This window comes from Oryza sativa, chromosome 2 (assembly GCF_034140825.1).
Source record: "Oryza sativa Japonica Group chromosome 2, ASM3414082v1".
Lineage (NCBI taxonomy): Eukaryota > Viridiplantae > Streptophyta > Magnoliopsida > Poales > Poaceae > Oryza > Oryza sativa.
The window spans coordinates 31211928-31282084 of record NC_089036.1 but is presented as its reverse complement, the minus strand read 5'-3'; the positions used below and the strand labels follow the sequence as shown (position 1 = coordinate 31282084).

Sequence of the window (70157 nt, the reverse complement as noted above, 5' to 3'; positions counted from 1 at the left end):
TCGTATTCAGGGAAAAATGAACTCAACAAAAGGAGAAAGTACCGAGAGTGTATATTTGTGTTTTATAAATTCAATTTTTTGGTTAACATAATGTAATAATCTAATTGCTGAATTTTTTTACCGCTACCAAAATTTAAATTTTTGAAACTTAATTTTAAGAGTAATTTTACGGTTCTTAAGGAGGTATCATGAGGTACCAAAAATTTAGTGGTACCTAGGTACCAAGAGGTGCCAAATATATAATAGAAAAAGTGGAACCTTAGAGTATCTTCTCAAGTAATATAAAATTGCTCTAATTTTAAAGTTGATTATATTTTTTTTCTCATCTTGGTATATTTTCTAGAATTGGGTTTTAAATCACAAATAATGCATACATAAAAATTATATCCATAAATCATTTCTGATTTTTTTTGTTTATTTTGTATGGCTTGTGAGCTGTAACTCAACCAACCAGAGCCGTGCGATCGGCCACATGTAGCTTCCTTGAAAAGAAAAAAAATGAAGAAGTTGTAGCTTCTGCCCCACTTATGAGGTCAGCAAGTTGATGAAACTTTTGTGCGTAGCTAGCTCAGTCAAAGTTTTCTGTTCAAGTCAAAGTCATTCCATTTGATACACATTAAGAGATAGAGACATCGCAAAATAGAGACAAAAAGAGAAGAGATAGAGACTTCATTAGAGGAGCCATAATGCTCGATCTTGCTCCTAGCGAGGATCCTTTGATGTTCCATATGTGGTATTTTATTTTTTAAAAAAGAGTATGTGGTATTTATTCTTACCGTCTAAACATTATATCTCGAGGGCTGCTATACAACGGAATCCCGTTTTCGAACGGGATGATACCGATTAGGTATCAGGTCCCGATACCTCTGAGGTATCATGTCCTGAAACATAACCGGTATCAAGTGATACCTATCAAGTATTAGACGATTCATACTACGTATCTGGTGATACTCATAAGGTATCATGTGGTACCTATCAGGTATCAGATGATTTCTACCACGCATCGGGTGATACTTGTGAGGTATTAGATGATACCTACCAGATATCAGGTGATTCCTACTAGGTATCAAGAGCTGAGCATCGAGGCGTCGTCGTCGGTGGCCCCACCCTCTACACCCCATGTCGAAGGTCGTCGCCGGTGGCCATGTTCTCTGTCGTCCACGCCTCACGTCGGAGGTCGTCGCCGGCGGCCGCGTTCTCCGTCGTTCACGCCCTATGTCGGAGGTCGTCACCGGCAGCCTCGTCCTTCACTGCCACGCCCCACACTAGACTTGTTGCTGGCGGTCGCGGCCTCCGCCGCCACGCCCCACACCACGTCCTTCGCTATCCATGCTCTGCACCACGCCGGAGCTTGTCCCGGAGGCTGCATCCTCCGTCGTCCATAGCCATGCCACGCCGGGAACTCGTCACCGGTGACCGCGTCCTCCACCATCCACACCCCATGCCACACCGGAGCTTGTGCAGCAATATGCATGCTTTGAGAGAGATGTGGTAGAATGGATAAGGTAGAAGGAGATAGAATCGGTGGATTAGTTGGTTGCTGCCCTATCATGTCTATCACGATTGGGACGGGATCCCGTCAGATACTCAGATAGCATTTCTGTTATATCTCTACTGGTCTACTGCGTGGGATATATATTCAGACTAGCTTCCAGTTTCACCCATATATATCAAATCCATTATATATCTCACATAACACTGGATGGATTCATCGAATTAATTGGACAACATTTACATTAACACTTGGGCAAGGTAGTACGAAGAACAGAAGTTACAAACAAAAAACTGCCATTTTATTAATTCATATACTTGCAGTTTATCACAATCTAACAAGAAACAGAGCAATCCAAAAAGACTAAATTGCATTTTTTTTCAAAGATCATATACAGTACATTGTCTTTTCTTGAAAGATCTTATATATATACACTACATTGTCTCCTATAGAGAAATATCACAACCAAACTTTAGAATTTGGTGTTAGCATGCAAGTGATGGCAATATATATACATGGTGGGATATTTAATTTGGCGTCTACCCTGTTTTTTAGTGGTGGTTGGCCGAGGCAGTACATGATGGGTTATTTGGGTCATTGGTTTGGCACGAGTGACCTGGACCTGCTAGCTGCTGCAGGTACAGATGTTTGAGGAACTGTATGACAGATGATCGCCGGAGGTGGCCACTCCAACCCGTTTGTCGCCGCCCAACTGCCGCGCCGATCCTGACACGACCAACACCAGAAGCACCGCCATCATTAGTGGCAAAACAAACCTCTTCACCAAGGCCATTATATGAGCTCTTCCTCTCTCTGTGTGTGTGTCTAACACAAGTTCTACGATTGCACACTGGTGTTTCTCTCGCTCAGAGCTTGCACAAGTATCTACTTCCTTGCAGCTCACTGCTTAGTTAAGCCAAAGGCGAGTTCAGAGCTAACTCGTTAGCTAATAGCTACCTGCGAGCTCTCTGCACAAGACGAGGTGTCGAGTGTGGTCGATCTGCATGCATATTATATAGCCTCCCCTGCTTCGTGGGAACTCCGTGTTGGCTCCGCTATTACGTGCGTGACTCGTTTGGTGTGGGTTAAACTGAAAAAACCCGGCACGGGCCGGACTCCGATTCTACGGTCTTTCACAAGGGAAAACTCACGCGGCCTTCACCGTGCATGGGCCGTGTAACAGATACACCACACCAACACATCGATCACGGCTACTGCTAGCTAGCTAGCAAAGCTTGTGTATGTAGTATGTGAAAAATTCCATGCTCATGCTCAGCTCAAGTTACGTGCGTGACTCGACAGAAGACGGTGTGCATTGAATTAGCCGTGTGCTTCTCACTACGTACTACTACGCGGCGGGTTTCCCATTATTCCACGGTCGTCGCTCCGAAAGGAAAGAGAAAACGACTGGTTTGTCGCGCGCCGACGTGACCAATTAACCAAACCGGTGCCGGTGCCCTGTGCCGTGGGTCGTAAATCGTAATGCGCATGTCAACCTGTGGCCGTACGTGGTGCGTGCATGGCGTGTGCGCGCGGCGTCAGCGACCCGCGCGCCAGCAGCCGCGCGCCGGCCACTGCACGCACCGGCGTACGTACGTAAGCTAGCTTTGCTCTCTTCCCACTTGCTTTCGCTTTGAGGTAGGCATGTGCACAGCAGCACAGCGGATGTTTGGCGCAAAGCTAGCTAGCCTCTCCTTGGTTGGTCGGGAACTCGCCGACACGCTTTCCCGTCTGCGCGCGAGAGAGAGAGAGGTCGATCCACCGAGTCCGAATCAACCCCACCATCTGATCGATCTCCCGTGCGAATCGTGCGTGCGCCGCGGAGACGCGGACTCAAGTAGGCTAACACCCGAGAGATCGAACAGAACGGCCGGGTCATGCGTGCCCCTGCGCGTTTCGTTCACCTTCACCACGAGTCTTGTCACGAAACAGCACGCAACGACGCCGGCCGCGGGCGGTCAACATGCATTCTACAGTACTCCTACGTTGTTTGCGTTGCAGGTTGAGAAATTAACGGAGAAAGCAAGCTGCGCAGGTTCATGCTCTTCGGCCTTAATTTGGATCTCTCCTCCTTGATCAGTAAACAATGTGCTATTTCTTCATCAGGTCGTCTTTTATCGACGATCGATAGGTTCAGATAGAGACCAGTGTACTTGGGCAAAGTGGGGAGGGGGACAGAAAGAAGGAAAAGACAGAGATCCTGGGTGTTGGCACGAGGGTGCTTTTCGGTTTCATTTGACTTGCAGCTCTGCTCCGTTTCTGGTCAGGCATTGCGCTCTACTCCATCCGTCTAAAAAAAATCAAATCATAGATTTACGTGTCAATGTTTGACTGTCCGTTTTATATGAAATTTTTTTATAATTAGTATTTTCATTATTGTTAGATGATAAAACATGATTAATACTTTATGCGTGACTTATATTTTTAATTTTTTTCATAATTTTTTCAAATAAGACGGATGGTCAAACGTTGGACACGGAAACCAGCGTTTGTCTTTTTTTTTTTTTTGGGACGGAGGGAGTACGACTTTACGGCAGCATCTCATGGTCTTAAATTTTGTAATTTCCTTTTTTTAGTACAAATCAAAATGCTCATAGCGTCGGTCAGATGTGCTAGCTGCCAGCACGAGGAAGCCGAATAGTATTTACCTAGGACTGAATTTATCTTTTTTTTAATCAGGCAATTTTCATTACCCAGCTTGAAAACCAAGCCAAACACAAACAGGAACAGAGTCAAATGAATTTATCTTTTTTCGCCGGGCCAGTAGCGAAGAAGTGCCCCTGCGGATTTTATTATATATTTGACCCTCGGTGGAAACTAGCAAAACTGAAGAGAATTTCTGTTCGATCCCATCAATAGAAGTGAAAAATATCAAAATGATACTACCTCCATATTTTAATGTATGACGCCGTTGACTTTTTGTCTAACGATTGACCATTCGTCTTATTCAAAAATTTATGTAATTATCATTTATTTTAATGTGACTTGATTTATCATCAAATGTTCTTTAAGCATGACATAAATATTTTTATATTTACATAAAATTTTTTTAATAAAATGAATGGTCAAACGTTGTTCGAAAAGTCAACGGCGTCATACATTAAAATACAGAGGGAGTATATATGAAGTACAGAAGTAGGCAAGGTGTATGCAAACAAAACGGTATTAATCACTGTCTTTTTCTATTTTATATAAGCTTTTCTATACACAGCTGCAGGGTTATCCACTGAAATTTCTACACCACAAAGATCGTTTCAACAAGAAAATTTCAATCCCTATCGAAACAACAACACGATATAATCTACTTAGCCGGAAAAAATCACCGGGGAAAAATAATATCTCTAGTTTACAACCGAATAAATCTACAAATTGAACTGTTGTATATATTAGCAAAAAGAAAAAAAAAGAATTGCTGTATATATGTCTGTGTCACAAATTAGCTAGCTAGCTTCCAAGCCATCTTCACCATCGATCCTATCAGCATCCGCCGTTAGGGCTGTAGGTCTTGCAGGAGTGACCTGGACCAGCAAGCTTGTGCAGATACAGCTGCCGGAGAAACCTGACGACGACGGAGTCGTCGCCGGCGGTGTCTTCTCCGGCCCATTCCTGTCCCGCCAATGGCCGCGCCGCCGCCGTGCCAGACACGACCAAGAACACCATCACCATCACGATCAGTGACAGAACAAGCTTCCTGATCAACACGGCCATGATCTTTTACTTCCCTTTCGCCGTTCTTCTCCCTGATCTCCTTCTGTCTTTTCTACTCACTTTCACTAAGAAAAAAGCTAAGAAACTTTACTGAACTTTACTATGTTCTTCTCAAAATTCTGATATGTTCATCACTGAATTGGAGCAAGACTATAGAGTGGCAGGCGGCGGTTGCTTGCTCGGTACGATGGCCACTTGAATCGGCGTTAGTATTTGGAATTAATTTAAGGGATTTTTTTTTGCGGGGAATTAATTTAAGGGATTGACGCCGTCAGTGGGAAATTTAGACTGAAAATGAAGAACTAGGAACCAAGTCTAAGCTCCTGAATTTTCAACACATCAGATGCAATATTGCAATGTCTAATGTTAGGCTGCTGGTACGTACTGGGGAAATCTGAAATTCGCGCTACCGCGTTTTCCCCTGGCACGCGTAACAGAAACCTAGCAAAGATTCCTCAGTCAAGGAAACATTTTAATTTGGCCAATTTGCCGTGATCTCGCTGCCTGAACAGGAAGAAGGATGTAATGCAGAAATAAGTCCATTACGTGTTCTGAATGCGTTGCTGTAAGGGAGGGGGTGGCGGTGGTGCGGTGCCGGAGCCAGAGGAGGGAGTGGCAGCGGACCGGCGTTGGCCGAAGCTAGGGAGGAAGGGTCGCTGGGGCGGCAGTGGTCGTCGGCATCGATGTCGGGGTATGTATAGTGTGATACTTGGCAGGTATCGCACGATACCTTTATCACCTGATACATTGCAAGTATCACCTAGTAGGTATCGCGTGATACCTGATAGGTATCACCTGATACCTCGTAAGTGTCATCTTCTATGTGGCAAGAATCGCATGATACCTGATATGTATCACACCTGATACTTCGCAGGTACCACCTATCACCTGAAACGTGGTAGAATCACTTGATACCTGATAGGTATCACCCGATACCGGACCTGATACCTAACTGGTGTCATCCCGTTCGAAAACGGGATTCCGTTATATAGTAGCCCTCATATTTAAACCGGCACATTTATAGGGATAAAAGTGCTCCTTTTTCAATTTTTTTTAGAAAGGAACTTTGGGATGAGCTAGCGGAGCCGAACACATGAGCATGTGGTCTTTTAGTTCTCGGCCTTTTCTCCTCCTCCTCCTCTCCTCTCTCTTGTGTTTTCTCAATTCGTCCTCTCCCCAAATTAATTGAGCGGCGCCCCTCTCTCCCCTCCAACAACGATGGCAGCCTCTTCGATCCGCGCCTCTCCATCCAACGGAAACAGTGACCTACTCCCCTTGGCCCGTTGTTGACGCGAAAAACATGAAGGCCTGGAAGATCTACTTAGGTTCAGTGCAGGTCATAGATCTTGATGAGGTGCAGGCATGCAAGTTAGTTTAATTCTACAACTAACAAGATGTCAATGTAGCAGTAATTAGCCGATAGGTTGAACAATTGGCTGCTGGAGAATTGGATCGATTGGAAGTCTGATACAAATAGACTTAAATAGTTGGATAAACAATGAAGTGTTTGCTACATTCGGTTAAAACCAACTTGTATATAATCCTTATAAGCCGATACAACACTTAAACAATATATATCCAGATAACGCATTGGTTGAAACCCCCGATGATATAATTATTGATGCCTACTTACTTAAATAAATCTAATTTACAACCACAACCCCCATAGGTCGAAACCAACCGATGCAGCATAAGGTTGATAATTGCCTGATAGATTTAAACAAGCTAATATGACAGTGATCAAAATGGTTATGTATTGAATTTAACCAAGCCAGGAAAACCATCAAAGAGAAATTTAACACATTGGATAAGGTCGGCTAACCCTCCGACGAACCTATCAACTTAACATGACTTTGATTATCAATATTAATCTAGAAGATCGAACCTAACTGAGAGTTCAAGATTGTGTTTAATATCTGATCCCAATGAGTTGATAAATCTGTCTAATGTGATGGATATATATAACAAATCGATCTAGAGTAACATTATGTTTAAAGAAACATCAACTTGATCAGAATATCGGACCTGACCGAGGAAGTCCTAACTAAGTCAATATAACTATAAACAATAATGGAACTAAAAATAGATATGATATACCTGATAGGCAACACTTGCATCAGCTCGATTGGAATATCATACTCAACTGAGGAAGTCCTAGCCACACCAGCATAAGCGAAGATGACTAAACTCACTTCTTGCCAGAGGTCAAACTCAATCGATGCAGCCCATGAGCCAAAACTAGAACTCATCAAGATAAAATCTCATGGGATGGTGGCGATGTGCCGAAATTTAATATATTGATATGTGGAGATAGATTATAGGGACACCGGGTGTACATATTTATACCCATAGGTCGATAAGAGTCCTAATTGGACACGACTCAAACTTTATAATGATAAAAGAAAAAATACAAGTCTTGATCGGATAATAAACACACTTTCCTAAAACTAAAAAGGAAACCAACTGACTCTATCTAATTAATAGATAAATTGTCATATCGCATCATTCTTGAACTCGACCTCTTCTGGATAAACTTTTTTTAATTGATTAATTTCCTTAACCGAATCCATCAAGAATCTAACTGTTGGTGAATAATAGTTAGCATCGGTCTATTCTAGGACTCTGAAACCGATACTACCTCTAGGCCGATGACAACTTTGAAGTATACCAAACACCCGTCCAACAACGATGGCGGTGCACCAACACCACTTACGAGTTACGACTTGGAGATCGTCGGATCTATCAATGCCTCGGTCTCCAATGAGCAACGGCAGTGATGGTTTTTGTTAAAATTTTTATTCAGTTTTTGTATGTGTTCTTGGATCGAAGCATCGACTCGATTTGAACCGATGTGAGCAGTTTTTTTTTATTACTAGAGCCTCAAAGGTGCCGGTTTGTTCGTATCACCTGAGGGGTGCCGGCTAGAAAATCCGGCACCTATGAGGGTTTTTCAACCGATACCATTGACGTTTTCTTGTGGCAATGTATCTTGCACGATTGCACCGACCAATTCCGTTTTACGTATCATTCGTCCATCATCGAATGGACGATACCACATACAGTACTTGCAGGATTGTGAGAACAAAAGTTTACAAACAAAGACTGGCACTTTATTAATTCATACATTTGTGACTAATTGCAATTGAACAAGAAGTAAACTATATTGCATTCATCTCTACCCTTCTAGGAAGTACACGGCGAGAAATACCATAAACCAGACTATAGAGTTTGCCAATTTGGTGCCTAACATGTTAGTGGGGGTGGGAAGGGCAACCTGGTGGCGGTGGAATATTTGGGTCATTGCTCGTGCACGAGGGCCTTGATGGTAGCTGCTGCAGGTACAGCTGTTTGAGGAACTGTATGAGAGGATGATCGCCGGAGGTGGCCGCTCCAACCCATTTGTCGCCGCCCAGCGGCCGCGCCGATCCCGACACGACCAACAGCATAAGCACCGCCATCATCAGCGGCAAAACAAACCTCTTCATCATGGCCATACTATGAGCTCGATCGGACTTGCGCGCGCGCTGGTGTTTCTCTCGCTCAGAGCTTCTCTCCTCTCCTGTACGTGCAGTGTGTCTGCTCTCTTGCAGCTCACTGTCCCGGGCAAGTCACGACTCACAACTCACAAGCGCGAGTTCAGTGTCTGATCTGTGCGAGCTCTGTGCATGCACAAGATGATGTCTTTTTTTTTTAAACTAACTGCACAAGACGATGTCGAGTTGGTCGATTTGCATGCATATATATAGCCCCCCTGCTTCGTGGGAACTCCGTGTTGGCTCCGCTATTACGTGCGTGACTCGTCGGTGAGCTAAACTGAAAAAAACTCGGCACGGGCTGAACTCCGATTCTACGGTCTTCAGAAGGGAAAATTCACGCGGCCTTCGCGTGCATGGGCCGTGTACAGATACACCCACACACATCGATCACGGCCACTAGCAAAACTGTAGTGAAATCTGCATGGGCACAAGAGAAGCTTACCTTTATTTGCCTATGTAAAAATTCCATGCTCATGCTCAGCTCGAGTTACGTGCGTGACTCGACAGAAGACGCTGTGCCGTGCGCTTCTCCCTACTACATACGCCGATACGCGGGTTCCAATTCCACGGTCATCGCTTCGGAAGGAAAAAATTGCAGGGTGCGGAGCTAAAGAAAACGACCGGTTTGTCGCGCGCCGAGGTGACCAACGCGCGCGCCGGTGCCCTGTGCCGCGGGTCGTAAATCGTAATGCGCATGTCAACCTGTTACGTAGGTGACACTGGGACCCGGGGCCTGGTGTGCGTGCATGGCGTGTGCGCGCGGCGTCAGCGACCCGGCCGCGCGCCGCCGGCAACTGCACGCACCGGCGTACGTATAAGCTCGGCTTACATAGCTCTTGCTTTTGCTTTGAGCTAGAGGTAGGCATGCAGAGAGATGTGTTTGGCGCAAAGCTAGCAAAGCGAGATTGACCGAGTTGCCTCTCGTTGGTCGGCAACTCCCCGACACGCGCTCCCGTCTGCCGGTCTGCGCGCGCGAGAGAGGTCGATCCACCGTGTTCGAATCAACATGTGATCGATCTTCCCGTGCGAATCGTGCGCGCGCGCCGCGGAGTTCGTAGCCTAACATCCGAGAGATCGAACGGCCGGTCACATGCGTGTCTACGCGTTTCATTCTCGCCACGAGTCGCGTCATGAAACAGGCACGCCGCAACGCCGCCGGCGCGGGCGGTCAACATGCATGCTACAGTACGCTTCTGTTTGTAGATTGAGAAATTAACGGAGAAATCAGTAAGGGTTCATGCTCTTTGGGCCACTTCTTCTTTTCGGTAAACAATGTGCTATTTTCTTCAGGAATCAGGTATTCTTTATTTTATCAGCGATCGATCGATAGGTTCAGATAGAGCAGTGTACTTGGGCAAAGTGGGACAGAAAGAAGGAAAAGAAGACAGATCCTGGATGTTGGCACGAGGGAGCTTTTCGGTTTCATTTGACTTGCAGCTCTGCTCCGTGAAATATGCAGTTTCTGGTCAGGCATTGCGGTCTACGACTTTACGGCAGCATCTCATGGTCTTAAACTTTGCATTTTCTTTTTTTCTTTAGTACAAATCAAAACGTTCATAGCGTCGGTCAGATGTGCTATATAGTTGCCAACACGAGGAAGCCGCATAGTATTTACCGAGGACTGAATTAATCTTTTTTCGCCGGGCCAGTAGCGAAGAATTGCCTCTGCGGATTTTATTATCTATGACTGAATTTTACCCTCGGTTGTAAGTTCAAGCCAAGGAACTAGCAAAACTCAAGAGAATTTCTGTTCGATCCCATCATTAGAAGTGAAAAATATCGAAAGGATCGAACAGAAATTCTTCATTAGAAGTAGGCAAGGTGTATGCAAACAAAACGGTATTAATCAATGTCTTTTTCTATTTGATATAAGCTTTTCTATACACAGCTGCAGGGTTATCCACTGAAATTTCTACACCACAAGATCGTTTCAACAAGAAAATTTCAATCCCTATCGAAACAACAACACGTTATAATCTACTTAGCCGGAAAAAAAATCACCGGGGAAAAATAATATCTCTAGTTTACAAGCGAAATAAATCTACAAATTGAACTGTTGTATATATTAGCAAAAAGAAAAAAAGAATTGCTGTATATATGTCTGTGTTACAAATTAGCTACTAGCTAGCTTCCAAGCCATCTTCACCAAATCACCATCGATCCTATCAGCATCCACCGTTTGGGCTGTAGGTCTTGCAGGAGTGACCTGGACCAGCAAGCTTGTGCAGATACAGCTGCCGGAGAAACCTGACGACGACGGAGTCGTCGCCGGCGGTGTCTTCTCCGGTCCATTCCTGTCCCACCAATGGCCGCGCCGCCGCGGTGCCAGACACGACCAAGAACACCATCACCATCACGATCAGTGACAGAACAAGCTTCCTGATCAACACGGCCATGATCTTTTACTTCCCTTTCGCCGCTCTTCTCCCTGATCTCCTTCTGTCTTTTCTACTCGCTTTCACTAAGAAAAAAGCTAAGAAACTTTACTGAACTTTACAATGTTCTTCTCAAAATTCTGATATGTTCATCACTGAATTGGAGCAAGCCTATATATAGATATTAGAGTGGCAGGCGGCGGTTGCTTGCTCGGTACGGTGGCCACTTGAATCGGCGTTAGTAATTGGAATTAATTTAAGGGATTGACGCCGTCAGTGGGAAATTCAGACTGAAAATGAAGAACTAGGTACCAAGTCTAAGCTCCTGAATTTTCAACTCATCAGATGCAATGTCTCATGTTAGGCTGCTGGTACGTACTGGGGAAATCTGAAATTCGCGCTACCGCGTTTTCCCCTGGCACGCGTAACAGAAACCTAGCAGAGATTCCTCAGTCAAGGAAACATTTTAATTTGGCCAATTTGCAGTGATCCGCTGCCTGAACAGGAAGAAGAATGTAATGTACTAATGCAGAAATAAGTGCATTACGTGTTCTGAATGCGTTGCTGTAAGCGAGACCTAGCTTGTTGGGTCTTCCCTGACTTAGGACCTCATGGCAACTTGGCAAGTGTTTGGTATGATAATGCAGTGTATGTATGTACTCTATTTGACAACTCGGTGTTGTATGGTCAAAACTTGATTTCTTGTGAACTACGACAGTGTACTTGCCTGAGATGTTGCTCAGTCAGACCTCCTATTGTTCAAATATATTATTCAAGTCAAAGTCCTGCAAATTTTCCAAGAAAATGCCCCCAATATTGTGTGTTTATCTGCATTCTGTGGGAAGAATGATCAGAATTACATTTTCCTAGCTCAATATGGTCCACATTCTGAAATATTGGTTATTTTGTTTTCCTATGCTATGTTGAGATAGATTACAGAAATCCCGTTCTAATCCCAAAGGCATAATTTTGGAATTAAGGCTTGGCATATAAATTTTGTAGGATTCAACTTCCTAACGAATCTTTCCTACTCCCTCTATTTCAAATTATATCATTATAATTTTGTCCTAAGTCAATTATTATTATAAATATTTCACCATTTTTTAAATTCATATAGTTTAACAACATGCAAACCGTATATTATAAAAGTATTCCCCATGGTAAAACAAGAAACATAAATCTTATGATGATAAACTTTTTCTTTTTGAAATTAATTGTCAAAGATACTAATATTTGACTTATAGAAAAACTAGAACGAGGAAAATAAGCAAGAGGTATAATATTTTGAACACTTTAATTTGCTTTCACCATGTTTGGACTGAAGCCAATTCTACCATTTTTTTGGCAACTTTAGTGCCATATGGATGTTTGTTTTGCTACCTTTTCTTCACATAGTACAAATTAATGGCATCAGATTTGAGCGTGCCAAAACTTGTCTATATTAAAGGGTTTATCTTATATTTTCCTCTTTTTTTCTATAGAATTAAACAAACATGTCATTTCAATTTTTTTACACTTTTTTCTGCCCTACGCATTCTAAAAGAATAAATTTATTATTATTGAGAATGTATCGAGAAATACCACATCATGTATGCAAGTTCTAATGTAAAATTTGGTATCTTCATGGTACTAAATATTTAGAGCTACCAAAATTTTTAGTGTAAATTTGGAGCTACCAAAATTTTTAGTGTAAATTTATATATATACTAGTATACTTTCTTAAGAGACATAAAATTTCTCTTCCAAAAGGGTCTGGTTATGCAATTTATTCCTACAACATTTTTCCAAACAAATTCAATTTTGCTTGAGCACATTGTGCACGCAAGTGTTCCTAATTTCCTACTGTTCCACTGCACGAGACAGGACATCTCTCACTTTTCTAACAGTCTCGCGATCATGGTGTCCATTTCTAGTTTGAAAACACGACAGGATATCTGAACTTAGTTCCAGCATGAAACTTGACCTGCTAGTCACTACTCGCGACTGCAAACTAAAAGCAGGTTCATTCATTCTTCCATTGCTGACATGGTAACTCGTAAGGCGTAAGAGACACATATAGCAAGTTTCTTGATTACGAGTACCGCACGGTATAGGTAACTTGACTTGTGACTCGGTAGTTAAGGTAAGAGTATTTACTGAGTCAATACTCAAGATTATGCTCATCTGATACAGAACTCACTGTGAAGTCAGTATGAAAATCTTGCGATTGACGTCTAGCGGATCTGTCCCTGTTATACTCGACCGGGATCATTCCAAATTTCAGCGACGACGGACACTTTGGGTTATAAATTCAGTGATCTTTTCACTTTAATTAATTTCCAAGGACCGAGGTTAATCATGATGGACTAAATTAAGAATGTTGTTTGGTTTTGCTGGCTTAGCTTTAAAATTCTTGGAGTAACTCACTTCAGTGTGATTTGTGAAGTACTATATACTATTCTCTTTGTCCCTAAAAGATCTTTATTTTTTTAACTATGTAACTGGACAAGTATTCCTACGCCACATACAATTTTGTTTTAAAGATTTGCGTTCGCGAAAAGCAGGACTAGAAAAGGGCATCACTACTGCAATAGCAACTAGCATGCAGCAACATGTCAACACCTAATGCACATCTCTCTTCTTTTATTTCCGTGTTTGATTGATTGGTTCATCTACGAAATAACCAAATTAAGCTGCTACAGCGTGAGATTGAAGTAGTATACACTGAAACCTTCGGTACCGGGCCGTGACCAGGCGAATTTAACGGGCCGCAGGTTCGTCTGTATCCCGTTCAGAGCCCACTACTCGAATCTGCGGAGATGGCGCTCTCGTAACAGGGCCGTGAAGATCTCGGCCCATAGGAGGCCTGCTGTTCTGCACAAACTGGAGGCGATAACGTCGTCAGGCCATCCCGCACGTACTTGGGAATCCTGTTCCGAGCCCACGTTACAAATTGGCGGAATGGGCGCGCTCCAAGAAGGCCATGGAGTTTCCGGCCTATATGAAGTCCTTCCTTTCCCCGTTTGCGGAATAAGTTCACTTTGGGTCCCTCTATTTGTCGCCCATTCCGATTTTCATCCCTTACCGCAAAACCAGGTATGACCCGTCCCCCAACTTATGAAAACTAGGCAAACGTGGTCCCTTGGCGATTTTGAAGGCGGTTTTGGCTGACGTGACGCATACGTGGCTTGTTTGACTAGGTCTCCGTCCTACGTGGCATTGACGTGGCGCTTACGTGGCAACTATATCTCGGAAAAATAATAAAAAGTGTGGCCCACATGTCAGCTGAAAAAAAAATGGTGGGGGCCCCACATGTCAGCCTCATTCCTCTCTTCTTCCCTCTCCCTTCTCTCTCTTCTTCCCTTTCCCCCCTCTCTCTCCTTCCCGGGCAGAGGACGGCACGGGTGGGCGACGGAGCAGGCGAGCTCCGGCGGCGGCGGCGGGCGTGGTCGGCGCCGCCCCCCGACCGGAGCGCCGCCGGTCCGCGTGAAGGCGAGCAACGCGGCGGCGCCCTAAAAGATGCCATCGACGTCGCCACCCGTGTCGCTGCCGCCGACCACCCAGACGCCCTCCGCGCGCACCGGGACAGCATCACCGAGCGCCTCTACACCGCGCTCATCCTCCCGCCGCCGCTCCACAAGCCGCCTACGCCGCGCTCTCCCCTCCCTCCTCTCTCGTCGTCCTCCCTCCTCTCTCGCCGCTGACGCCGCCGCGCGCCGCTCCCTCTTCTCCCGCCGGCGGCCATCGAGGAGAAGGGCGGCGGACGGCTAGACGAGCGGCGCAAGAGAAAGATGGCCGCCGCCGCCCCACGCCGTCATGGGGCTAGCAGCCGACGCTGCAATCCTCCTTCCCCCGCTCCAAGAAACGCTCCTCCTCCTCCTCCCACAGGCTACGCTCCCTCGCGCTGGCCGTCCTTGCTACCGACGCCTCGGCGAGGTGGGGAGGAGGCGGAGGGGAGCGCGGTAAACGATGACAGACGGCCTCATCCATTGCGCCGCCCTTGTCGCCAACGCCACCGATGGCTCGCTTGCTCGCATGCGGAGAGGGAGAGGAGGCGGAGAGGCCGACGGCGAGCACGCGGAGAGAGGGAGGAGGCGGCGCGGGAGCACGCCGGGGCTCCGAGTCTGCCATGTCCACCTCCGCGGCCGGCGGGAGGGCCGAAGAGTAGTGGCAGTTCGCCAGCCGCCACCGCTCCACTTCCACCTGCGACCCCTCTGCTCCGCCCACCGACCGCCGTCCTTCCGCCCACCACCCGCCGCCCCTCTGCCCGCCGTCCTTGCGTCCACCGCCCACTGCCCGCCGCCCGCCGCCGCTCTGCCTGCCACCCCCTATGCGCCGGCAACGCCACTGCTCGCCCTTCTACTTGCCATGTGTCACGCCCAGAAATTCCCGAATAGAATTCCAAGCAGAATGTGCATTAAAACCCCCGTCCAGGACCGGCCGGGGTACACAAACGATAAAGTTGACGTACAGATCCACGTCTTACAAACATTATAAAAGTCTTACATAAATGCAGCGGAAAATTAAAAGATAAATGGAGCTAAGCCTTGACTTGGACTGCAGCGGGAACGCCACTTCACAGGCATCCTCGACGGCACGGATGAAGCCTACTCCTCGGAGAAGCCACCATCTGACACGTACTCAAACTCTGGGGTTTGGGGGAAAATAGAGCAAGACTAAGTACAACCACCGTACTCAGCAAGTCATACCGGAATAGAGGGTATGATGCAGGATATAACCAAAGGATAGCTAGAGTGGTTCATTTGCATAAAGCGAGCATTTAAAGGCAGTAGTTAAAAGCAGTAAAACAGTTATAATAATTCATCAATATTAACCATCCACTGTTCAACGCTACCCCACGTTGCAACAGGCCTAACCATCCACCTGAACTAATCGATTCCATTAGACTAAGCTAGGGTGAGACTAATCACGGTGAATCTGGTTGACCGCCCGTAACCGCGGGCACGGCTATTCGAATAGTTTTACTCTGATTAGAGGTGTACAACTGTACCCACAAGACAAAGCCCCACGACACGTTTTCGTGCGCCGACATGCCACCACGACATACCGGATAGAGGCCGTGACAGGACCCTTCGCATAACCCCCTCTAACCAAGCACACCACACCTCAGGTTTCACCCCCACTACTCGCAAGGCAGCGGGCAGTCCCCTCTCGTGCCTAAGTGAATCCGGAAGCCGCATAGGCCATCGCAGGGCCCATCCAAACTCCATCACACCCACCCTTGCCTAGATGCGTCAGCTAGAGGAAAGCTACCCTACAAGCCCAGCCGTTGCGCACGCTGGCTTGTTGTAAGTACGATAAGTTCTTCCAGGGCATACCGCAAACCGGTCCTTATGTGCCATGGGCGCGACCATCAAAACCATGCACCCACAGCCCACCATTTAATATATTTTAATTAACCAACACCGGAGCGGTGGCATTAACCAACATCATTACTAGAATCTGATATCTATGCATTAATGTAATTCCCCCATTGTGTGCTAGTTGAACTAAGCATGGCTAAGCAATCCCTAGTCCAATATCTCGTCATGTTATATCCTAAGCTAACAAAGGAGCATGGTACAAAAATAGCATGGCTGTAACAGTAGGTAAATATCACATAGTAACATTATAAAACAATGCAGTATTTAAGGGAAAACGATAGAACATTTGCAATATAGGATCAACATGTTCAAGTGACAAGCATGACTTGCCTTGCTTTGCTGCTGGATGAACCTCGGCGACTATTTCAAAGTACACCGGAGCGTCGGGAGAGCCGGAATCTAAGCGACATACAAAGCAAACAATACAAACAGGCCATAAGACTACTGAAACAGAGAATAAAACCATTTTTAATGGATTCTTTGCATTTTTCTTGATTTACTGAGACTTGAATGGGCTTAAACGGAGCTCGGATGAATTTTCTATGAATTTTAGAAGATTCATTGTGTTTTTACTATAAACAGAAAAACCCTTAAATGATTTATTGCGCAATAATTAAAACCCTGGGAGAGAGAGGGGGCGGCACCGACATGCGGGCCCCACATGGCAGTGACTCGGGTGGCGGTCCGCGGTGGACCGGGTCCACGAACCGGGGAAGGGGCTGCGTACCACGTGGCGCTGACGTGGGGCCGACACCACGGCCACGTGGCAGCCACGTGGGCGCCCGAACCGACGGCCCTGATCTACCCTCGGCGGCGGGAGCGCGCGGCCGGCGCGCACAGGTGGCTCAAGCCGGCCCGGCGGCCATGGCGTACGGCAACGCTACCGCGAGCGGCGGTGGCAAACGGCGGCGACCGACGGTGAGCGGCGGCGCACGGCGGGTGACGGCGGCGCGATGCGACGACTAGGCGGCGGCGCTACCGGAGGAAAAGAGAGGGGGAAGAAGGAGGGGGTGTCCTCACCGAGGAGGTTTGACTGGCGTGGAGGGAGACGACGGTGAACGGCGGCGAGACTCGACGGAGAGAAGTCGACGAGCGGCGGACGGGGTTCGGGATGACCTAGGAAACAAAGTGGGAGAAGTTAGAGGGGAAGAGAAAGATCACCGAGGGCGGGAACGCCGGCCAAAGGCGGCGGCCATGGCCGAACTCACCGGCGCACGGTGCGGGATGGGTTCCGGCGGCGGAATCCGACGGGAGAGGGGTGGATGGGGTGGCCCGCTCGACGGCGAACGCGACGGCGTCAACGGCGCGGCTCGGCACGGCAGCTAGCGGCGGTCGGAGCAACGGCGGAGGCGGCGGAGAGGTGGGCGACGGCGCTAGTGCTAAAGAGAGCACGGGAGCGGGTGATTGCAAAACGAAAAAGAGAGAGGGGAGAATGGGAATGCTTTATATAGGCTCACAAGGGTCGATCGTGGCCGGGATGGCTGCGATTTCGCCGGCGGAGTGGGGAGAGGTGGAGAGGAGAGAGAGGCGGGATTCAAAAATTAAATCCCGGCCGTCTCGAGCGTGGACGCGGGCGAGAGAGAGAGGGAGTGGGCGCGGGGAACGCGGGGGAAGGCGGCGACGTGGGCGACGTGGCCCGGGAGGTGCGGGAGCGAGCGGGGCGGCGGTTGCGGGATGCGGCGGCGGCGACCGGAGGTTAGGGACGGGCCCGACAGGTGGGGCCCACCTGTTGGTGACCCTAGGGGAGAGGGGCGTGGGCGGCCGGCTTGGCTGGGCCGTGGCCTTCGGCCGGCCCGGCGGGCAGGGGGAGGGGAAGAGAATGGGCCGGCGGCCCATTCGAAAAGAAAAAGGAGGGAAAAAGAAAAGAAAAGGAAAGAAAGGATTTTCCAGGGATTAAATAATGCTTGTGCTCATTTTTAAATGGTTAAAATTATTTCTAGAGCTCTGAAAATTCCACTAAAAATCTTGTTAGCATATTTCGACATGTAGAACTCACGAAAATCCTACATGCCAATTCCGATTATTATTTGCATTAATTTATTAGGGTTTCACTCCTGCTCTTACACCGGTATTTTTTTGAGACCATTTATAAATTCAATTTAGACTTGGGAGAAGAACTTCAGGGTGTGACACCATGTAGGGGAGAGAGAGGGGCATAGAGAGAAGAGGGAGCCTGACATGTGAGACCACATGGGTCCCACCCTTTTTATATTTTTTTAGCTGACATGTGGGTCCCACTGTTTTTTATTATTTTCCCGGGATCCAAATGCCAAGTAAGCGCTACGTAAATGCCACGTGGGTCGACGACCTAGTTAAAGGGAGCCACGTAGGCGCTACGTCATCTAAAACCAGGCACAATACTGCCGAGAGATCTCTTTTACACGGTTTTGTAAGTTGGGGGACCCGTTGTATCCGGTTTTGTGATCAAGGGACGAAAATCGGACTGGGCGACAAATAGAGAGACCCAGAGTGAACTTATTCCCCATTTTGCGCATACTCAATTATGGGCCCTAAATGCGTAGGCCCATTCAGCACGTAGGCGGCAATCCTGTTCTGGGCCCACGACATCACGGCCTGTCTAGTTACGCTGGTTTCTAACGTGGGCTCGGAACGGGATTGGCCCAAAATGGTCTACGCTGAATTCGGATTAGTCCATCCGCAGCAAGAATGCCACGCTTGGTATTTTTCAGATGGAATAAGTGTATTTACATCCCTAAACTCATCCTTGATTGAATAGCATCCCTCAACCATAAAAACGGGTATAATACCTCTTCAATTTTTGAAAACTGGTTCAAATCGATCAACTCCATAGGTGGTTTGGGAAGCGGTTTACCGTAGGATCCACATGTAAGCGCCTACTCTAGTTAACACTTTTTTTTCAAATGAACGACATATGTACATCGTCGTTCAATCTGGTGCACTCTCGCCGCTCGACCGACTGGTGACCACGACGGTGGCAAAGATGGCTTCGTCGACCTAGGAGGCCGAGTACAAGGCTTCCTCGGCCACAACTGGTATTTATGCTCATTCATTATCATTACTTTCGCTATTGCATATTTATCTACATCAATCGACTCTCTCTCCATCAAAACAAATTGGATACATGTTAATTGACGTACGGTAGACATGGGAGCTTCTCTGACAGCGCGATGCTCAACAACATCATTGGGCTCCTCCTGCATAGCACGAAGCCACTGGCACGCCTATCCGTCCACGCGACATCCTATGCCTCGCAATGCGCATTGACGGCTCGTGCTTACCATCGTCGTGCCTTGCTACCTCAGTGGGAACCTCCGCATGTCCTGCATCCTCCCGGCGCTCTTCCCCTCTCTCGCCGCACATGGCCGCCACGCCTGTTCGCCTCCACACCCGCGAGGCCGTGCTAGACGTGAGTTCGCCGAGTAGTGAGTACTAGTCCACCTATGCGATGAAGTTGCCCCGGGTTAGGCCAGGCATCCACCGCTACCGTCGTGATTTGCTCGCCTCTGCAATTTCGCCCACCGACCGGGAGCCCGGGATGAGACAAAGAGCAAGAGGGAGGTAGGAGAGGAAGGAGTGGGCCCTACTATGTTCTTTTTATTTTTTTTACTATAATGCCACACATGCAACACGTCAGTACCAAAGTAAGTCAGCCTACTAAGTAGGCACCACATAGAATGAAACCATTATCTAAACCGTTGAAGGATGCGATTCAATCAGGTGTAAGGTAAGAGGGAGATTCACAAATAGGCTTAAATAAATGTGTTCTCCTTATTTTGGCTTTTCCTATTTAAATGTTTGATGTGTTCTATTTTATTTGAACTACACTCTTATCTCGAGTGTTACTTTGTAATAATTGGTTGTAGCTTTTCTTGAGCAAAGGTTGAGATATTATATTCCATTATTAAAAAAGAGAGAGAGAGAAAAATAGACTTATTCCTTTTTATTCCTTTTTAGATTCTTAAGCCGAACTATCATCCGTTGATGTTTGCATTGGACTTTTCTCTATATAAGCCGCGTAACATGAGGCCCAGTAACCGAAAGTTGGCTGATGTTGTTTCGTTGAACAGCTCAGCCCACTCCAACCTAAACGGCCGCTCCCTCCACTGCTGTTGAAAGCGCCACGACGCGCCGCGCCGCGCCCCGCCCCGCTGGCGACTGCTTCTGTCGCGCTCGCGCGCAGAGTCGCCTCCCCGGAGCAAGCGTTGATCGGCTCAAACCTCCGCCGAGGCGAGAGGGCAGCAAAGCGAAACCCCGAACATTTTCAAACGCGGCGCCAAAGCGAGGACCGTTTCGGATCCCGACCCGATGCGGTGCACGCGCCGTGGTCACCGGTACAATCGTACTGTAGTACAGCCGGTCCACCGATCCCGATGCTCTCAGCCTCACCAGTCACCACCACCAACCCTTCCACGGCTAGAAATTTTGCAGTCTACTACTGCCACCACCAGCTGTCCAGTTCACCACCACGACCCGGTCGCCTCCTCCCGCCCGTTTAAATACGCAGCAGCTCAAGCTGCCTCCCCCGCACGCTTCATCCACAGATCCCTCTCTGTCTCTCAACTCCCAAGCAGCAGAGAGAGCAGCAGCTAAAGCTAAGCCGAGTTCTGTCGCCGACGCCGTCCCGATCAAGAGGAGGATACACTCGTACAAGGAGCGGAGGAGGCATCACCAGCTTACAATGCGGAGCTCGTTCGGCGGCAAAGCTCGCGGCGCTGCAGCACCGGCACCGGCGACGCACCCGCGCTACGTGCCGCAGAGAGGAGTCGTGCTGAAGAGCGTGCTGGGCTGGTTCTTCGGCTGCTTCCGCCCCGCCAAGACCCGGCCTCTTCCGGCCGGCCGGTGAAAGCCCGTGCGTGGCTGAGGCCCGGTGTACCGACCGAACTGCCAATGTCGGTTAGCGCCTCGCTTTCCCGTCCCTTAGGTTCTTGCTGGGCGAGCTTCTTCACACGAGACACGGCAACCGATCACGATGGACCGCGCGTGTGTTTCATTAGGATTGTTTGTACTTAGCTTTGTGAATTGTATGTTGCCTTCTTGGCAACCCGTGATTTCATTTGTGTTCCTCAGGGCCTTATCGCATTCTGAAATCTGGATTCAGCTTCAGCCTTTTCAGGTGTTCTTTTTCTTAACGAGACGGTGCGAAGTTCTATTGATAGAGCAGGACTTTTCAGGTGTTCTGTTTCAGATGTTTAGTTATCATTTGATGCTGCGTCTCTGAATAATCGTAGACTAAACAGCAGAAAGCGCAGAACCAGTCAGGTGCAAAGAATTGTTTGCGAGTTGTGATTTCTTTATAACAGAAAAAGACTACGTAGGACAAAAATAAATAATGGGGAAAAGTCAGAAGTCCAAGTCAGCTTTTAGACTTTGACTTTTTCTTGCTTTGTTTAGTTCTTGCTCTGTTGCAATGGTTGGTTGGTGGCCGGATCTGCAGCCATGTTGGGCTCTTGGCTGCATCCAGTGGCTTCAACCAGATTGATTACCTTTTTGTTTCTGGAAAGGAATCATTAGTATTTGGTAATAATTCCATTAGCCCAATTGTACAGCGTTGCATCAGCTGCATCATCAATAAACTTGATTACTTCTGCTCAACGCATCTCAACATTGACCAGAGTCCACATTTCCTACACTTGTCCTACTATACATCAACATCATCTTACTTACTGTAAACAGAAGGAAAGGATTTGTTCCGAAGCAGAATGGTGACATCGTATTCCATTTCCTTTATTCAGAAGTGATTTTGATGGATATGTATGAACTATGAACTAGGGGACCTGTATTACATTTTTTTGAAGGGAAAATAGCGCATAATTGTGACTTTTCATTGAATATAGCGTGAGAGAACACTGCATCACATTAACTTATTCTGTACTTCGAGCTATTACCCATTTACTCATATGAAAGTTCATCCAAACTAGTACTAAGACTTAAGCACGTACTCCATCCGTTCCAAAATAAAGAAATTTAATATGGGATGTGATATATAATATTACTACGATAAATCTGAATAAGTCTATTTTGGAATGGAGTACTAGCTTGTGGCTAAACACATTTCTGAAATTCAAATATCCGTTCAGTACTTCAGTAGTATAGTACATTCTCCAACAATTTGGTACGATCCATGCCTTTTATAGTCAGTACATTCAGAACGAAGAAAACCTGCCACTGGGATGAACATGGGCAAGAACTAATGTTGCCTGCACAAGACAGAATTCGCCAGCTCAAATTTTGTGAGAGAAGTCAGAAGTCAAGGTCAGGTTTTCAGACTGACCTTTTACAGTTCCTCTTCTCTCATTAGTTGGCTCGATCAGAGTCATTCATTAAATCCGATCACTGGACGCGACCAGTTTCTCTCCGGGACACTGACCCTGACCCGAAGTCAATCTTTCAATGTTTCTTCACTTGGTCACTGCCCTCATCTTCAGTGTACCTACTGGACATAGAATCACCGCTAAATTTTGCACACCGAAAAAAAATGCTTTGGTAACTAAATTTCCAAAGAACATAGAGTAAGGATAATCTTTTTTTTTCCTCTCTCCTTCTTTTTCCAGGATTCCAGTGCTGTTCTTGCCCAGTTGCCCTCCCTTTCTCATAGTTCCAGTGTTATTTTTATTCTCTCCATCCTGCCGTCTGCACTATCGTTTCCATGTAAAATCTGCCCCCCAGTTCGCCACTTGCGGTTTGCCGATGTGAAACGAACAGAAAGCCATCACCTGGTAGAACAAAGTGACCAGCGTCCTTTCATGCCAGCTACAAACAAGCTCGCCAATAAACTGTAGCACTCTTGAGTCTTGCCTGACCGTGTTTGCGGCGAGAGTTGAGTTGAGGCATCATTGTATTCGGTTTTCACCGACCTCCACACACGGCCACACACACTGCTCCTGCAGATGCTTCCTTCGTCCCACAGTGCACGAAGAGGAAGAAAAGATGATGAATTTGATGGCGAGTGCAGCAGAAAGGCGACGTCTTGAACGGTTTAGCCGCAAATCGGAGGGGCCCGTTGAGCTTTTCCCACGGCCATGGGCGACGGCCATGGCGCCACATGGCCGATGGCTACTCGCTAACTTCCACCTGCGGAAACCGCCCCCAAAAAAGTTCAGACGTAGTCGTGCGCTCATCATCTCGCTTACGCTCTCACGCTGTCGCCATCTCGCGCCACTTCCGCTCCAGTTCCCGCCATCTTCCCCAGCCTTTCCTTCGCTGCTCCTCTGTGGAGTGCCACCATGAGTTCATAAATACGAGGTTGGTATGGTATGGCCGTTTGCTCACTATCACCACGAATCCGGTGTAAAGCTCACCTCACCTCACCTCTCGTTATGCTCGGCGGCGGCGGAGTAGGAGGGGGGAAGAAGCCGCCTCCGCCGGGAGTCCACCCTCGCTACGTCCCGAAGAGGGGCTCGGTGCTGAAGGGGATCGTGCGCCGCATGCTCGGCCTCTTCGTCTTCCTCCTCCCGCAGCAGGGCGGGGGCGGAGCGGCGAATGGCAGCGGCGGCGGCGGCCGCGTGCGCCCGGCGGCGCCTCCGGTGGATGATGGCGGCGAGCAGGGGAAGTAGGTCACCCACGGTATATATCGATCGTTAGACCGGGTTATCATGTCCCATCCTTTTATCTGGGCCGTTCGTTAATGGTTTGAATAGTAGCTGTTATGTTTTTCCTCCTATTATTGCAGGGATTCATGTCACAGATTAATACGGTCTTACATATTCGTACTACTACTATGCTTTCCCTCGTATTATTGCAGGGATTATGTAACACGTGCTTGATATTTCTACAGTTTGGAAAAGTTCAGTTTTTCTTTTTCATTCTGTTGTGTTTGTTTCTGCAGAAGTGCAGAGGATTTTTACAGGAATACTCAATTCTTCATCTTCAGGTGCTGTGAACAAACAAACAATCGCACCCTTTGCCTCAACAAGGGAAAATGGGGCAACTTCTGCCACCATAATTACCATTGATATTCTTGCAGTTGCTTACAAAAATTACTGTGCCATAATTATCATTAATATTCTAGCAGTTGCTTACAAAAATTACTGTAGAACAATCATGCTGTGGTAACTGGTTACTGCCATCTGTATCTGCAACTGCTAGAGAGAAAACTGCACATGGTCAAAGAGACTCGTTCATATGGTGAGGTAAAATGAATCATTACCCATCCGACGAATGTCTACAATATCCTTCCACGGCACTATCTATCAAAGATTACATGCTATCCCTGTTTCTTTGTTTCTGCTACTGAAATATTAGTGGTCAATCCCATGATTGCATATTTGCAGTCAATGCCAATATGTCATGGCTGCACTGATACCAGTTGGCGAACTTGGCGAAGCCATCATCTATTTCTCAGGTTTCCAGGATTTGGGCACAGAGGTTCTCAGCTTAAGTGGATGCTGCAGTGGAGAAGGCAAGATCAGAAACAACTTTCCACACAGGCTGCATTATATTGGCAGTGACCAAGAATACTACAGCGATGATGAAACGAATGAAATTCCAGTTTACATCAACATCTACACGAGCCAGAGCTTCTTGATATCACTATATTACTACCCAATTGTACTCATCACTATGAGCTATTTTAACCTTACTGAATTGATATATACATCTACTTCAATATAGAGGTTCCACAATGTCAGATGAGTCATTTGCAAAGGTTACCTGTCAAAGATGTCTCCACCTAGTAAGAAGCTTCTGTCAAGCAATTGCACTGTAATCTTCTAGAATTGATTACCTTTAACTTTCTTGTACCTCTTTGGGAAAAGTTCATCGCCCTCAAGAACTACTTCTTTATGCATTTGTTCCCATATTGCTCCAAAATGGCTATGAAATTTATCTTGAATCCATGCTTTTATCTCAGGATAAAGAAAATCTGGATTAAAATTCCACACATCTCTTAATGCTGCCCGGCTATCTATTAACTTTGAACCAATCTTCATCCTGTCAAGAAGATCACCAACTCTTCTTTGGCTAACAGGCCCTAGGAGAACAGATGGTGACAGTGCCAGGAACTTCTGAATAACCTTAAGACATGGCAAGACATCTCCTTTAAGCAAAGCACATGCAAATACCTGCAACCGATTGGTGCCATCCTGTATAGGTAAACTATGCAATGGAAGCTGCCAATTATGCCGAGAAAAGATGGGGCTAACATAACAGTAGACTTGGTCCTTTTGAGGTTCGTAATAAGGTTTTGGATCTTCCAATGGTGCAGAGAATGTACAAAGAGAACTAGCATATTTCAAAATCCATCCTGGCTTTACACTGGTTACACCATGCATATATGATCTCTTTGTATGAAGTAGTTCCGAGTAAACTACAAATTCTGGTGCAATTCGTGCAACAGAAGATGATCGGTGTAGATATATTGTATCATTGAAAGCACAAGATTGATAATGAACAGCCCGAACCTTTTTATCATCTTTTGATGGTCCAGGAAAGGCACGAATCCTCTTTGCAACCCTATCAGCCCACCCAGCACATATTCCTTGTCCTAGAAGCTCCTCTTCATTTAATTGCATTGGTTTTTTATCAGACTCATGCCTCCAGGCCTCTTCTACATCTTCAGAAACCCCAAATTTCCAAGAAAATTCTTCACAAAATTTGCTATGGTGAAATATTAATCGAAGAAGTTGCTTCCTCAATTTTGACATCTCTTCCATTGTTTTGAGATGAAGTGAGTTGACTCTGCAAAATTCCACTGGGTTTTCTGACAACTCAAACAACTGCAAGGCACGAGAGATGGATAAAGCATCACTGCTAGGATTGGAAAATTTTGTGTGGGCCTCTCTAACCATCGCCTTGAGCTTCTTCTGTCTCTTCCTTTCCTGCCTATCCTTATCTTCTGAATCAGGGTTATCTTGTTTTGATTCACCACTAAATTCATTCTGCGTGAGAAAAGGATTCGTAAAGCTCAATGCTGATGCAGCAGCTGCTGCATATCCCAATATGAAGTTAGGTCTGGAAAAGCACCGCTGACTGTTCAAAATTTTAACTATTGTCAGAAGAAGTCGAGAATGTCGGGGGCTCATGGGGTATTGTGCCATAGCCTTCCCCATCAATGTAGGTTCACCCTTGCTATCAAGCGCTTCCAATACTTTTAAGCAACGCTCAGCTTCAACCAAACTTTCCTTGTCAGGAGGTGTAGGGAAAGGAAAGTTTTCAACCTGTAATTATCATGAATTGCATGAAACAACAGAGAAAAGAAAGATAATAAGTCAAAAGAACCTATAATCTCATAAGGATGAGTAACTTGCAAGCACATTACCTTATTAATATTCATAAACTTGAGCATAAGCACAACACCATCGACTGGAATATTCTTGATCTCAGGCTCAGAGAACTCAGGGAATAATTCATCTTTACCATATGCTGCAGCCGAGTAGAGATGGTAACAGTGCCCAGGCCCCGTTCTTCCAGCTCTCCCAGAACGCTGGGATGCAGATGCCTTGCTTATCCACTGGATTTCATAACTTGCCATCCCAGTAGCATGGTTGTAGTTCTTAACTTTTTGTTTCCCAGTATCAACTACATACTTTATGCCAGGAATTGTTAAAGAGGTTTCTGCAACATTTGTTGCAACAACAACTAATCTTTCACCGTCAGGAATATCCTGAAACACTCGAAGCTGCTGTGAAGCTGGTAACATAGCATAAAGTGGTAACACACGAAGTTTACCATGCGAAACAGACCTAGGTTCTGTGCATTTACTGGTACAAGGAACATGACTTGACTCTTCTAAAATTGTAGCATTGCTTGGTACATCAGTGCTTTCCGGTTCTCCTGACACTCTTGATATAGCCTTAAATGATGCCTTCAATCCAGATGAACCCTCAGCACCTTTCAAAAATGCTAATACTGGTCCATCCTCTTCTGTGGTTTCATAAACAGAATCATCATCCTCACTGTCGGTATCCATCTCAGGTTCCATTTCAATGTCTGAAGAATCTACACCTGGGCCAGCATTACTCTCATCCTCATCATATTGGGAAAACATGTCATCTTGGTGCTCAGACTCATCTCTATCAATATCATATGCTTCACTGATTTCCCTCTCGACCACTTCTTGGCTCGAGCCATTCTCATCACCCTCAACTTTTTCAGTCTTCTTGTCAGTTTGCTGCTTTGATGCTCTTTGCAGTTTCTTACATAAGTAATCGACTTCTCGTTGTCCAGTAACAAAGACAAGGATTCCACCTTGTGGAAGTTTCTTGTGGATGGACATAACCTTTTTATAAGCTTGCCCCAAATAATCGTCATGTGTACTCTTTGAGAAGTGAACTGTTACTGGGAATTGTCGTACAGGTACCTTTATAGCTGGTGGGATCACATCAAACAATCTTCTGTTTGAAATGAAGTCCTTCAATTGCAAGGTAGCACTCATTAGCACCACTTTCAACTGACTAATCTTATCTTCTGGATTAATGCTCAGACCACAACGTATTTTTTCCTGTTGCTCTATGTACAATGACTGTCATGTGCATAAATGTTAACAATGGTTATATATATATATTTTCTTTCATTCTAATGAAAACGATGAAAAGTATTTAGTTTCAACCTTGCGAATCTTTATAATTCTAGATAGCATCCCGATAAGTATATCTGTGTTCAAGCTCCTTTCGTGCGCCTCATCCAAGATGATTACAGAATAGCGTTTCAGCAGAAAGTCACTCTGCGGATGATTAGTAAACCATGTGATTAGCAGGATTCTGATATACGTCTAAAAATAACTTCAAACTAAAAGGAAAATAAATACATAGACATTTCAGGATGATCAATCACATGCTGTACCATTTTATAAAGCAATTATGGAAGCCATGATTGAGTGGTTATAGAAAAATATGGATGGCGATTAATCAAGTGTCAAACAGAATAGCTGGTAGGAAAACTAAACCTTATTAGGGCAGTTATGCTGTCCAGGGAACAAGGGAGACTTGCAGTATCGACAGTTATGACCTTGAATGTTTTCCCTTAGGTGCATTTTCTAATCATGCTTAACTGTTAACCTTTTTCTTTCACAAGTTAATCATGGTAACTAATAAGTAGAGTGAAGAAAACATGTCTCTTCAATAAATAGACAATATAGGAGTAGCCAAGACAAGTAATCAGATTGTTACCTGGACCTCTCGAAGCAAAATGCCGTCTGTCATAAACTTTATTGAGCATTTACTTCCTACCATTTTATCATGCCTAACTTGAAAACCGACCTCCTTTCCTAGCTTAAGACCTAGCTCATAGGACACCCTCCTAGCTGTGGCAAGTACGGCAACACGTCGTGGTTGAGTGATACCAATTATTCCTTTTCTGTCAGACCGGTTACTTGTGCCAAAGCCAGCTTCATACAAGAACTGCAGACAACAAGAAGCATATAATGAGCAATGAATACAAGCAGATGGTATCTGAAGGTGCACACACTTACCTGTGGAACTTGAGTAGTTTTACCACAGCCTGTTTCTCCACATAGAATTACCACAGAATTTTCATAAATAGCTTCCATTATTTCCTGCTCCATCATTATTATTGGAAGATCCCTCCTTGTTTTCTCAACCTCATGTGGCCTTGACACAGGTACAACAATTGGAGGATTGAAACACTCTTGTACAGTACGTTCTTCTTGTCCTGGCTCTTTATCCTAACAAAAACAGGATTACAATAACTCTGAAATGAACCAAACAGCTTCTGACTGCAATACCACTAAAGCAACAGGTGAATCCAACATTTTTTACAAAAAAAAACATGTAGAAATTGATGAACAGGTGAAAAAAAACACAGTACAGCTGTAGACTGATCACCTGTAATATCTCTTCACCAGAACAACTAGGAACACATGATTGAATTGCCTGATTTGCTGAAATATTCGGAACACCATCACTACCTTCAGTTTTTGGTTCTTGATCGCTCAGTCCAACATCTATAACCAGTTTGCATTCCACAGGTTTCATTGCAACATTATCTATGTGATTGTTACATTTTCTTTGAGGATCCTCGTTTTTTGCTGAATCGACAATCTTGTCCAGGTAATCTTCCTCTGCAGCCTCGCTGTTTTCAGAAGCTTTCTGATCGCCGTCTTTCTTTAATAGTGAGAGTTCTTCAGGGACGTTCAAACCAGCCTTGGAGAAGTGCACAGCACGCCTACGTTTTTCTTTCAAGGTCTCAGCCTGCAGTAGAATAAATGTCTATTGAAGCTTTGTTTTGTACATTGAGAAAACAGCGAATCCAAGAATTATGGCTATATCTACTATACTTGACCGATAGTCCCAGAAGCATGGAGCAGAGAATACGCATCATCTGAAATCTTGTGCTTCCTGTCATGCAGGACAACCATCAGAATACACTATACTATCAGTCCAGACAGAGTAAGTAAAGACTAACATACCGCAAAATCTCAATACTTTGAGCTTGCAGTAACTTCTTTTGCTTTTCCTCCTGGAGATAAGAAAAAAATGATTGGCATTAACATAAACACTATGACCAATGATCAACAAAAGGAATGTCAAGAAGGGAGGCGCACCTCCAAATTCTGCAGCTTTTTCAGCTTACTCTTGCTCATCTTCGGGTCTTCCTTGATTTTCTTACCATCCTGGCAATTCAGGTAGCATAAGTCACACATCACACCCCCAAACAGTAGGTGGAAATAAAAATGGCAGCACCTTGTCTTTCCCTTGTCCTTTGTTCTTCCTCTTGCACGGCAGAATCAGCGTGTTGCTGTCCTCCATGCTCGAACTACAAGCAGAGCAAAGCAGAAAAATCTCACAACCGATGCAGACGAGGGACATCCGAGCCAGTGAGCCCGGGAAGGAACTCACCCTGTAAGCTGGTGCTCACCGACGTCGGCAGCGTCCGCGAGGGGGCAAGCCGGCGGTGCTGGCCCGCGTGGTGAAATTGGACACCTCCCTCCCTCAAGGGACAACTCGCTGGAGCGAGCTGATGCTCCGGCAGAGAGAAGCCGGTGCGCCGCCGACGCCGCCGCCGCCGCCGAGCCTGCAGCCCTCGGAGGTGGAAGCGATGGGAGAGGCGGCGGCGGCGGCGATGGACCTAATCGAAGAGTAGAGGGGATCCAGTTTGGGCCGGGCTTGTTTGTGACGCCTAATGGGCCGAAGGAGAAAGGCCCATAAAAGCCCAACGACATTTCGTCATTTCCCCTGCTTGTTCATCCGGCTACCGGGTCGCGGCCGTCGACGAGACACGAGAAAGGCGACGACCACTGCCTCCTCCACTCCTCCAGATCGCCGCCGCCGCCGCCATGGGGGGCGGCTCCACGGCGCCCCTCCTCGCGGCCTTCGCCTGCGTCTTCCTCGCCGTCTTCCCTCCCGTCGCCTCCGGTGAGTTGGTCCTCTACTGACCATCGCCGAGTCTATATCGCTTTGTTTGCTCTGGACTCTGGGGTGTAACAAATTCTACCGAATCGAGATGGTCTCATGCTTCGTTGGGTATCTTCTGTTATGTGATGCGTTTCTAGGGTGAAATTGTGTAGGGGGTAGGTCTCAGCGTAGCCTTGAGGTGAATTAGGTAGTGGACTGCTAAACCTAGTTAGTTCTGAAGCTTGGGCGAACACCTCCGTTGTTGTGCTGATAGGCCTCTAGTTGTGCTCATGGAGCTTTGACATGCGACTATAATTTTTTTTCTAGTATCTCATTCTAGGAAGTTTTGTGATTGCTAAAGTATTGTGATGTCTTAGGTGTAGGTTTGTTTAGGTTCATTTGAATTATAAAATCGTGATACTGCTTACTGTCTTAATATATTTATATATGGGACACAGGTTTGCAAAGCAACGTAAGATATCCCAACTTATGACTGCTGTAACATTGATGTACCATAACTTAAGGATCCTCTTACCTTTCTTTTTAGGAGATGCTGCAACGTTGGAGTCAGTTCCGGATCTTGTGAAGGCAATGTACATAAACGTTGAAAGCTTCCCTTGTGTGAGGCTGTTGAATCACTCTGGTCAAGTCGGTTGTTCTAGTGAGTATTCGGTTTACTCTTATTCTGTATGCTTAAATTAAGATGGCTGTCATTTTCTATCATCATTGTCAAAGGCTAGCCAACTCTGCCTTGTTAAGAGTACATGGTTATTGGGGTCTCCATTATGTAATCAGATCCTGGGCATGACAAGGTTATTGCACCGATTGTAAGATTTGGAAACAGAAATGATCAGTTGGTTCAGCCGTCGGCGGTTCTTCTTCCCTTAAATCAGATGACAGATTTCTTTCTGAGGTATAATTGCTTAGATAGTCTAAATCTCACAAATGATGTTACATATGATCGTCTTTCAAAGTTATGTTTCCTTGAGGTGCTAAGAGATGAGAATATTTGCTACATTGTTTGCTCTTGTGCAGGGTATCCAATGATCCAGAACTTTATCGTAAGATAGCTGGCGTACTAGTTGAGGCAAATGGCGTTGATAACATGCTAGGTTTGTGGATTTGTTTTTTTTATGTATTTTATTGCCTTTTAATTCCAAAAATAATGTACTGTTCTGACTTTGTAGAGTTTTCACCGGATAGAAAATTTCCACAACAGGCTTTTGCACCATACTCAAATCTCAGCCATCATTGGAATCCCACGGTAAGTTATGCGGTTGATTAAAATGGTACCACCCTGTTGAGAGACAAACGTGATCAGCTGATCACATGCATTGAATATCACTCTGTTACCCTGACATTTACTTTTGTAGGGATCAGGTATTATGTGGAACAAATATGACTTTCCTGTGTTTCTTCTCTCAGAGGAGAGCACACAGACTCTGCAAAACGTATTCTGCCTGCTCTTATATATTTATTATAGTTCTCATTTCTTCTTTACAAACTCCAGCTACACAATGCAATGACTCTAAAAAGAGATTATCAATAACAGCTTGCGGACAAGAATGAGAAGAGTGCCAATGGATATCTAGCAAATGTTGCAGAATTTGACCTCGTTATGCAGGTTTTGATTTTTCACATGAAATGTTCTCCCTATGTTTCTTGCACATCTTTATCTGTATGTTTTGATCGCATGGATAATGGATTATGTTTCTCCTAATTGACATGAACTTTTAGACAACAAAAGCTGGGACGCATGATTCAGAGTCCTGCCTCAGAGAGCAGTCATGCTTGCCTTTAGGAGGACAGAGGTGACCACTTTTTTTTTCTTGCATAGGCATTTGCACCTCTGTTTTGGAAAGTTATGGATATATTTAAGTTCCACAATGTGTTGTGGTAGTTGCTACCTTGCCAACTGAGTATTATCGTCTTCTGTTAGCTAGTTTTTGTTTCAACTTTTGGTTCTCATGTTTGAAGGGCAGTGTATGGACTTCGTTACCACCAATCAGCAATTCATCTACAAAGCATCAGAAACCAATAATAATGGTCACTGCATCCCAAGACTCTGCATCATTCTTTCGGGACCGTAGTCTTGGTGCTGATTCTCCCATCTCTGTAAGTTCCTACTAATTTGTGGGTATGATAACTGCATCTTACATTATAGTTCTATGAAATAACTATGGAGTTATGCACAGGGATTGATTGCCTTGCTCACTGCTGTTGATGCTCTCTCTCACCTTCATGATATAAGTAATCTTAAGAAACAGGTAAGATTATTACTACTAGAAATTATTCTGTAAGTTGTGTGCATGTTATTGCATTGGGTTCTTTTGCATCTGTCATCTGCTAGAGCAGTGTTGCAGGTCTACTCTAGCTACTTTGTGTTTCTTTTGTGAATTATGATACTCATTTTGAACTTGCAGCCCTTGACATCTCAATCATTGTCCTTTATCTAAGCATGGCGTGGTAGATTTAATATGGCTATTCATATCTGGTTTAGTATGGATTTGTGGTGATTGATTCCTAAATTGTTGTGTTCTTATTCTCACATCATACCACATGATATGCAGCTTGTTTTTGCTGTTTTCAATGGTGAAGCCTGGGGTTATCTTGGTAGCCGGAAATTCTTACAGGAATTAGATCAAGGGGCTGACTCTGTTAATGGCATTAGCAGCTTATTGATTGACCAGGTGAGTGCTTGATAGGATAACGCTTGCAATTGCAGCACTAAATCATTTGCAAATGCTTTCAAACATATAGTTTTCCTTGGATGTCCCTTGCTTCAGGGTATTGTCCTTCTGCAGTTTTTTAGGTTGTGGACTTAATGAATTTAAACCTGTGAAATTTACCATATAGTCCTGAGTCTTCAGGCGATACATATATCTGTCTCTACACAGTTCCATAACCTAATTATATGATTATTTAGGCAAGTATCTGTCTACATTGTTCCATAACTTAATTATATGATTATTTAAGCAAGTGCTTTGGACACGATTCAGGTCTTGGAGATTGGTTCCGTTGGCAAGGCCATAAGTCAGGGATATCCACTATTTTATGCGCATGCTGCAGGGGTAAGCCTTTTTTGTGGTTATTTCCCCTGCCTGTTCTTGGTGAATGTAATTGCTTATTCAAAATGTTTTTTTTTTCAGTTCCTGTTAGTGTCATAGTGGTTGATACCCCACTCTGTACAGGCTATTTTAGTTATTGGAGATGGATAAACAGAAAGAATTTAGGCACAGTAGATGGGGGCCTGTGGACATCCATATGTATAGTTTAGGTTTCAGTGTTGCATCAGAATATTCCTTTTTGTCGAATATCTCAGTGAACTATTTTTTATCATGACTTTATATGAAGATATTTTATTCTGGAGAGATTTATCAAAATATTTGTTCTCAAATTCTTGAGTAAAGCACACTGGGTGTCCAAAAAATAGCTGTACATTGGAATTTAAAACACCATAGGCATTGTTCCATATTGTTCATATTTATCTTCTGCTTTGACAGAATTCGTCAATTTCGATGAAAATGGTAGATGCACTCCAAAGTGCCAGTGAATCACTTGGTTCTGATAATGTTAAAGTAAAACCAGCAGCTTCATCAAATCCTGGTGTTCCACCATCTTCATTAATGTCGTTCCTAGGAAAGGTAAAACCTCAAATATCCATAAACATAACCATTTGCTTGATAGTATTGCACTCAATATGCAACACATTAATTTAGTGATGTTCCATCTTTTTTTTTCTTTTTTCATTAGAAACATTGATTTTTCCAAACAAATATTTCTCTTTGAAATCTGAGTGCCATGACCTGTTCACTGTTAACCCATCAATAATGCAGAATTCATCAACTCCTGGACTTGTCTTGGAGGATTTTGATTCCCAATTTTCTAATAGATTTTACCACAGCACTTTGGATGGCCCTGGTAAGTTCACCATGCAGAGATCTGATGATTTCTTTTGTAGAAACCCAGGATTAAACCTGTAATGTCTTTTTTTTACAGCAAACGTCAATTCTTCGTCAATAGCAGCTGCTGCTGCTTTGATTGCCAGATCATTATACATTCTTGCTAGCGCAGACTTGCCCATTGATCTCATCACACTGAACACTATTAAAGTGAATGTTTCACTGGTAGAAGAATTGATTGGATGTCTACTGAAATGTGATCCTGGTCTTTCTTGCGGAATTGTGAAGAGCTTCATTTCTCCAAGCAACTCATGTCCAAGTCACTATGTTGGTGTTTTTCAGGATTTGCCTGCTGGCACACAGTTTCCTTCATATGCAGATGATATCTCTCGGTTTATATGGAACTTTTTGGCAGACAGAACTTCTAGTTTGGCAGGTAACAGTAGCTCTTGTACTGGACAGTGCCATGATGAAGGCGAAATATGTGTAGGGGCAGAAGTGGAAGGTGGAGGCAGATGTGTTGTATCTACAACTAGGTATCTTCTTTTCTTGAGACGCATACTCCCTTCTAGAACTAGGTAACATTTTTCTATGGGCCCTTTTAGAACGTTGAAATCAAATCCCTACTGTGCGTTACTTATTTGGGTGACAGGCATTAGCGGTTTAATTATGAACTAGGCAATTATAAGTGTATGCTTAGGGATGCAAGTGGGCAATCCCTCTACTCATATAAAAACCCGCTTAATAGTTCATTTTCTTGCTTCTAGTACAAAATTTGGAAGAAAAAATTAACTAGAATTGTGATAAGGGCACACTTGCATCCCTATGTATGCTGGAGCATCCATAATCCAGTTAGTTTTTGTATATAGAAAGAAATAAAATTTGCTGACACTAAAGTAATTTTGACTCGCACTCTTTTTTGTGTTGATTAACTAACATGTACTGGTGTTGATTAACTAACATGTACTGAATTTTGTTATCATGCTTGTATTTTTGTGGTGATTGGTTGCTGTTGTACTCTCTATTTCTACTTGGAGATTTACTGATTGCTTTATTAACTTTCTTGACAACTTAGATATGTCCCTGCCTATTCAACGCGGCTGAAGTTTGAGGACAATGTATGGCATGTTCTTCCAGTAAACTCTTCAGACCCTTTTAGTGCTGCAGATCCTGTGTGGACCGAAAGCTTCTGGAATACAATTGGCCTCAGGGTGTATGCAGTGCAAGCTACATCTTATGATTGGCTTGTTCTTCTGATCGGGATCATTATTACGGTGGCATCATACTTTGCAGTGATCGTTGGCAGATCATACATTTCAAAGATCATAAAGCGGGACTAAAACATCATCCATTCCCTCCATTATTTCTGAGACCTTGGTCCATCAGATCCTACCACCAAAGCCATCTCTGTAAGGTGCTCTGGGAATTTTGAGAGTTGGAACAGAACTAATAGTCTAACACATGAATTAAGTCGGCAAATCTTAGATGCAATGTGGCACATGGCGATAGGGAGAGGATTTGTAAAACTACAAAAGCCATGTGGAGCCTTCCAGCTAGAAGGAGATGTGATCCTACTACATGATACATGACACCGACCTACAGGCTGTTGTGATTTGTACTGATGTTTCTGGATCTGCTTGGCTGATTGGCTCTGCATTGGTAGGTATAGGTAGATGGATGATGCCCCTCTGGGAGGATGTATGCTGTGGATTAGTGCTGGTTATGCACGTATCATCTTTGAGTTTTGGCTGTGTACGTCTCTCCAGTCCTATTTTCCTACTGTGTTGGGACCAGTTGAGTATTGTGCTGGTTTACGGAACCTTATCGATATCATGTCAAGAACTGTCCCTATACAATTTTAAATAACTGAAAAGCTCAGATTCGCCATGTGCAACATGCTGTTTGTACACTCTATCCAACTCGATCCTCTATCCATTTGGTCCGTCACCTAGAGTTTTTTTTCCCCAGTTTTCGACGATTAGTTTTTCATCAAATACGACAGAATTCCAGTGTATAGGTATTACTGTATTAGTGGCTGAAAGGTTAAAATTCTCCAGTTAATAAGGCTGTGTTTAGTTCACACTTCCATGGATGAACCAACGTCAACTGACGAACAAAAAGAAGGGACGGATGGGGGATTCCGCCATGTGCGCCAGGTCGGGACAACGGAACCACCAGTGACCGGGCGTGACGTGTTCGCAGCTAAAACTAATTCTAAAATCATGATGCTGATCTCGGCGTGACGTGTTGGCAGCTAAAACTATTCCAAAATCAAGGATTAGGACTACCGAATGGCACTAGCTGCCGTGGAGAATCTCTATGCATTGTTTCTCCAGTGTTAACATCGTTTCTCCTTGGCACGCTAAGCTTTCCAATTCCTGCTAAAATTTTATTACCTTTTTGGACGAAAGGTGGTGATTACCCCAAGTACAAGGAACTAAAAACAAATTGTCATACTCCAATATAGCAATAATAGTCTGAAACAACTTGTAGTGTCTGTTTCCATGTTGCTTCTTGTTAATGTAGGGTGACAGCTAGGATAATTGAGAGTTGACACGTAAGGCAGCTTCGTTACGATGCTTGCTTTTAGATGCCTTATAAAACAATTTACGATTTGCTAAAAATCCGATCTAATTATGATAACATTTGCCATTTTTTCCTTAAATCAAGCGATGTTTATCTTCCCATAAATGGTTGAATGAGCAAGGTGTGGGAAAAAAAAAGGAAGCTTTGATCAGTTTTTTTTTATCGAGCTATCTTTAAAATTATTTTTCATAATTTATTATATTTTCTCCATCATTTGAGACTATTTCCCTTAACGAGCTGGGAAGCCGAACCGAGGCAGGATGAAAACAACTTCCATTCAAAATTAAATAGTAAATTTTATTTTGAAAGAAAAAATAGATTAATGAGAGCAAGTTTGTACCAAGCTAACTAAACGAGCTTTTATTTTTTTTTCTCCAAATCCAGAATGCTGCAATCCAATTGATAATCACATTTACCACCGGATAACCTCATGTTTTAGATAACTCAAATGGCGAAGCATGCGTGCGATTAAAAAAGTTCGTTAAAAACGCTATAAAAGGCGGCGGTGCCTTTCTCCTTCATCCGTGATACTCCCAAAGATTCTTATCGATTGAAGAAAAAAAAAAGCCGGAGAAAAGGATAGAGAGGGAAAGCAACCAGCCATGGAGTCGCTGACTCTCCGGGCATCGCCGTCGACGGCCGCGCCGTTGCGCCGCGTCCCCGGGCGGCGGCACGCGGCGGTGTCCGTCCGCGCCTCCGCCGGCGCCGGCGAGCCGGACCTCTCCGTGCGCGTGAACGGGCTGAAGATGCCCAACCCGTTCGTGATCGGGTCGGGGCCCCCGGGCACCAACTACACCGTCATGAAGCGCGCGTTCGACGAGGGGTGGGGCGGCGTCATCGCCAAAACCGTAATCCTCTCAACCCTCGCAACCGCAATTCTCCTGGATGGATGACTTTTCCTGCTCTAATTTTCCGTTGAAACAGCGCACAAGGATAGGATCTATGTGATGTAGTTAGCATTTCAGTGTTTGAGATAAGTTCGCGTATTAACGAGAGTGCCTTTTGGCTGTATGATTTGATTCCGATCTGGGTTGGGTTTGGAGTGGGAGTGGGAGTGGGAGTGGAGGTGGGGGCCAATTCAAGCTCACTTGAAAACAGGTAGCTGCTAACATGATGTCAGGAAAGGTGGCGGTGTGAGTTTGCTATTTTGGTTGCGGCAAAATCGAATCATGGAGTCGTGGCTACGTTAGATTTGGTGGTGGATCTTATGATAGGTTTTGATGGGTGGCCATACGAGAATTGATAGATTGATGGGTGCCGGATGAGAATTCAGTTAGTTATATATATGGCTGGTTAGAGTTAGGATCTTTGCATATTCTAGGAGAATTTGGTCTGTATGTACTACTTGTGTTCACTATGACTGACTACTGACAAACGTCTTGCTTGAAGATGAGATGGCCTAATTTTTGTGAGATGAGCATTGCATCCTCAGTATTAAACATGAGAAATTAGTTTCAATTTCTTTTGTTCTGCATTAACCCTTTGCAATCATCATTTCCACCTTTTTCACATACACATTGTTGTTTCCATTGTGCATAGTGCCTTTGCAGTCATCACTTTCACCTATCACTTCCAACGGTTGAATCATCAACTTTGTGGCTAATTGTTGGTATGATTATGAATGGTAGGTATCCTTGGATGCTGAGAAAGTTATCAACGTAACCCCTCGCTATGCCCGGCTCAGGGCGGACCCCAATGGATCTACTAAGAGTCCTATCATCGGATGGCAGAACATTGAACTTATCAGTGATCGGCCTCTAGAAACTATGCTGAATGAATTCAAGCAACTGAAGAAAGAGTATCCTGACAGGATACTCATTGGCTCAATAATGGAGGAGTACAACAAAGCTGCATGGCATGAGCTTATTGAACGCGTTGAAGAGAGCGGAGTGGTAACCTTCCCTTATGTGCATTTTGGTGCATTCTTGGTCGAACTTATCATGTTGGAATGTTAATGATCTGTTTCTATCAGGATGCTCTTGAGATTAATTTCTCATGCCCACATGGCATGCCAGAGCGAAAAATGGGTGCTGCCGTGGGACAAGACTGTGACTTGTTAGAGGAGGTCTGCGGTTGGATAAATGAGAAGGCTACAGTGCCTGTTTGGGCAAAGATGACTCCTAACATTACAGATATTACAAAGGTTAGTCAAACATATACATCTTCGCAGCACTTAAATGAGATCCTAAATTAGTTTTTATCCCACCCGGTTTTCACATTGTTTTGGACATCGTGTTCGCGAATTATTATTTAGCGTTCGTGTAACATGTTTTGGACATCTCTTGAAGCCCTAGCATCACCATCTATGGAATTACCACTACATTAGAATACCAAGATTTAGGTGCTTTTTAAGATCTACCAAGAATTAGTTTTTTTTATGGGTCAATGTTTTCATTCCTTACTTGCATTGTGCAGCCTGCAAGAATTTCTCTTAAGTCAGGATGTGAAGGAGTTTCTGCTATTAACACAATCATGAGTGTGATGGGAATTAACCTCAAAACTTTGCGACCAGAACCTTGTGTGGAGGGGTTAGATTCAATTCCCTGAGTTCTTTTTTTCCCTATGGAACATATTCCTTTACTGTTACCATTTTTTTTCTTATAAAAACCACTTGATTCCACAGTTATTCCACGCCTGGAGGCTATTCTGCGAGAGCCGTGCACCCTATAGCACTTGCGAAAGTCATGCAGATAGCAAGGATGATGAAAGAAGAATTTGCTGATGGACAGTCACTCTCTGCTATTGGAGGCGTGGAGACTGGCAATGATGCTGCTGAGTTTATTCTACTTGGCGCAGATACAGTACAGGTAAGCTCTAACATGGTACTAATGTTAGTATTATGCATGTTTATATTCTACTTGATGCTGCTGTTATTACACATGTTTCCAATCTGGCAACCTATGTGGCTCCCTTTACTATGGATTTTGAAGATCATAATGTGTGCTGCTCGTGTACAGTTGATGTTGAATTATATTCTAGATTTTTTCAGGCATCATTTTTGCAATTAATTGATTAGCTCCATGCTTATCTTGAACAGCATAATAATAAGACTTGACTAATGGCCATTCATTGTAGGTATGTACGGGCGTAATGATGCATGGTTATGGCCTTGTAAAGAAGCTTTGTGCAGAGCTGCAGGATTTTATGAGACAACACAACTTTTCCTCAATAGAAGATTTCCGGGGGTATGTTATCACCACTTCCCTTCTTCTGACTCTTGTTGATTTGTTGTTGGAAATCATCTGGAGAAATCACCTTAGTTTAGAGTACTGTACTATGATATGTTGCCTACGAATGAACTTAGGAAGAAATGGAAAATCACCAACATGAGTGTTCATGAAACTTTTCTTGTAAAAGAACATGCTCAGGGGGGTTACACATCTTTTCTTGCAGTTTTATTTTCCACATTTCTAAGTAGAAGCAAGGACGGGACACTCTATTGTTAAAAACAGACTTGAGGTAATGATTGAAGGCAGACTTATAGGTTGTTAGCGGTAGTCATTATGGGCTTGAACCTTCATTATGACATGTTTAGGCAAGCCTTCCAATGGCTCTGCCTTGCACGCCTGACCCTACTATGTGTGAATGGTGTAGATTAAAGTCTTGTGTACCTTATGATTAATTCTGTGTCACTTTGGCCTTGTTTTACTCATTCTCAAGGAAGCCTTTCAGAGCTATTGTTTAGTTCGGTACTTTTTCCACTCGCAGAGGACACTAGGACCATCTCTTTTCAAATTGTCGAAAAGCATAATGTTGTTTTATTGAACTAAAATATGGTTTATTTTTTTCCTTTGTTAACAAATTATCACTAATCCAAGCTCTTCACATCATCTCAGGGCCTCTCTCCCGTATTTCACCACACACACCGATTTGGTACATCGGCAAAGGGAGGCGATCAACCAGAGGAAGGCTATTAGGAAGGGCCTGGAATCAGACAAGGACTGGACCGGTGATGGATTCGTCAAGGAGACAGAAAGCATGGTGTCCAACTGATTCGACTCTGAACTCACACCCCCTTCCACCATACTTCCAACTTGTGATTAAACAGGGACCATGTTCAGCCCAAAACAGCAGAAACTTTTGCATCATCTCGTTCAAATAAAAAGCATACCAAATTACTTCCATCATGTTGTCCTGTGCTTGTCCATTGCAATCCTAATCTGTGCATTTTTGAGTCATAAACTTCGGGTCCTGAATCTGGACCAGGTCAGTAGTTCAGAAGTCGTTTTCTACACTTGATGATTTGTAGCAAACATGCCGTGCTCATAAACTGTTCCATGTGAACATAAAGTCAGGGTCACTGAGCTTTGGGATATCTGGACTTGACCTTGTAAAGCCTCAAGACTTCAAGTCTCTGCTGGACCGTGTGCCTGAGTAAAGTGTGAGCAAACGATGGCATCAGCATCTGGTCAGATTGAGCCGTACATGTCTCTAATCCTTCACACCTGCCGTTTTGTACCTGAGATTCATGCTACAATTATCTGTGGCGCACACTGTCAGAAATTTCAGCATCGATCAATCAGAAATCCGCTGATGAAGAAGGACTTTTTCTTATTACTTCTTCTATCCTAAAATAGAAATTTCAGCATCGATCAATCAGAAATCCGCTGATGGAGGACTTTTTCTTATTACTTCTTCTGTCCTAAAATATAAAGTTTCTAAATAAATATATCAAAATATAAGCATTTTTAACTACTACTATGAATCTAAACATAAACATGTTTATATAAGTATGTCTAGGTAAATAAACCAGAAGTTATATTTTAAAACAAAGTGAGTATTACAAGAAAAACATTTTAGTATGTCTGACGGGGGAAGTTGGAAGTTTAGACCATGGTATTCATGGGAGAACATGAACTCAATTTTTCTCCGTTTACATAAAACTGCATTGAAGTGGTAAGTAGTAGCATAATTCGGATACGTTAAATTGTAATCGCATGGTTTCAATTTCACAAATTTTAATGGTATTTTTCAAAACGGACAAATTTATAGTGACATGGATCCAATTAATATATATATATATATATATATATATATATATATATATATATATATATATATATATATATATATATATATATATATATATATATATATATATATATATATATATATATATATATATATATATATATATATATATATATATATATATATATATATATATATATATATATATATATATATATATATAGGACACTCATATGGGGCACCATGGTGCCCGGGCAACATGGTATCTAATGCACAAAATTACTCAAATTTTTCAAAATTTTCAAATTGTGAGTATATACCTAGTTATAATAATTTGATTCATACCTATACTTATCAACAAAACAACTCAAATTTAACTTTATTTCACAATCCATGATTACATACCTAACTAATTATATGTATGGATGCTATATACCTAGAATCAAAATCTAACAAAAACAAGTTCAAATTCAGTTCAAACTTGCTTTAAACTAGTTAGTAAAGTAGTTAATGGTAATGCCTAAGTAATTGAAAAAGTTTCATACTCATTTGAATTGGGTATATACTCAATTTCAACAATGGTGCCCGGGCACCATGGAGCACCAAACAAATTTACTATATATATATATATATATATATATATATATATATATATATATATATATATATATATATATATATATATATATATATATATATATATATATATATATATATATAAGGCTTGTCTTCTGCCTAGTACTGTTAAGGTATGAATTAGTCGATCTAGGTTCGAGTTTCGCCCCTTTCTCAATAAATTTTGATACGAGAGCCCCCTAACGTACACACCGAAGATAAAAGGATCTTGTACCTTATAAATTCCTATTAAAATCGCACACCTATAATCTTGACTACGACAAGATGGTCTATCATTTTCGCACATGACACATGTATACTAATGAGTTCACATTAAGTCGAGATAATTTTGGGGTGCCAAAAACAATGGATGAAACTATTCAAATTACCTCCGAGGGATCCAAAATAAGGTAACTTTTTTCCCCTGGAAGAGCCCAGAGTAAAAAAATACAAGAAAAACTACGAGTCAACCACTGAAACGTTGGTTGCCACCACCATTCCACTAAGTCCGTTCCCATGCCCATTTCTCCCTGCATATTATACATACAATCAACTACCCGCTGATCTGATGAAGTCGCCATTCAAACATCAAGAAGCAGCCTTGTTATCTCAACTAAAAAAATACAGATTCATTCTTGCTTGATTTCATGATTGATAGCTACATATCTTAGTTTCACACCAGGAAACCAAAAAAAAAAAAAGATCCTTGACATCCTTATTATATATAGCCTCTGCCTAAAACCATCATGCTCCTTCAGTTTCCTGGACATGAAGCTGCAATGGCAGCATGTCTGGTCGTAGTCAACTAGCCAGCCACCAAAGAGAGAGCTATCATCCATGGCCGCCGTGGCGGCGGCCGAGAAGGCGGTGAGGTGCCTCGGCCGCGGCTTCGACATGGCCGGCGACCTGAGGCTCAAGTACTGCAAGGGCGGCGGCGCCGGCTGCCTGGTCGAGAGGCGCGGCGAGACGACGCCGCTCACCGTGCCGGGAGTCGGGGTGATCGCCGACGTGCCGGCCGACGTGAGGTGCGACAAGGGCGACCGCGTCCGGTTCAAGTCCGACGTGCTCGAGTTCAACAAGGTTAGCACCTTACCTTGTATTGAGATCATCTACTTTCAAAGTTATCATACCTTTGTCACTGTCATGGGTTCATGGTTTATCAAGCCCACATATCATTGAAAAAGTCACGTGATTTCAAGGGTAGAGGATTTTCATCCAGTGCCGCTATGCCACCATTAATTCACCCTACATGATGATAATATATATGGGTATGGCTATGAATATATATATCATACGTTGGTTTTATTCTATATTTGCTTAGTTTTTTAAAGATAGTTCAAAGTTTTAGATATTTTTGAGTTTTTAAATATGAGATAGAAAATGGGCAAAGCTGAAGATAACTTGCTCGAAGCTGCTCTATTTAGGTTTTTGAACAAAAGGTTGCATTAATTGAGGAAGATATTCGGGTTATTCATAATTTCAGTTGTCAGTATTCACCAAACTGCAGAAGCACCGTATTAACAGAAAATTACTGTTCCAAGAAAAAAGAAAATTACTGTGGTTGGTTATTGGATGCTAACAGAGTTTTCGCTTATTAATATTTTTAGATATTGACACGACATTTGCGGTTCTACGTGTTTCTCACGAACTGTACTTATCATCAACCATATCGGCACTGCCAACATTTTTGCGACAGAAAATAAACACTTGTCCTAATTTTGGTGTCCCATCAGTGTCAAATATTCAGTATCTCAATAAAAGCCGATAAAATCAACTTTACAGGAAAAAAATCCTCTTTTTTTTTCTGAAAGAAGACTTTACAGAAAATCTGAAAAAAGTGATTATGTTTGCTTGGTTCGTTGGTATTAAGTTGCATGCACCTAAAAGCCTAAGCTGATAGGGAAAGGCGGACAATTCACTTTATACACTCCAACACTCCCCCTCAAGTCTCAAGCGTGGAATATTGGAGTGGGCTGTAATTATTTTATTTAATTGCGCGCCAGCCAGGATTCGAACTCAAGACCTCTTACTCTAATACCATATTAAGCTGCATGCACCAGCCAGTTACATCTAAAAACCTAAGCTAATAGGGAAAGGCAGATAATTCACTTTATACACTCCAACAGTTAGGAGTAGTGGTCCTGCTCTAAGTTCAAGTCAAATTTGCCTCATTATCTAGTTTTTTTTAAAAACAAGAGAGTCAAATTTGCCTGTAAAATAGCTACACTTGTACTTGTAAAAAACAGGACAGTGGCACACCTTGAACTGCGACAGGGCCTTTGTTTGACTTTCACCAAAAGAGATCCGTCAAATGTACATCACTGAACAGAATCTTGCCAAAATTTCAGCCTTCCTGAATGTGATCAGTTCAACAATAATCAAAATCAAATAGCATTGTTTCTTTTTAAAAAAGTTTAACCAAATTTGACGCATTCACGCATGCACGCAGATGTCGGAGCTGTTCAACCAGAGGAGTTCGGTGGAAGGGAAGATCCCGTCGGGGCAGTTCAACGCGTCATTCGACCTGGACAGCGGGTCGTGGGCCCACGACGCGCCGCACACCAGGTGCCTCGCTATGGACGGGTACTTCATCTCCCTCTTTGACCTCCGTCTCGACCACCGCCACCTCGCCCTCGATGCAGGTGTCCTCGCCGACGTGCCACCCGCCTGGGACCCCTCTGCCATCGCAAGGTTAGTGGCTAGCTTGTGAGTACTCCTTTCTTTAAAAAAAAGTCTAATTCTAGCTATTAGTTTGAACACGCATGATTTATAGTTAGAATTAAGCTTTTTATGTGACGAATGGTGTAGCTAGCTTGTTGCACGTACACAAATAATTGCATTGCAACTTTACAAGCGCATGCATGCATCTGAAAGCTACCTGCAAATTGCTCCCTTTTCTGAATTCTGAGTGGTCTTGACTGTCCCTTTTCTGAATTCTGAGTGGCCTTGACTGACCCAAGAGTGGTCGATTGGCCCTGCTGCGATTTGAGTGCTGCAAATGCGCGCTCGTGTTAGGATCATGATCTTGATAGGCAACAACAACGCAACACTCGCTAGAAATGTCAGGTCCCAACCAGAGACAAGTAGACAAAAACAATGGGCAGCTGAAAAATCAAAGCGTCGCATGCATGCACCAGCTTTATTCAGTTCAACCCAAAAGTTTAAGCTGATCAGTAAGGATGGACAATTCACAAGGGTGGCTGTTCGAAGCCACACATCTGACCATTTCATATCGAAAGGTACAAATATAGAGTATGCCATTTGGCATGGCTGCGACATGTGGATGGAGATTGAAAATTCTGGATTCCTGTGGGAGTTGGGACAACAACGACGGGGACTTTCTGTCGCACGATCCAGAAGGATTTAAATTAACCTGCAAATTGCAGCCATGAAGATGTACGGAAAATCACTTGCAGATTTGAGAGTTGCAGTTGCTGGACTTGGACTAATTCCAGGTCTGGGGATCTCAAGTCGGTGGCTGAAGAAAGCAGCTCGATTAGATGTCCAAGTTTGCTGCAAAAAAAACTGGGTACTGACTGAATCTATGACAAGACAATGCGTTACCCAGAGAAACGAATAATTCAGTCATGTCCAAATCAGGGTGCTTCATTTCAGATGATTAAATATGATCCAATAATGCATTGACATATACTTCTACACACATACATATTCTATCTTTTTTTCGTATTATATATTTGTCCGTCTTCGTTGAACCGATTACAGATGGTATGAACTCTGCACATGCCGTCATTTGACTAGCGTACACATGATTTGTATTACTAGGCAGAGCCGTAGCTTTCAGAGAGAGTTCTGAACTGACGATGCTGCCGACACCATGTCACAATGTAGTCGATCATGTAGCAATCAATCGTTAGAACGCTAATGACTTGTTCACGCAACACATCCAAGATTAACCTGATCCTGATTGATTGATGCATAATTGCGTATGCAGATTCATCGAGAAGTATGGGACGCATGTGATCGTGGGGCTGAGCATGGGCGGCCAGGACGTCGTCTACGTGAAGCAGGATAAGTCGTCTTCTCTGTCGCCGTCGGAGATCAAGGAGCATCTTGACAGGCTCGGCGATCAGCTCTTCACCGGGACATGCGCCATGCCACCTCTGCACTGCAGGTCCAAGGACAAGTTCAAGGTTAAACATGTCAAGTATTGTTAATGTACAGTAATTACTCTAGAAATTCAGTTGTCATTCTCATCAGAAGTTGAAGGTTTTTGTGCTGAAATTCAGTGTCTGTGTGGTGAATTGTGATAGATACCGGAGGCCTTCAACGTGTTCGATGCACAAGTAGCTCAGCAGAGGCTTCACGGGATCACCACTCTTGTATCAAGCAAGGAGGTAATTAACTGAATCACTGTACTCTATTTTCTAGAACAAAAATGGCTAAGGGTTCTGGCATTCTCAACTCTTGAATCTTTCGATCAATTATGAGATAAACTTTGCATTGCTTGTGACATAAATTTCTACTATATCTGTTTCTTTTTCTTCGTTGGTTTGGACAACGAGTCAATGGCACAGTCTTCAATACATATATCTCATCTTTACTTTTTTTTTTCCAACACCGTGGCTGTGTTTAGTGTATAGTTCCCTTTAAATTTCTAAAAATTCCGTCACATCAAATGTTTAGACACATGCATGGAGTATTAAATATGAACGAAAAAAATCAATTACACAGTTTGCATGTAAATTACGAGACGAATCTTTTAAGCCTAATTACGCCATGATTTGATAATGTGGTGCTACAGTAAACATTTGCTAATGAAGAATTAATTAGGCTTAATAAATTTGTTTTGCAGTTTACATGCGAATCTGTAATTTATTTTGGTATTAGTCTACGTTTAATACTTCAAATGTGTGTCCGTATACTTTAAAAAAAATTGGACAGGGAACTAAACACGGCCTGTATTTATGAAACTTATAAAAAAATTGACCATATGAAATGTTTTTCATGAAAATATCTTTTAATATCAATTTTCACATATTAAATCCTACTCCCTCTAGTTTTTTTACCGATAATACCGTTGACTTTTAAACATACGTTTGACCAATAGTCTTATTGAAAAATAAGTAATTATATTTATTTTACTGTGACTTAAATCTATTATTAAAGTTACTCTAAGTATGACTTTCATTTTGGCATATTTGTACAATATTTTCAAGACAAATGATTAAATATATATTCAAAAGTCAGTATCGTTATTTATTAAAACCCAACGGGAATAATACTTTTTTATTTTTAATGATCGAAGATGTCACGACTTGACTGCGTGTATTTGAGGATAATATTTTCTTTTTGATAACGGAGGTTTGACCATATCTTATATTATGGAATAGAGGGAGGACTAGCTAATTATATGAGTTTGCTCATCGTGTGCAGGGTGTGACGGTGATATACTCCAAGAGGGGAGGGAACACGACGGTGAGCAGCCACTCGGAGTGGCTCCTGACCGTGCCGGCGATGCCCGACGTGATCAACGTCAAGCTCGTCCCCATCACCTCCCTCATCAGGGGCGTGCCTGGCACTGGCTTCCTCTCTCACGCCATCAACCTCTACCTCAGATGTAACAACAGAACAGAGCTTAATGATTTTTCTTTTTTAGACGAGTTTATTTACTGTTGATTAGTTTAAAATAACAAATTAAGCATGTGATTGGATTGTTACAGATAAGCCTCCTGTCGCTGACCTGAGGTACTTCCTGGATTTCCAGCATCACTGCGTGTGGGCCCCGGTGCTCGGCGAGCTGCCTCTGGGCCCTTGCTCACACCGGCAAGGCTCCAGCCCGGCGCTGCATTTCAGCCTGCTGGGCTCCAAGCTCTATGTCAGCTCAACTGAGGTCAGACTCTGAAACAGCCTCTCACTCTGTCACTGAACCAGATAAATTCCATTCTGTGGTTCACTTTCCATGGCGTGTGTGATCCTTCAAAATAAAAAAATTGCAGGTGGTTGTTCCGAAGCTGCCGGTTACTGGCATGAGGCTGCATCTAGAGGGCAAGAAAAACAACCGGTAAGATTTCACAGGTTTATTTAAATATAATTAAATACACATGAAAACTTGAAAATAGGTTTTTCTTTTTTATAGATGCACACCCACGCACTGAGACACACATACTACTACACATGCACACCTCACAAAATGTGGCTCCCCACGCGCTCAATGAAATTAGTTTGGGGGAGCTTATGTCAGCTCTGCAGCTGCAAGAAACTCCTCGAAACAAACTAGATGATCTTCATTCAGATACCAAGAAGTTTTAGTTGTAGAATCCAGAAAATAAACTAAAAGCTAGAAGCTAGATTTCCCAGATTCTTTAGATTCTCACTAGCTAACTTTTCACCAGCTGCTTCTCAGAATTTTAAGTTTCCAAAATAGAACATAAAACCAGCGACAACTCAGTTATCAGTCCATCATGACATAGGCACCTCTGCATTATCTACAAACATTTTATTATTGTCCAAGGCATCAAACATCTTCCAGGAAAAAACATTTTATTATTTGTCACCCTTATCTCAATGACACGTGGGTCCATATGTGTCATAACATTTGGGCCCACTAATAAATGGTTAATTGCCACATTTAATAGTGGCGAATAGTTAAATTTCTAAAAAAAAACAAAGACTACGATGAAAAAGAAAACCTTAAAACTAACTTTTAAGTAAGTTTTAAACTTTGATTGGGGCCGATCAGAAAGAGCATAGAATGAAATTGCATGTTAACAAGTTTAGGTATGCACAGTACATATGTTTTGCGTCGGATGGTGTGTGACTAAAGTGGATTTCATTGTGTCGTGCGTCAGGCTGGGCATCCACCTGCAGCACCTGTCGACGACGCCGACGTTCGTCGCCGCCGCCAGGGCCGACAAGCCGCCGGTGTGGCGTGGCACGGAGGCGGTCACCGACGACCGGTACTACGAGCCGGTGCAGTGGCGGATGCTGGCGCGCGTCTGCACCGCGCCGGTGAAGTACGACCCGCGGTGGTGCGCCGGCGACCGCCGCCGCCGCCCCGCCGCCTGCGTCGTCGCCGGCGCGCAGCTCCACGTCGTGGCGCACGACGCCGCCAACAACGTGCTCCACCTCAGGCTGCTCTACTCCCAGCTCCCCGGCTACGCCGTCGTGCAGTCCAAGTGGGCGCGCGGCGCGGCGCGGCCGCCGTCGGGGAGGTCGTCGAGTTTCCTGTCCATACCCTTCTCGGGGTCGCCGTCGACATCCAGTGGCGCCGCCGAGAAGGGAGGCCGGCCGGAGCAGGGCGCCTCGCCGGTGGGCGTCGCCAACGTCAACTCCGGCGTGTTCGCCGGCGGGCCGCCGGTGCCCGTCGGCGCGCAGAAGCTGCTCAAGTTCGTGGACACGTCGCAGGTGACCATGGGACCGCAGGATAGCCCCGGTTACTGGCTCGTCACCGGCGCAAGGCTGGACGTCGACAAGGGGAAGATCATGCTGCATGTCAAGTTCTCACTGCTAGCCCAAGTTTCTTGACGACGAGTCGACGAGGGTGTCAAGATGTTCATGACCATCCCGTGATCCAGAGTTTGTACAGTTTTCAGCTGCCAAATGCAGATATGCTAACAACTGAAAAAACAGAATATTCCAAAAAAATTTGATTTTTGATTTTTTTTTTTTGGTTTGGACCCTGAAGATGTTGCAACGATCTGTAAATGAAAAAAGATAGTAGGAACCAGAGGTATCATTCTAACACTGCAAGAAAAAAAGGATTCGTTGATCTCAGATCACACATTCATATATGGGACTCGCATACGATTCACAGCAACTTGTCTTACATTACTACTACTGCAGTTCGTCTTACGCAAAAGGCGGGAACAATACCAAATTTCATTACAATAAACCGAAGGCACCAAGTGAACGACTGAATCCAAAGGTTTGTGGAAACACATATATACATCACAAGCTAGATAGCAGTTCGCCCGCATTCAGTAAGCATTCAAGCACCAGAATAGACATGTTCAATGCAAAAGTTCAGATATATGTATAAGAGCAAACATGCTGGCCACACTCAAATTCTCAAGTTGTGGAGAGAGAACAACTCGGGCTGCATCTTCCTGACGAACTTCCTCCTTTGCTTAATGCGCAAAAGCTTCTCATAGATACACCATGGAAAGCTGATAAAGTGTGGTCGCTCATATCCTTCATTGTAGCAACCCCAGAATTCAGGGTGGTAAGTGACATGGTACCAGGCGGATGCCTTGGCTTCGGAGGCATCATGGCCATGCCCATTATCATCTAAGCTCATCTCACTGAACCTTGACCTTGCTTCCTTACGCAAAGATCTCACCGCCAATCTGATAGCATCAGCATCGCTTTTCTTTGTGAAATTCTTTGCCATCTTAAGAATGCATCCACTTATTATCTCGGCCTCACTTTTTATTCCATAGTGATCCATAAGATTACCCAATTTGAAGTCGTACTCGTCCTTCAATGCCATAGCTTCAGTGATGTAATCTTCATAGCCATCAACAATCATATCGGTGTCATAAGACCGCCTTGCCACCTCCCTTGTGAAGTGCTTTATGTGAGGGGTGTGCTTCTTTATTTCCCTGTAGAGCTTCCCGATTACTCCTTTTGATTCATAGGTGACTTTGTCAAGCTTCTCCATGAAATCAGGATACTCCTTCACATGTAGTTCAGGAGGAATCAGGGCTGGCACTCCAGTTTTGGGAAAGTCAACAGCAATGGAGAAGAGCTTGGCCAGCTCAATGCATGGTGAACTCTCTGCCTTGAGGTCTTCCTTATCCGCAAATACTACATGTGCATTGGCAATCATTCCTAAACTCTCATTGACTATGTAATTTGTGAAGTACTCTTCTACTTCCTGCATGGTGCAATAATGAAGTTACAGGGCAGTGTATAAGATTTGCTAAAACTCAGTTCTAACAAAGATAAATTTATGACATTTATTTTCTTAATTATGTGATTTCCGTGCTGTTTTATTGCAAGAAAAACAAGTGACTGCTATGTAGACAAATTCAGAAACATGAAGCTGGTAATAATTTTATTCCAACAGGCAACATAATAGTATTATCAATTTGAACAGCAACTGTCCAACCAAATGCAGACTACCCCTAGACTTGAATCAGACTGCATGGTTTCCAAATACATTTTTTTTTCAAAAAAAAAAAGAACACAGAATTTGCTACTCTTATAAGTGAGCACAGTACGTGTTTACACAAGATAACCAGGGAAACAAAAAAAACAACTAGCTTAAGACAAATTCTCTCAGTTGACAGTAGTATCCTCATTATGAGGCACCAATTACAAACGTATCTCTAGAAGTTAAATATTCTAACAAGAAAGAGGCAGCATATCTTCCTTCTAATATTCAAGATTTATTACAGAAAATAGGGAAATAGATGTGTAATATTATTAAATGAAGGATTTTGAATAAAAACCATATATGCTGTGCACTAGGATTAGTTTGTTTCCTCCTGCAAATAAATATACCCAAATCTTGCAGTGCCAGAAAATAGGAGTAAATGATAATCTTAAAAAATACAAGAGCTGGACTCGTGAGTCCAAAGAACAGCATAACACTAGCCAGCCAACAATTGAATAAAATTGCTAGCATGAGTGGCAAGAAAGAGTGGACAATTCTGGTTGAAAACTGAGCTTACCTCAATTGTAACATCATGGTCTAATGTTTCTGTTGGTGCTGGAGTATAGTCCATAGGTGTCACCATACGAGGCGGAATGAGAGATGGGTCCCAAGAAACAAAATATATGTCCCCGTCAAGATCACTCCCTGAACACTCATTAGGATGCGGCCTGCACAAACAATCATGTTCAAAATAATTACTGCCTCATGTTTTAAATATGGCACCATTGACTTTTTATTTCATTTGACTATTTGTCTTCTCTATAAATATTTGTACAACAGACAAATATGACAAATCTAGTGGTACTCTTTGCACTTTACTTAACAAAGTCAATGGTGGCATATATTTAAAACCAAATGTAGATAACAAAATCGAACAGACAAGAACATGCATGCATGGGAATTTAACAAGAAAAAAAAAGGATCAAATATCGCATATCCATGAAATCGCAGGTGGCTAAGCTTCACAAACAACGAAGTTCTTCAACCTAAAATATATGAAATTGGAGAATAAGCTTTTCTCCAATGAATATGTGGTTTCATTAAAATGTGAAACCCAGACAGAATTTGTTTCCAGAAAAGTGGGGTTTTGCAGAAAAAAGCATACTACTAGAAAACATAGGAGTATGTAATACTTGCCTTGGTCCTTGCTGTGGAAAGACGACACAGTTAAACATGTGGTGCAAAACAGGAACATCAACAGCATGGAGAATCCGTATATCACCTGGGTGGAGGCAAGGGTTTTTGGCAATCACAACTTTTCCTGTCACGGTGAACCTGTCATTGTCATTTACACCCGAAGTAGCTCGAATGAACACTTGCCCATACTTCAGCGTACGTGTTTCATCCAAGCATCCCATCATTGCTCGTCCTTTTGGGATTAATATCCTTGACTTGGTTTTCAGCTCTAGTAATTTGGATGCCCTAAAAGTTTGTAGCAGCATAGAAAGATATGGTTCATCATCAGGCTGGTAGCCACACAACAACAGCTCTTTAACTGCATTTGTTATTTCTCCCATGGGCATAAGTTCAATTGCTTCGATAGCAGCTTGAGGATCAGTAACCATTTTGTTCAACTGATTCACTGCTTCTTCTTGCTTCTGTTCAAAGACACTATCTCTAACTCCAAGTGTCGAAAGAAGAGTAATTAGCTGCCGATTAAGGAAGCCTGGCTGGTACTTGCTGTATGCAAGGACATCTACTGTGATATTGTCTGACTGAAACTTTAGCATGCTTTTTCTTAAGGAAAGCTTCCAGCGTGATGTAGGGTCAACAGCAACAACACCTTTATAACCACCATACCTTATTTGAAAAGCAGAAGGAGCAAAGCGTTTCAGGTTGCACTTCATGGCCACTTCATTAGCAAAAGCAGATGATATCTTTCCAATCCCATCAGAGAACACATGCTGTGTACCATTTTTTATATCTGAGATTTCTTCCACCTCATACTTCTGAACCTTTAATGTTTCGGTTGAGGAACTAAAAGACTGACCAAGTCTTGCAGCATATTTTGCTACATTTCTGATGTTACGGAAATCCCCCATCCATGTCCTAATGTCGCTAGCAGCTAATCCCTGGCGAGAAGCAAACATCCATGCAGAGTTATCTCGGAGCTGGCTTGAAGAAAAAGCAAGAAACTCAAAGTTCTTGCCACCAATAGTGATGCCATCTGAAAGGACTGACAGAACTCTCTTATACAGAGCAGTTCTGTTTGCATCATGTCCTGAAGCAGAACGGGGGGATAAATCAGTTGCACGGAGCTTCTCGCAGTCCTCGTCAACAAATGAAATGCGAAGGAAATTCTCTATGTCAGAAGAAAAATTCCGCACCACACGATTGGAGACATTAATCTCAGGTCCATAAAAATACACTGTAGACATAAACCAATCCATCATCCAGAGATATGTTAGGTGATGGTTGGACGTAGCGTGATCTCCGGAATTTTGAGTATTGTTCAGATAGCCAACTTGTTGGATTCAAGCAGGTCTTTTTCAAATATGACATCATTTCAAGTGCACGCTTTATATGGTCAATAGGTACAAAAGCTGGGCTGACCAGACGAAAGAAGCTGTCATCAACTGTCGGTCCGCTAAGTGTCCCATTCTGAACCAAATGGTTGATCTTGAAGAGTATCTCATAGGGGACATAACCACGAGATTTCACAATCGGAACAAAGCGAGTATCACTTGAATATGGATACCCCCCACTCCGGCACTCGAAGTCATGATTGTACTCATGATAGTAAAAGAAGTAGTCACGAATGTTTGGGAGATCACATCGACGTGGTACCTCAAGACATAAAATATATGATTGCCCAATGCTAGAAGATGAAGTAAAATCCGTTGTCCTGGTCCATTGATCATCTGTATGATCCCTAAAATAGTTGAATAATGGATCTTCGTACATAACACCAGAACGGCGTGGTGTCTGTTCATAAATCTTAGGTGCAGCTTGAACCTGAAACATGAAACGATTTATAAATTTAAGGTTATCTAAACTTTAAATCAAGAGATAACAACTAGAATTGGTGACTGGGGTGGATCAACATTTTGAAGTGGAAATATAAAGGAAAATACTGGATAAAAGAATTCAGTGCTTCAGCATGATCATATTTTTTTTTACATAAGAACACGATCATATTTTCACTCCAGATAAGTAATACTCAAGTAGCATATCTTTATACAACTTCATTGCCGCATATTTTGAAATGAAAGGGACAGGCGAGTTAGAGAGCACTCATAAATTCATTAGCATGAAGAATTAAAGAAACACAAAGATTAGAAATGCAATTTCATTATCCAGTAATTTATGATTGAACAGTATAATGTCGTTCAACCATGCTAAAGTGCAGGTTGTGAGCCACAGCAAAGCAGGTAGGGGAACAAGAATACTAACAGAAGAAATTCAAATGATTCTTTTAAACCATCACAGTAAGCTCCTAAACACATTAACATTGTCCATTTGTATATCAAATAAGGACCATATGATACATACATTCTAACAGAACTCCCATGTAACTTTCACCTTCCGAAAACAGCAAAATCACCATTGACCAAAATTCCAAAAGTCATCACCATGAACTGTTGTGACTAAACCGTTCTTCGTCAAGCCTTAATAGCAGAACAAAACACAGTACAGGCGAACCACTTTAATATTTACTAAAGAAACTATCTCAACAGCAAGATTAGTCAATGTGAACATGTGGTCATACAATAATTGTACAATTTACTGAAAAGAAATCAGCAAGTGCTGTAGAGCTCAAGATACCTGGATCAAAAGAAACTTCGTTTGTGACTTGGGTGGGCGTTGAAGCTGGATCTCCCATATGCTCTCATGGGAAAGTTCAAGTTTATATTCGATTGAGCTGTTGGGTAGCTGCAGGTAAAAGTAAATCTTTTTCAGATTGAAACCAAACTCAACAGAAACTCCTTTTCGACTCCACAGAGCAGATAAAATTGTTTCCTTAAGCAGGCAACCAAAATGCAGTGTTACATCCTCTAGCTTGAACATTGAAACTCTTGGTCTTGGAACAATGTCACGATCTGAAGGATGGACTTTCAGATAATAATGCCCACGGCGGAGTATCTTTCTTTGAGCCGCATTTTTTACAAGTGAAGCATGTTCCTCGGTCTGAAACTGAACTATAGCATATGCTCTTGAGGTAGCAGTGACGTTCTTTGGATGCCTGAGCTTTACTGCATACACATTCCCACAGCCAACAATTCGCTCCAACAAATCCTTGACGTAATCAGCACTGTCATCTAGAGCAAACCCTGATACCTGTAAAGTCTTGACACCCATGGCGCATATCACAACTGCAGGAACTCATCAATATAAACAATTATTGTTAAGAATTACGCACAGCTCTTTAGATTTACGGCAGAATGGTAAGTATCGTCTACAGAAAGAACTTAAAAGCTAAATTTTATCCTGTTTCTATCATAATCTTAAAGTAGTGAAGTAAACAAGGTACTGTAATGTATCAAAGAATACAAGCAAAACAATGATCATGCGAACCATCTCCATGCTTCCTTTGTAAACTATTCCCTGATACTAACTATTGCACATGCCAGATTCCTTTTTGTAAATCAGGTATCCCCAAGGGCGGAGCTGCAGTAATATCGTCAGGGTCAGGTGACCCCGATGGTATTCAATCGATCAAGTGAATCGTGCAGGATTTTGCAGCTAATGACCCCAGCAGCAAAAGCTTCATGACCCCGATCAGGTCGCTAAACTACTGGAGCTCATGAAAGCTGAAATAGTACAGCTTCTTCTTTGGAAGCACAATTTGTTAGCTAGGTTATGCTACTGTCAACCCACTACTAATGCGGCAATTAGACCTATTTCATCCATTAACCAACTCTTTGTTTTAGCTATGTGTTGTGTATATCAATGCATTAGGCCTGTAGTTTTGCTAATCAACTACTAGATGTTAGCTGTGTTTTTTAAGCTACTAACTCCGTCTCAAAATATGTTACATTTAATGTTCAAAATTATCTTAAAATACAACTAATTTTCTATGTACCGTTCCATCTCAACCAATCACAATTTTCCCAATTCAATTTTTTCACCTACTTTCTTTTTTCAACCAATCATAACTATTTCACACCCTAACATTAATCTTTTAAAAAAGAGAGTAGGTAGTTGTATTTTGAGATAGAGGAAGTAATAAACAACTTTCAGAACAAACTTTTATGTCTGAAAAAACGCATGGTTGTTATGCCTGGTTTTATAGTCTTAACTTTTAAATTTTTGGACCTTAAAAAACCTCCTGCATTCTTATAAAATAATTATAAAATATAGAGTTTAAACATTTATTTTTAACAAAATGAAACGATCCCAACTTCCTCATTGCTCTAGCTCCAAAATAATTTTGATCTAAAGATATCTAGCTTCGAGAACAATTAGAGTTTTAAACACGACATTAGTACAAGTAAAAGCCATGACCCAGTGGCTCAAAATCCTGGCTCCGCCCTGGGTATCCCTATCATCTATCCATTTCTATACTCTGGACTATACATATTTACCACATGTTCTTGATTCCCCAAAATTAGAGCATTCCTTTTTCCCCCCTTTCAAAAGCCAAATTATCATGCAATGCAGTGACAGAAGCATGGAGAAAAAAACTAAAAGGATCGATCAAATTAGACGAGCACAATTTCCACAAAAACACATCATGAACGTACATTACCAGACTTCCTCATCTTCTCCACCACCTGCCCTTCTCCACGCTTGCCAATTCCACCCCCCAACCACCAAAAAGTGTAAAAGAGCATGACAACAACCGAATCGATCTCAAATTCACATCCTCCACTAAAACCTCCCTCAAAACCCTTCATATTCCCCCCACCAACGAACACCACCGAAAAACCCAAGAGTATAAAAAAAAACCCGACACATCAACACTAAATCGCCCGCACATAATACGCATCCGATCGAACACACAGGTTCGCCGAGCACCGACGCCAAACTGGGGAAAGCACAGCACTCTAGAGCGCTAGTACAGCTAGTAAAGCGAACGATCGCACGCACCGAGCAGTGGCGGAGATGGGGCTCGGCGGCGACTGCGTGGGCGGCGAGTCGACGGCGGCTGGATCGCGGCTTCCCTTCCCTTCCCTTCGCTCCGCCGCTGCTGCGCCGACGGGTGCTCGGTGGTTTTCGTCGCCGACTCCCGCAATATAAGCGAGCGCGACGGTAGTGAGCAGAGGGATTCGAGGACGAGGAGTCGCCCGGTCAATGTGCACGTAGCATTTAAAGGAATTAAAGCGAAGACGGATAAATGAAGGGGCGCAGGAGGCCAGGGCCGGAGGTGTCACGTACCGTTGATGTTGCTTCGAGATTCGTGCAAAGCATGGAAAAGAATGGAACGTGAAGGCCTATATATATGTGTGGCTTTTATTATCATAGCAGCAGTATTGCACAAGATCTATTGCCACGGATAAGGTTACATTTTTATTTCTTCTTTAAAAGATATACTACTATATAAGTGGCTTTTACTAGGATCCGGTTGCCAAAAAAAAAATGAAATGCCCCTCTTGGTAAATGTTTATCCCAAAACAAGCCCAACACATTACTACTAGTACACATGATGATACGGTAGAATTGATATTGTGTTGACCAATTTTAGAAGGGGTTGTTTTGTCATTCTGATCATTTTCAAAATTCCTTTTGAAAGAAATCATTTTAAATTTCAAGTGTACATGTGTGCGTATATAAGTTGTCCCAATATTGTGAGTATAGCATGTAAGGGTGTGCGTGCTCGATTATATGCTCATCCGAGAATGAAGATACTTTAACTATAGTTAGAAGGAAATATTGTCACATAATTTCCAACGGAGCCTCACATAGTCACATTGGTCTCATTTGAAAATGGCAAAAACAAAAACAACGTGAACTGTACCGGTTCAACTCGAATATAGGAAATGCACATGGTTTGAACTTATGTTTCATAATATAGAAAGACTTCTAGCATCATCGGTTACCCATATTTCTTAGTAAACCAAAACAGTTTATTAGAAAATAAAATTTAATTTGTAGGTAAAACTTTTATATATTTATCCTTAACGACTTAAAAACCAATATAAAAAAGAAACTACGTTGAAAATATTTTAAAACGAACTTTAAAATTAAATTTAAAAAATCAAATTTTAGCTTTGGTTAATTAGGGCACATCGGCCATTCTTTGCTCTTGGCTTTCTTGCAAAGCTGAATCAATGCAATTTGATCCCATTATTTTTTATAAAAAAAAAGCTACAGTTAGAATGGAGCCTTACCGATGAAGCTAAATCGTGTACGACTCTGAAGATGCATACTCCCTCCGTCAAAAAAAAAAAAAAGACAAACATTGATTTCCGTGCCTAACGTTTGACCGTCCGTCTTATTTGAAAAAATTATGAAAAAAATTAAAAAGACAAGTCACGCATAAAATATTAATCATGTTTTATCATCTAATAACAATAAAAATATGAATTATAAAAAAAATTCATAAAAGACGAACAGTTAAAATTGGACACGGAAATTCATGGTTTGCCTTTTTTGGGACGGAGGGAGTAGTCTGGTCTGTAAATATAATGATGCAATAGGCAATGGCAATGCCCCATACTAGTACTCCCTCCGTCCCAAAATATAGCTATTTCTAGCACAGTGTCTTGTCCCAAAATAAAGTTATTTCTTCACCTACCTCCTCCTCTCAACCAATCACAACCATTCTTCTTCACCTACTTTCTCTTTTCAACCAATCACACACTTCCTCCAATCATTCTCACCTACTTTCTTAATACCCATGCCAACCTCAGAAATGGCTTCATTTTGGAACGGAGGAAGTAGCAAGATACCACAGGCTGGGAAGAAACCGCACCATCTTTTGCATCTCCTTTTTTTTTCTTGCGGCCCCAGTTCTACGGTTACTGAACCTCCTTTTCTAGTTTTTTCCCCCAAATAATCAGTTGATGATCAGCCCAAGAACCGAATGAACAGTCGTTGCCCATGTTTACTCAGTACATTCAGCGAATAGAAGATCGACAGCGAAAAAAGGAAGTGGATAAAGGCAAAAGAGAATATATATTTTTAGAGGAAAACTAAATGAGAACTATAGACCATATAGATAACACCCTAGGCCCATGTAAGCAAAGTGACGCAACCGAGTACATAGCCCCATGGCCATAGCATCGCTTTGCAGATTCCTTCCTCCACTCGCGGCCACGGAGAGAGGAAAGGAAAGTCTCACTGGCTGGGTCATTGACTTGACTCACACTCACAGAGTCACAGGGCCACAGCCTCACGGCGAAGCAACCGCGGCCTATTGGCTTCGTATACTGTTGCGAAGTAGTACGTCCACAACTCCATCGGGAGAAAAGGATGTGAAACCGTCGTGGAAAGCGGATCCTGCGAGAGAAAGTTGTCGGGAGAAAAGGATGTGAAAGTTGGCCGGCGAGACAGAGAAATGCAACGCAGAAAGATGCTTCCTGCTCCCCTGCCTCAGTCCCACGCAGGATAAAAATATATACACTACCACGAATGCTGCATGTTTACGAATTTTACATAAACGAGTAGCGTCATATTGCAGTTTGCAAAGTAGCAAAAGGTACCAGTGAGGCCAAAAAGAAAAGCATAGACATTTTCCAAGACGTAAAGAACACAACAGCACAACACATTCACCCGGAGGGAAGTGAAACCGAATGGGGAAGTAGTAGTTCCAGACTTGCAGTTCCGTGGCATATCATACAGCCCATTCCAAACAAGATCCAAAACATGGACCGTCGGCCCAGACAACCATACTACCTTGCTCGTTGGCAAGTGGCTAGTAGCCTAGTACTAGTTAGTTCATTGCAAGCAAGAAACCACCATTCTGATTCAGCTCGAGGTTGAAACAAAATATCAAGAGTTAATTGTGCTACATCAGTTAAACACGAGAAATCAATTACAGCCCAACCAAGCTCAAATAGAGCGGGAGAGGGTGACCCTAATATATTGCGATAATAATATATTCACAACCCTGACAAGCAAAAGCAAACACACTATCTAAATTACAGAAGGGAAGAAGACAAGGTCCTCCAGCCTATACAACCACAACGTGCACTGCCTTGACAAAATGGGAGCGTGCCGCAAGGTTAAACCTTACCGAAGGATTACCTTCACTACATTACAGCAAAGCCGATGTCAGATGCAAGCCTACTCTTTCCCCAATCTAGGTGTCGCAGGGTCATCTGTGCTATCTCAATCACAAAATTAATACGAACAGAGGAACAAATACAAAGGGAAATCCGAAACTATCGAAGAAATTCATGCTGACTGGTGTTAGAGGTATGTTATTGAAGGTTCCGAGTCAACCCACCCCGTGGTGCATTTCTGCTGCAAAAGAAGACAGTTCAAGATGATTTAGCCAGGCATTAATTAATAAATAGAGGCTCAATATCAAACAGATAGTACAAATTCAAGAACTACTGATGCCAAAAAGAGAATAAAATCTTAATTATATGGATGTGTCATGTATCATCTAACGCCTAAAGTAACTACTATTGCTACTCAGGAATCTGTAAACTCAATCCAAGGGAAAAGTCAAAAGGTTGCTGTAATGCTGTGTCTAAGAAAAGCAACTCGCAGCCAATCTAATGAGATCAGGCAGAGGGAAATGAAGTAGGGAAAGTCAGCAGTCTTATAAGTAGTTAAGCACAACTGTGATAAAATATCTCAAGGGCAAATGAAGTATGAATCTCGAGAATTGAAATGGATGACAACATGGCATATTTAAGTTTACAAAACTTTCCGGTATCAGAGGTATATGCATTTGAATATCCCTATAGCTGAAATATCAGCTTCTCAAAATATAGAAGGCATTCATAGATATACCTTCCATGAGGCGCCTGAGAAGTGGTTCCAGGTCCTTTGAAATTTCCAGGCCGCTTAGCCTTGTTTTCTTGATCCTTGTCAAGACGCATAGCAGCAACTTCCTTCTCCATAGCAGCTACCTCTCGCCTCATCTTTTTAGCCTCCACTTCCATAGCCTTGGTTAATGTATCTACCTTTTTTGCCAACATCTGTAAACAAGAGGCAGTTAGCAAAGGCATGACCCACAGCATTGGTCCCATTAAATCCATAATAAACAGGAATTCTAGTGCCATACCTCAATTGCATCATCCTTGTCTTTTAGACTTTGATCTTTCTCATGGCATGCCTTTCTCAATGAAATGACCTCCTTTTGCAGCATGTCATAGAGTACACCAGATACTGTGTCAGTTGAACTACTATTTGTGGCCTCGCTACCTTTTTCTTCTGTGTTAGCCGCCTTCCAATCATCAGTTGTCTCACAATCTCTAACAGCATCCGTAGATCTATTGAGCAAATGAGGTCCATTCCCAAGGACTTTTCCACGGTCTAATGACCTGGTACCACCATCAAATGACCTTGAAGTTCCCTTTGCATGCTTGATGACCAAGCTGCTGCTAGTAGAAAGAGAGGATCTTGAATTAAATGATGGAGATCTCCTTGCCAACATGCCATTCGGGGAGATTTTTGACATATTATCTGCTCCACCTAGAGACAACCGACGGGATGGTCCATTACCGATACTCTTTCCTTCTGTAGGACGACTAGAACCACTAGGTGGCCCCCTCAATCCATCTTCTAGAACTTTTAGGCGCAGCTGGTACTTTTCCTGAGTAGAAGGATTTTGAAACAGTGCACAATTAAGTAACTTGCTTCCATAAAAGTTTAGCTTAAGATGAATGCCAGCTTTCTCACCTTTAGTTGAGCTTCAGATCGAGCTGTTCGTTCTGCAATAGCAAGTTTATCACGAAGTTGCTGCATCTCACCCTGAAGAAACATTTGTCATGCCATAAAAATTGAATATATGATGTGAAGTGTGACTTTGCATGGACAACCGTAGATGAGCTTCAAAAAACAAACAGAAGTATATCATCTTTACCTGCAGAAACCTGCGCTCTTCAAGCCACTGTTTGACAGGCATTACTTTGTCATTAGCATCTTTCCACTCATTTGCAACTACAACAGCAACTCTGTTTGCTGTAACTTTTGCCCGCGCAAGCTCACGGTCAAGAATTTTTCTTTCCTCCTAAGTGTGCCATGGTTAGAGATTAGCATGGGTCAACTTTTTTGCGTACAGAACAGTGAAGATTATCCGAAAGCAACAGTAAAGGATGTTACATTCATTTCTTGAACTTTCCGCTGGTAATCTCTGACAGCATTAGCAGCTGCACCACCAGCAAGAACAGCCTCTTCCAGCTCTCTTACAGTTTGACTAAGCTTTTCTACTTCAGCAACTTTTTGGCGGTGCAGCCTGTCCAAGATCTTATTTTCTTCCTTTAATCCAGAAAGATAATCAATTCAGTTTGAGAAAAATTGAAAAATGCCATCAAGGAGATACAGGAGTTACAAAATACAGACGTACGGGAGAATGACATGAGGTGCCTAGACCCACATGTCAATGACACATACGATGGTATTCTCCAACTCCGAGATTTTTGAGATGGTACCAAGCAAATTGGCCCCATTCAGTTTTATCAGAGTGATCTAACGGTTATTTCTTACAACACTGTGAAATACTAGACATGTACCTGGCAGATCTCAATTTGTTTCATTAACTCTTGGTTCTTGTTTTGCATGTCATCAACCATGGCCGCTTTTGCTAATGCAATTTCTACAGTCCTTTCTGCTTCCAGCAGCGCTGCCTCCTTTTGTTTTGTTAGACGATCTAAAGCTCTGTTGTCATCCTGGAGTTTTGCAATCTGAAGAAAAAAAGCAAATCTTATTCTTTAGACAATTATAGTGAACATGCATGTGGTGGAATGGAGAAGTTGAATTAGGACTATGGAAGCAAGAGGCAAAATCTAAATAAGTGTGAGAAAATATTGTAATATCAACACCAAACAAAATGAACAATAAAATATGGCCATGCCTGGCCATTTGAGTAACACAGTATTACCTCTTGACGAGCAAGCTTTAGTTCAGCTTCAAGTGGAGCAAGAATAGCTTCAATAGGTGGCATATCATCATCTTTTTGGGCTGCATGCACTCTTCGCAGAGTTGCTTCTGCTGCAAACTGAGCAGCCATAGCCGCCTTTTTCTCATCATTTGTTTTCTTGAGTTCTAGATTCTGCAAAATGTTCTCCATCAGGGAGCAATCAAAAAGAGGGGGGCAGAAACAACTTTAAAAAGTATAAAGATAGATACTTTGCTTTCAAGGAGAGACTCTGTTAGCTTGAGTTTCTCATCCAGCTTCTCATATTCCGCTGTGAGCTGTTGACACGAGATTAAAAAAAATAGCAATAATATCAATAGCTGTGAAGAAACAAGCATGAATGCACAATATATCATGCAGATACCCCATATGCCTAGTATACCCAATAATGAAAACTCTGAAGAAACAAAGTCTACTAATTGACCAAATGCAGGAATAACACAACAAAGAGCACTAGCCTGAAAAGAGTTACAAGAAAATCCAGAAAAACCTTTGGACACAGCAAAGTTAGTGCCAAGTTCCCAACAGAACAAAAAATAAAAACTTGGACAACCCTCCTTTTTTTACTTTTAAGGAGTGACTTGTTTGGTTTGCCCATTATCAAACATGATTTAAGACCAGGACACTGGCGGATCCACCGCCCAGCGATCCCAAGAGGCCGCCTGGGCTCATCGATGGGCAATCCATTAAAATTCTATGTATCTAGTAAAGCCGAAATATGAATTTTCGAGTAAATTCTAGCTATAGTTAAGTTTGCTCAGGCTCAAACTTTTTTCTAGATCCACCACTGGGACAGGATATATTCAACTGTCAGAAGACATGAAATGTGAGCCACAAAAGGACATGAGGAAACTAAAGAAAACTATAGCAATAATAAGATCAAGATGAATGCCATCAGAGTATCAGGCAAGATAATTTATACTACAGAAGCACATAAAAAAATGAAAAAAAAAAGATTTACCTTGCTCTAAATAAAATGGAGATTACACACCCTCAGATCAAGAGCAAATGTGGGCAACAGTGCTTGTGCATATTGTTCTTAATTGAACTAAGTTTATTTACTTGTTTAGTTGCTTGCAAACCAAAGTTACATGAAAAACAAAATAAGATATCCATCCTAGTCCAGAAGTGCTCCAAGAAACATTGAAATCAACGCTTGTGAGCATCGATCCAGAAGGTTGGAAATGAATATCTCTCTTGTAAAAATGAGAAAAGGAAAGACAAAATCAAGGAAGGTGAATCATTCCGCTCAAGCTAATTGTATCCAACATGTCTGGAAAAACTACTGTGGGCACCTGAACAAATAACCGAAGTATGGTATAGAAAAACATGAAACAAAATAACAAAATAATAAGTAATATACTAGTGTAGAGGTGCACATTGATATCTAGGCCCAAAAGAATAAGGAGTTCCCCAGAGGAAAAAAAACTTAAACTATGTGAGAAAAATATAGCAGCCTTTCTAAACCTAACATACTTGAAGCAAAAGGCAAACTTACAGTAAACAAATCAAAACCACAATGATACATCACTTGGAGTGAGCTATAAAACTATCTGAGACTCTTGAGTCCCATTAAACCTAATCAAACATTATCTACAGGACTACAGCAGAATACACAAGATATCAGATCTCGTTCCTAACATTCCCGCCATAACCACCTGGTATCTAAACCTGTCAGTGTTTTCTTCCCCCCAAACACATCAAATTTGTCGCTGAAGTCTCCTGAACTTCTCGTACACCGACACTACTCCAGACTCCAGAACGAATTTACTGATGAAATAAAACAAAAGCGACAACAACAAAACTTGTATGCAAATCCGAAGCACGGTTAGGCCGTTTACCTCCTCGACGGCCTTCTCCCGCGCTCTTTCTGACAGCCTTAGCGCCTTAATCTCCGCATGCGCATCTCCGAGCTCCCTATCCTTATCTAAAACCAAACGAGAAAAATACATAAGCATTAGCCCGTAAGATCCCCAGAAGGAATTGAAGGAATCATCCAGGAATCATCAACTCACCCCTCACTTCGTTCTCCAGGCGGTTGAGCTCGACCTTGACGGGATCCGACCCGTGCATCAGCGTGAGGAGCTCGTCGGCGTCCAGCCCCGCCGGCTGCACCGCCCCGCGCCGTCGCGCGGAGCCCCTGAGCGCCGACGCGCTCCCCTCCTCCCCGCCGCCGCCGTCCGCCATCTCAGATCTGAGCCCCGGCGCCGCAATCCACCATCCAAATCACGCGCGTCTCTCCCTCTCGCTCTCTCGAGCCCCCGCCGCGCCCGCCGCGCCGAGTGGGGGGCCTCCGCAATGCCGGATCGAGGGGAACCCTAACCCTAGCCTCGCACCCCGGCCGCCGGCGCGTCGAGCTCGAGTTGATGGCTCCCCCCTCCTCACGATGGTGGGGCGCCTCGCCTCGCCTCGCCTCGCCTCGTCTCGCTTCGCCGCCGCGAGCAGCTGCTGCTGTTGTCTTGCTCGGAACAGTGGGTTTAAAAACCGGAGGAGAGAGAGAGATGGGGAAGGGGGGGACGCTTCGCGAATATTTAAAGCGTCGGGTTTCGGGGGTGATTAGCTGAGATGGTAATTACGACGAGCTTAATCGTGGTGATTAGACGCTGTTTAGTTCCTTTCAGGCTCAAAGCTAATTATTCTGGAATTTGACGGTGGCTGTTCGGTCGTCATGGACTCGTTGATTTGTCGGTTCAACTTGTATTCACCGAAAACTCGTATTTTGTGTCATTTGTGGTGAGTATTAATTTTGGCACGTTTTGAAATATTCTTTTGGGGGTATTGGGTTGCTACGATATCGCTCTCGTTTTGGAAGAAATGACATCTCTTCATGATATTTCTTTTTCACGGATGCTAAATTGCTAATTGATGTCAGTGTTATTACTAGCTAGCGCATATACGGTTACTATTTCATGGTCGTCTCAGACAGTCAGATCATCAATTGATGACGGTCGTTGATATGAACGTTTACGCTGAAAGCAGCAAGCATAAAAGGCGCCACTGTTAGTCATTGGTTTGGTTTAAATTGCATTCACCAAAAAAAGAAAAAGTGTCAAATTTTCAAACTGTTTTTTAAAACACCCTTTTTCATATATTGAGATAAGGTTTCCGCAACACAACTTCTTTAGAGATTTAATTACATGCTTTGCCGGTAGGGAACATGCGAGTTTGTTTCTAGTACTACTATGTAGACTCCCTTTCAAGCGTAGATTTGCCTATGCATGCAGACAAAACGCAAGTGTTACCATCACGGGTACTGTTGATGATATACAGTATAAATTAAGCTTTGAACGGTGTAAGATTAGTGTGCAACGGAAGCAAGATCTTCAAGTGCACTGTATTGTACGCTTTCTGCCTTTTCTCTATGCATGCTGCTGTCAGTTTAGCCACGTAACATATGTGGAGGTTGTCTTCTCCACAAGGCACGTCTGCATGTCATGTGCTGCGTGATGAGAGTAGAATTATTAGGTCAAACTCAGTGGTGCTGCGTTAATGATTTGTCCACTTCATTACAGTCATCTCATGAAACTTTAATTTTGCTCCCCGTCGGAGGAAGCTTTGCCGTCCCCAATAATAAAACCATCATGGCTACAATGAAACTTTTTTTTAAGTGGATGAGCTAATGGATATGCACTGCAAATCTACTAATGAATTGGTACCCTATTGGACCACATATTGGGGTGGCAAGAACAACAGTACTTCAAGCAATAGTTAAGCAGTAAGGCTCTCCTTGAGGCCTTATTTGAAACGGAGGAATTTTGCGGGAGTATTAAAGAAAATGAACTGTTTTTTACATACATAGAAAACCTTGTAATATTTTTGTATTCTAAAGGGGGCCGGAATATTTTTGTGTAACTGTACTACCTCCGTCTCCATGGTGCTAACAGTCGGACAAAATACGAATACCAAAACCATATTACAAAAGACTGGAAAACATAAGCATAAACTGAACCAAAACACATGCATAGTGTAGGAGGAAAAAAAAGCGGATGGTACAGTATAGTAATTTTTTTATCCCTTTTTTTCAGTGACAGGGACACCTTGTATTAGCTTGACAGAGTGGAGGGGAAAAAAATAACTCCAGTTTGACAGTATGAAGTTCACAAGCTGCAAAAACGTTTGACGGCCATTGTTGATCGATCATCGTAGAGCACGTACAATAGCAAACTATTAACCAGCTACAAACATATTTTATTGAGACACGGTAAAGATAAGAGAGAAGAGCAGCGGGCTACAGAGATCTGTAGCCAGTTGCAGCACGGACTCCAAGACGTAGGGGGTGTTTAGATGGGGCTAAAACTTTTTAGCCCATGTCACATCGGATGTTTGGACGCTAATTTAGAATATTAAACATAGACTAATAAAAAAACTAATTTCATAAATGAGAGCTAATCCGCGAGATGAAATTTTTAAGCCTAATTAATCCATAATTATCAAAAGTTTACTGTAGCATCACATTGTCAAAATCATGGCGTAATTAGACTCAAAAGATTCGTCTCGCGAATTAGTCCAAGGTTATGGAATGGGTTTTGTAATTAGGTGGTGTTTTGGAAGGAGGAACTAAAATTTAGTCGCTCTCACAAAAGCATAAGTCCCTATGAGAGAGACTAAAATTTTTGTGAAGTCCCTCCTTCCCAAACACCCCCTTAGTGTATCTTTAATACTCCAAATTAATGTCCAAACATCCGATGTGACAGGGACTTGGAATAAGTCCCTGGAAACCAAACAAGTCCGTAGTATGTGTATGACAGGTAGGACCATATATATATATAGAGAGAGAGAGTATAGTAATCAACTATTGTATGAATTGACTATTAGATTGGCTATAGATGAATTAGAGCTAGTAGTGAGCTATACTGTTAAAGGGGTGTTTGGGAGAGAGGGGCTAAACTGGCTAAAGTTTAGCCCCTCTCTCCCAAACACCCCTGTTAACAACCAAATTTGGTAATATCGGCATCGGAAAAGAAGATTAGATCGAAGTGAAGTCGGAGGCGGAGATCGAGTTTGAAAACAGAGCAGGAATCGGCTGGAGTCCAGATCGGCTACGATAAGATCGGCTGAGTCTGAGTCGGACTAGGTAAACCGATGTAGCCGATCCCGGCAATACAACTTGATGTGTGATGTCGGGTTGGATTGAGGTGCTTCAAGGTGATTGCCGCACATGGATAAAGTCCTGAGGAGGCAATTGTATTTATTAATTAGGATGTTTTATGTAATTTCCTTAAAGATATGTTTGGGCAAAAGTCTGCCGCAAAGACTTATAATATTTTAGAGTTTGTTAGAGATAATAGTCGTGTCTGTTATGGACATATCTTGTAATTCTCGGGTATAAATAGACCCGAGCCCTATGTAACTTTTAACACACACGTTCAATACAATTTTGGCGCATCGCCACCCTTTTACTTTAGTTTTGTTTCGATGAGTTCTTGCTTTCGGGTTGAGCTGCATCGGTTTCGATCTTCAACAAGATGTAAAACTTGTTATGACGGCTTGCGTTCTTAAGATTAGTGTTTCCATCTTTATGATACTCTAATCTTGTTTATGTGATTCGTCGAGTTATCATATATCTTACATAATCCCTGGCAATACCGCTATCTAACCTACAATCAGCTAACATCTATTGAAGAAGGCAGCCGATTAGGTTAGATTCTAACGTTGACTCAGATTATATAAGATATCTACCACTTTATGAAACTTCCAACGGCTTGATTGTCTAGATATTGTTCTTTTTTTCATACTTAATGTTGCATTAGTTGAGTTTGATCTATCAAGTCATGCTTAGAATATCAACCTCTAGCCTGCCTTCTGGTTGCCGATTAGAGTAACATCAGAGTTTCAGCCGATCTTATCTGATTGAACCACATTTGTTCTATATGCTTCGTTGACATGTTAAATCTGCCATTTATGTTAAGATATTGCTGTATTCAAGCGTATTAGGCCTTTGTTTGATACTTTATACCTATTTTAAATATCCTGATATATAGTAGTATCGGAGTATTAGCCGATACATGCTAGATCAATCTGATCGGCTATGCTATAAACATATATAGTCCTGTTATTAATATATATTTCGATCTAAGTGATTTATACTGTCTCGGCATGATGATCAATCTATCCCAATCACTTGATTTAAGTATATATCGATATAAGGAGTATATATTGTTACTATCTACAGTCGATCGAGTAGATTTAGTTCCTTCTTACTTATTCATGACTGCCGATCGATTCACATATGACATCGGCTCAAAGA

The 70157-nt window shown here is 43.0% G+C and overlaps 6 protein-coding genes and 2 long non-coding RNA genes across 11 annotated transcripts; 4 read left to right on the top strand and 4 right to left on the bottom strand.

Moving 5' to 3' along the window:
* Positions 1-22507: 22507 nt before the first annotated feature.
* LOC4330661 (uncharacterized) lies at positions 22508-23907 on the bottom strand. The gene is made up of 3 exons (XR_010739223.1): positions 23765-23907; positions 22728-23664; positions 22508-22653 (listed from the first exon to the last, which is right to left on the bottom strand). It is a non-coding gene; the product is annotated as an uncharacterized lncRNA (long non-coding RNA).
* On the top strand, positions 23878-25077 carry LOC136355125 (uncharacterized). Its single transcript, XR_010739224.1, has 2 exons — positions 23878-24019; positions 24282-25077. It is a non-coding gene; the product is annotated as an uncharacterized lncRNA (long non-coding RNA).
* LOC4330659 (ATP-dependent RNA helicase DEAH13) lies at positions 24356-30572 on the bottom strand. 2 transcript variants are annotated; one of them, XM_026022891.2, is made up of 12 exons: positions 30250-30572; positions 30094-30166; positions 29955-30023; positions 29820-29869; positions 29688-29748; positions 29236-29601; positions 28863-29075; positions 28561-28791; positions 28002-28115; positions 26712-27914; positions 25106-26610; positions 24356-24840 (listed from the first exon to the last, which is right to left on the bottom strand). In XM_026022891.2, exons 1-11 carry the CDS (start codon positions 30570-30572, stop codon positions 25165-25167), a joined length of 4149 nt encoding a protein of 1382 aa, XP_025878676.1. In that variant the 3' UTR covers positions 24356-24840; positions 25106-25164. The 2 variants fall into 2 exon arrangements, with proteins under 2 accessions (XP_025878676.1, XP_025878677.1); XM_026022892.2 differs by having other exon boundaries at positions 30269-30450.
* A 15-nt stretch (positions 30573-30587) lies between these two features.
* LOC4330658 (nicastrin) lies at positions 30588-36540 on the top strand. Its single transcript, XM_015769914.3, has 16 exons — positions 30588-30765; positions 31292-31405; positions 31540-31657; positions 31780-31856; positions 31932-32008; positions 32118-32195; positions 32297-32368; positions 32482-32555; positions 32727-32859; positions 32940-33011; positions 33315-33434; positions 33744-33815; positions 34248-34388; positions 34581-34665; positions 34744-35182; positions 35722-36540. The coding sequence occupies exons 1-16, from the start codon at positions 30687-30689 to the stop codon at positions 35984-35986; spliced, it is 2016 nt and encodes a 671-aa protein (XP_015625400.1). The 5' UTR covers positions 30588-30686; the 3' UTR covers positions 35987-36540.
* Positions 36541-37756: 1216 nt separating this feature from the next.
* On the top strand, positions 37757-41356 carry LOC4330657 (dihydropyrimidine dehydrogenase (NADP(+)), chloroplastic). Its single transcript, XM_015771588.3, has 7 exons — positions 37757-38080; positions 38861-39124; positions 39205-39375; positions 39648-39760; positions 39856-40039; positions 40308-40417; positions 41069-41356. Exons 1-7 carry the CDS (start codon positions 37835-37837, stop codon positions 41223-41225), a joined length of 1245 nt encoding a protein of 414 aa, XP_015627074.1. The 5' UTR covers positions 37757-37834; the 3' UTR covers positions 41226-41356.
* A 2160-nt stretch (positions 41357-43516) lies between these two features.
* Positions 43517-50595, top strand: LOC4330656 (MACPF domain-containing protein At1g14780). Of its 2 annotated transcripts, none has more exons than XM_026022890.2 (8): positions 43517-43898; positions 45268-45524; positions 46771-46969; positions 47090-47173; positions 48213-48396; positions 48500-48669; positions 48776-48840; positions 49628-50595. In XM_026022890.2, exons 1-8 carry the CDS (start codon positions 43656-43658, stop codon positions 50301-50303), a joined length of 1878 nt encoding a protein of 625 aa, XP_025878675.1. In that variant the 5' UTR covers positions 43517-43655; the 3' UTR covers positions 50304-50595. The 2 variants fall into 2 exon arrangements, with proteins under 2 accessions (XP_025878675.1, XP_015627029.1); XM_015771543.3 differs by having other exon boundaries at positions 43519-43898; positions 45268-45509.
* On the bottom strand, positions 50586-58153 carry LOC4330655 (probable RNA-dependent RNA polymerase 1). The gene is given in 6 exon segments (XM_015771542.3): positions 50586-51654; positions 52454-52604; positions 53074-54306; positions 54308-54891; positions 55702-56249; positions 57967-58153. Coding segments are annotated over 5 exon segments (3318 nt in total). The 5' UTR covers positions 56236-56249; positions 57967-58153; the 3' UTR covers positions 50586-50838.
* A 2608-nt stretch (positions 58154-60761) lies between these two features.
* Positions 60762-66360, bottom strand: LOC4330654 (microtubule-associated protein 70-2-like). Of its 2 annotated transcripts, none has more exons than NM_001401970.1 (11): positions 65926-66360; positions 65752-65837; positions 64123-64188; positions 63875-64045; positions 63507-63677; positions 63097-63252; positions 62858-63004; positions 62674-62745; positions 62057-62587; positions 61783-61970; positions 60762-61284 (listed from the first exon to the last, which is right to left on the bottom strand). In NM_001401970.1, the coding sequence occupies exons 1-11, from the start codon at positions 66095-66097 to the stop codon at positions 61242-61244; spliced, it is 1803 nt and encodes a 600-aa protein (NP_001388899.1). In that variant the 5' UTR covers positions 66098-66360; the 3' UTR covers positions 60762-61241. The 2 variants fall into 2 exon arrangements, with proteins under 2 accessions (NP_001388899.1, NP_001388900.1); NM_001401971.1 differs by having other exon boundaries at positions 60762-61281.
* Between the last annotated feature and the right edge of the window lie 3797 nt (positions 66361-70157).

Coding starts and splice junctions, on each gene's coding strand:
- LOC4330659 (XM_026022891.2), bottom strand. CDS start 30,572: ATGTCGTTGGGCTTTTATGGGCCTTTCTCCTTCGGCCCATTAGGCGTC. Junction 30,024..30,093: donor AAGGACAAGGGAAAGACAAG/GTGCTGCCATTT, acceptor CTGAATTGCCAG/GATGGTAAGAAAATCAAGGA. Junction 27,915..28,001: donor GAATTATAAAGATTCGCAAG/GTTGAAACTAAA, acceptor TGCACATGACAG/TCATTGTACATAGAGCAACA.
- LOC4330658 (XM_015769914.3), top strand. CDS start 30,687: ATGGGGGGCGGCTCCACGGCGCCCCTCCTCGCGGCCTTCGCCTGCGTC. Junction 32,196..32,296: donor GCACACAGACTCTGCAAAAC/GTATTCTGCCTG, acceptor TATCAATAACAG/CTTGCGGACAAGAATGAGAA. Junction 33,816..34,247: donor TTTATGCGCATGCTGCAGGG/GTAAGCCTTTTT, acceptor CTGCTTTGACAG/AATTCGTCAATTTCGATGAA.
- LOC4330657 (XM_015771588.3), top strand. CDS start 37,835: ATGGAGTCGCTGACTCTCCGGGCATCGCCGTCGACGGCCGCGCCGTTG. Junction 38,081..38,860: donor GCGGCGTCATCGCCAAAACC/GTAATCCTCTCA, acceptor TATGAATGGTAG/GTATCCTTGGATGCTGAGAA. Junction 40,418..41,068: donor TCAATAGAAGATTTCCGGGG/GTATGTTATCAC, acceptor ACATCATCTCAG/GGCCTCTCTCCCGTATTTCA.
- LOC4330656 (XM_026022890.2), top strand. CDS start 43,656: ATGGCCGCCGTGGCGGCGGCCGAGAAGGCGGTGAGGTGCCTCGGCCGC. Junction 46,970..47,089: donor GGTCCAAGGACAAGTTCAAG/GTTAAACATGTC, acceptor GAATTGTGATAG/ATACCGGAGGCCTTCAACGT. Junction 47,174..48,212: donor CTCTTGTATCAAGCAAGGAG/GTAATTAACTGA, acceptor CATCGTGTGCAG/GGTGTGACGGTGATATACTC.
- LOC4330654 (NM_001401970.1), bottom strand. CDS start 66,097: ATGGCGGACGGCGGCGGCGGGGAGGAGGGGAGCGCGTCGGCGCTCAGG. Junction 63,678..63,874: donor TAAAGCTTGCTCGTCAAGAG/GTAATACTGTGT, acceptor TTTTTTCTTCAG/ATTGCAAAACTCCAGGATGA. Junction 62,746..62,857: donor AAGAGCGCAGGTTTCTGCAG/GTAAAGATGATA, acceptor ATGTTTCTTCAG/GGTGAGATGCAGCAACTTCG.